At 39.8% G+C, this 72089-nt stretch overlaps 2 protein-coding genes and 2 pseudogenes across 3 annotated transcripts; 3 read left to right on the top strand and 1 right to left on the bottom strand.

The window, feature by feature from the left end:
- Window positions 1–2943: 2943 nt before the first annotated feature.
- On the top strand, window positions 2944–3585 carry LOC145796330 (G-type lectin S-receptor-like serine/threonine-protein kinase At1g11300). Its single transcript, XM_082881414.1, has one exon. The coding sequence runs from the start codon at window positions 2944–2946 to the stop codon at window positions 3583–3585; it is 642 nt and encodes a 213-aa protein (XP_082737540.1).
- A 90-nt stretch (window positions 3586–3675) lies between these two features.
- Window positions 3676–4829, top strand: LOC145796329 (G-type lectin S-receptor-like serine/threonine-protein kinase At2g19130). Its single transcript, XM_082881413.1, has 4 exons — window positions 3676–4064; window positions 4168–4283; window positions 4367–4447; window positions 4573–4829. The coding sequence occupies exons 1-4, from the start codon at window positions 3676–3678 to the stop codon at window positions 4827–4829; spliced, it is 843 nt and encodes a 280-aa protein (XP_082737539.1).
- Window positions 4830–24632: 19803 nt separating this feature from the next.
- LOC114303436 (G-type lectin S-receptor-like serine/threonine-protein kinase At4g27290) lies at window positions 24633–29919 on the top strand (annotated as a pseudogene).
- Window positions 29920–47190: 17271 nt separating this feature from the next.
- On the bottom strand, window positions 47191–49130 carry LOC114303435 (G-type lectin S-receptor-like serine/threonine-protein kinase At4g27290 pseudogene; annotated as a pseudogene). Its single transcript, XR_014334818.1, has 2 exons — window positions 47795–49130; window positions 47191–47328 (listed from the first exon to the last, which is right to left on the bottom strand). The product of XR_014334818.1 is annotated as a G-type lectin S-receptor-like serine/threonine-protein kinase At4g27290 pseudogene (transcript).
- Window positions 49131–72089: the final 22959 nt, after the last annotated feature.

Genomic DNA, 72089 nt, shown 5'->3' with positions numbered 1-72089 from the left:
CACCGGCTATGAATACTATCCAGGAGACTGAATCCCATGCTCACATAAATGCAACACATAAGTCCTAATTCTCCTGGTATCTATATGCAACGTCCTCACTACACGTAGTAAACCCACTGTGGTAAAAACCACTTCCCACGAGCTCAAGGTATTCAAACCCGGCAGCTCTGATACCAAGTTGTCACGCCCCACTTTTTATTACTCGAAGCCATTACCAAATTCATTAACTTAATTCAATTTCAGAGATAACATGCGGAAATAAACTCATACATTCAATCCATAGAAATGAATATAAATACTCTCATTCGTATGCAAAGTAAATGTTACATGAACATACTCAATAAATTGCCCGTGGGCTTATAACCTTTAAATAAACAAATGAAGGGGTGTAACCCTTTTACACATATGGTGTTCCGCCAACAACAAAGAGGCCCCGTGGCCAACAAATAAGAAGATCCAAATCCTGTAGCACAACCTGCTAAACACCTAAAAAAGATTCAACAACGTGGGATGAACATAAAGTCCAGTAGGGATCTCAACATGATCCTCAACAATAACAACTTACAGATAGCTATGATCATGCACACTCATTCTCGTACTAGAATAGTAATATGACAGTTTATACAAAATATATATATATAAACTTTTCTTGATAACAACCGTTTCATTGAACGCTATAAGCGATTCATCTTTCCTTATTCCTTTCATTAATCCCCATTCCCATTCTTTCATAACATTAACAATTACTTAGGAAAATAATCTCAGTAAGCCCGATACTCTCTTCCACTTCCTATACATACACAGATGTACCTTTTCAAAACATGTTTATCGTTAAAACATTCATTCTCCTTCACACTTTCCAAAAGACAAAAAAAGACATTTTGGTTCATTTCCACTACTGTCATACCTATACATGCATAACCTTGTAAAATTATAAATTTACAACCCACCCACATATATACAATCAATCAATGGAGTAACTCGGTTCTCCGAACTGGAACCAATCAAATCTATGATATTTTCAGTTACAACTAAACAACAACAATTCCACCCTGCTCAACTAGCTATGCGCTTAGTAAGCCAAAGATATACTGAAATAACTACAACCAACTTCGCTCTACTAGCTATGTGCGTAGTAAGCCAAAATACCAGTTTACCAGGCGCTAGCTGGAAGGGTATGGTGCCTTCTATTATTAGCGCATACAGTTCTCCAGGCGCTAGCTGGAAGGTAACGGTACCTTTGATTATAAGCGCGGCATACAACGCCAACAACAACCATGCAACAAGGCATATCCAACATGTATAATGCATATACATAACCAACAAGAATCTAACAACGAGTTAAAGTAGATAAACACATAGGTGTAATGTATACACAACAATTCAACACAACCATGTCATCCTCCACCGATGACCAAGGACAAAACCTCTAGATGCATGTATATTGTACATCTATTAACAGACTCAAATATCATGAGATCATCAACTTATCACTAATACTAACATAGTAGTATAAGATACAACAATCCAACATTCATACTCATTTCAAAGTACCTTTCCCATTTCACAAAACCAACTCTCTTTATTTTTCAAAACCGGTTTTATTCCTTTTGTTTTTCACAAAATCAAATCCAAGGACAACAAAGCCAAAGCTCATTTTAATCTACTACATTCATCTCCAAGCCATTCCAATTTAATTATACAAATTAAATCATAATCACCAAAATAGGATTTCCCTCCCCTTCTCCCAATATTGATAAAAAGGTTCAATCATCTACAAAAAACAACAATGGCTTCATTCAAAACCCAAAAATACCCAAGTATTTACCCAATGATCAAAACCCCTCTATTGAGTTATTAAACCAAATAAATATTAGGGTTTCCTCTCCTTACAACAACAACATGCTAATTAACACCCAATTAGCCCCAAAACACATCTAATGATAATAGATCTAAATCCAACAACTAACCCAAAGTTCAACCTCATGAATTTATACAAAAAACCAACATAAAATGGTTTTCATGCAATACAAAAATTACCACATGTCTATCTATAGACGTAGTATTGAAAAAGAACAAGGAGAATCCCTACCTCAAAGGAGAACTCAAAACGAGATGATGACCCGAAATCAAAGTGCTCCAAATTCACAATTTTTCCGATTAAGACGAAGCCCTCGACACCCTCTACCTTTTTAACAAAGGACCTAGGATGGATTCATACTAGAAGGAGATGAAATCTAGAGAGATAATAAGTTTAGAGAGAGAGACTCTCGGTTGCTAGGGTTTCAAGAATGAAAGAGGGAGAAAAAATGATCTTTTTCCGGCTGCTGCCTACTGAAATACGATAGACTCGCTCGAGCGAAGACCTGGTCGCTCGAGCGACCAGACACAGAAAACTTACGCGCAGGCAAACAAACCAGAAGCTCGCTCGAGCGACAAAAATCTCGCTCGAGCCAAGAATTCCAGTGTTCAGGTCCTAGTACCAGACGCAACGCTCGCTCGAGCTAAGCCACCCTGGCTCGACCCACCAGAAACAAAACCCCACGCTCGCTCGAGCGACAAACAGCTCGCTCGAGCGAAGGACTAAAAACCTGGGCAGCAACCACCTGCTCCCAATCACACCCAACCTGGAACGAACAAGTCCAAAACATTCTATAACTCAAATTTAAAGAATTGAAGGACAGAAACAAGTTCAAAACAACAACCGGAATCCACGGAACTAAGTTCGGATACTACAACCAAAGGAGAAAGAACCGGGATCGCTATAAGATTCCTAGGTGGGTTTGTGGATTTATAAGGCAGAACATATCTGGAATTATATTAATTATATTATTCCACATTTTTTAATTCTGATGTTGGCTTGTACTGACGGAAAATTAATCCTTGTAAAAATTGTCCCAAAAATTTTAATCTGTTAGGAAATACATCCACCATTGTATATGAATGAGCAAACAAGCATATGCTATTGACTTTATATATTATGGAGCTGACCCTGAAAATCTAATGCCTAACACCAATAATAAAAGGATGACAACATATGCTCATTTTGTTTTCCTGTTAATTTCTTCATGTTTGTGGTTTGCTGATGCCTCAACAGATACAATCTTACCAGGACAGTCAATCACAGATTCTGACACCATTGTATCTGCAGGAAATATCAAGTTGGGATTCTTCAGTCCTGGGAACAGGAGCTCTACAATAAATTACTATGGGGGTATATGGTACAAAAGAATTTCGGTACAAACTGTTGTTTGGGCAACCAACCAAGATTACCCACTCACAGATTCTTCTGCGGCTCTTAGCATCAGCGCTGATGGAAACCTCGTGATAGTGAAGGGAAAATTTTTGTACATGTTGACTAACATATCATCAAATGGTAACACTAGTGCTACCCTTTTGGATTCAAGAAATCTTGTTTTGAGAGACAGGACATTTGGTGAGTTACTATGGCAAAGCTTTGACTACCCTTCACATACTCTCTTGCCTGGAATGAAGCTTGGTTATAGTGTGATCAATAGAAAAACCTGGTCTTTGATATCCTGGAAAAGCAAGGAAGACCCTGGCCCTGGAGTTTTCTCTCTGTAATTTGATCCTCAAGGCACGCCCCAGTTTTTCATCATGAAGGGATCTCAAAAGTATTGGACTAGTGGGGCATGAACTGGACAAAGTTTCCCAATGATCCCTGATATGAGAGCTCCCAATACACACATCACCTATGTTTTTAGCCCGTGGTGGAGCAATTTCACTTACCCTGTTACTGATGCTTCCATGACGAGTATATTTGTGTTGGATGTATCAGGGAAACTTCAGCTGCTGTCATGGTTTGAAACTACTCGTAAATGGGGTTTAATTTGGTCTCAACCGAGTCAGCAGTGCGAGGTTTATGCCTACTATGGGGCTTTTAGCATTTGCAGTCAAAAGGCCCTTCCATTTTGCCAATGTTTGTCGGGTTTTGAACCCCCTTCTGTACGAAATTGGATTGCAGGAGACGTGTCGAGAGGGTACATGAGGAAAGCCCCTTTACAATGTGGCAATGATAGTCAAGCCAATGGACAGAGTGACCAGTTTATTTGGATACCTAACGTAAGACTCCCTTTCAATCCGATAGTTTTGCAAGATAGAGGTGCTTTTCAATATCTGCTCTTGCTCTGCTTTTGCTTATGGCAGTGATGGCTGTTCAATATGGAGTGAAGATCTCTTTAACGCTGAACAGCTGAAAGATGATGACCCTGATAGGAGTGATTTCTATCTAAAACTTTCTGCTTCTGCATTTCTTAGTGAAGGTAAGAATAATGGAATTGTTGCAATTGTTTGGTGGCATGGGGACAACAATTAATTACATTGTTTTTGGAACTCTTTTTTGCAGATTCAAGAAGGAAGAGGTGGAAATGGTTTATTCTAGCGCTTGCAGTTTCTATGACACTGTTGACTTCAACCTTGTTTTATTGTATGTTGAGGAGGATAAGTCACAAAACAAAGGTGTGAATTTCACTCTTGGTTCTATATAGGTTGAAATGCCCTAATATAATTCAAAAAAAAAAAAAATTAGCCCCTGTATTTTTTACCAAGCAGGGGAGGATTTACTATTATTCGATGTTAGCACAAGCATTGGAGCTGCCAACTACACACTAAATGAAGCCAGTAAGGATCTTATCAGTGGGAAGAATGAAGTTGCTTTATCGTTGTTCAGTTTCACTAGTGTATCTTCTGCTACCGATAACTTCTCTGATGCAAATAAGCTTGGAGAGGCTGGTTTTGGACCTGTTTACAAGGTAACATTCAACATCACTGATTGTGATGCTTTTGGGATGTTGAAAACTACTAAGTAAAACTTAAAAAAGTATTTGATGATTTGCGGGCAGTCTTGGAGGAACACCTATTCCGCTCGATCATAAGATTTGCGGGCAGTCTTGGAGGAACGGGCTCGCTGGCGGGAGGCACAGAGGATACCGACTTTCCAGCGGTTATCCTACAGGATTCACGCCAGCAAGGAGGTCAGAATGCCTCCACCCCGCCTAGCAGCGCCACTCCTTGTGGATTCCGACTTGGCAAGGTTGAGCGCCACCCCTTTCTCCGTGGAGATAGAAACAACACCGCTTCCCGCAGGCTTCCACCAGCCTAAGTTCACGCTCTACGACGGAAAAACCGATCCCTATATGCACGTAAGCCACTTCCTACAGGTCATGGCCGGACACAGGCGGAATGACGCTCTTATGTGCCTTATCTTCCCGTCAAGTTTGGGCGAGCTGGGCTTGAAATGGTTTGAGAAGCTGCCGGAGGGGAGCATAGAAAGGTGGCAGCAGTTGGCCGAAGCCTTTGTGACGCGCTTCAAAACCAACACCAAAATGCCAAAGGAAGTTGACCACCTTCTCAGTGTCAAGATGGGGCCGAGCGACACACTGAAGGCATATAACTCCAGATATTGGGAAACCTTCAACGAGATCTTGGATTGCCCGGTCAACCTGGCAATCACCCAATACAAGCGCGGTCTCCCAATCGGACACAAGCTGAGGGACTCGCTTACAATGAACCAGCCGCCATCCATGGGGCAACTAATGCAACGAATCAATGAGCACATCCGAGTAGAGGATGATGCAGCGGCGTCCACCGCGAAGACAACCCTGGTGGCAACAGACAAAAAGGCCTTACAAGATAACCGGTCTGGCGGGTAAGGGGGCATACCACTTAGAAGATTTGGATGGCAAAGGCGTACCCCCGGCCATGGAATGCGGCTAACCTCAAACTATTATATTCTTATCGTTCTTAAGTAATTTTTTGAGGAAGAACTTGTTTCCCCTACACTTCTGAATGTGATACTATTTTTGTCAATGTAATAGAAGTGAATTACTTTTGCTTAAGAACTTTTCTGATTCAGCCGAGATGATGTACTCCGGCCAAATGAGTTGATGATTTGCTCAACTCCGAAGTTTCAGCCGAGATGATTTACTCCGGCCAAATGAGTTGATGATTTGCTCAACTCTAAAGATTCAGCCGAGATGATGTACTCTGGCCAAATGAGTTGATGAGTTGCTCAACTCCGAAGATTCAGCCGAGATGATGTACTCCGGCCAAATGAGTTGATGATTTGCTCAACTCTGAAGTTTCAGCCGAGATGATTTACTCCGGCCAAATGAGTTTATGATTTGCTCAACTCTGAAGTTTTAGCCGAGATGATTTACTCTGGCCAAATGAGTTGATGATTTGCTCAACTCCGAAGATTCAGCCGAGATGATGTACTCCGGCCAAATGAGTTGATGATTTGCTCAACTCCGAAGTTTCAGCCGAGATGATTTACTTCGGCCAAATGAGTTGATGATTTGCTCACCTTCGAAGTTTCAACCGAGATGATGTACTCCGGCCAAATGAGTTGATGATTTGCTCAACTCCGAAGATTCAGCTGAGATGATGTACTCCGGCCAAATGAGTTGATGATTTGCTCAACTCCGAAGATTCAGCCGAGATGATGTACGCCGGCCAAATGAGTTGATGATTTGCTCAACTCCGAAGTTTCAGCCGAGATGATTTACTCCGGCCAAATGAGTTGATGATTTGCTCAACTCCGAAGTTTCAGCCGAGATGATTTACTTCGGCCAAATGAGTTGATGATTTGCTCACCTTCGAAGTTTCAACCGAGATGATGTACTCCGGCCAAATGAGTTGATGATTTGCTTAACTCCGAAGATTCAGCTGAGATGATGTACTCCGGCCAAATGAGTTGATGATTTGCTCAACTCCGAAGATTCAGCCGAGATGATGTACTCCGGCCAAATGAGTTGATGATTTGCTCAACTCCGAAGTTTCAGCCGAGATGATTTACTCCGGCCAAATGAGTTGATGATTTGCTCAACTCCGAAGTTTCAGCCGAGATGATTTACTCCGGCCAAATGAGTTGATGATTTGCTCAACTCCGAAGTTTCAGCCGAGATGATGTACTCTGGCCAAATGAGTTGATGATTTGCTCAACTCCGAAGATTCAGCCGAGATGATGTACTCCGGCCAAGTGAGTTGATGATTTGCTCAACTCCGAAGATTCAGCCGAGATGATGTACTCCGACTAAATGAGTTGATGATTTGCTCAACTCTAAAGATTCAGCCGAGATGATGTACTCCAGCTAGATGAGTTGATGATTTGCTCAACTCTGAAGATTCAGCCGAGATGATGTACTCCGGCCAAATGAGTTGATGATTTGTTCAACTCAAAAGATTCAGCCGAGATGATTTGGGAAGCTCAGAGGATGGCGATGCGAACAATCGTGGAAGAGATCTAGAGAGTTTGGTTTTGGAAGTTGTTAGTTAGAAGACCGAGGAAAAGGGGCAATTGACAATCATATTGGTAGCAAGACCAGAGTTCCTTGCTGAGCTGATCTTGCTCGCCAAGAAGGAAGTCGCGGAGCGGACCTTACTCGCCTTCCTTGGAGTTCCTTGACCGAGCTGATGTTGCTCGCCAAGAAGCAAGTCGCGGAGCGGATCTTGCTCACTGACCTTGGAAGTTCCTTGCCGAGCTGATGTTGCTAGCCAAGAAGGAAGTCGCGGAGCGGACCTTGCTCACCTTCCTCGGAGTTCCTTGACCGAGCTGATGTTGCTCGCCTTCCATGGAGTTCCTTCGCCGGGCTGATGTTGCTCGCCAAGAAGGAAGTCGCGGAGTGGACCTTGCTCGCCTTCCTTGGAGTTCCTTGCTGAGCTGATGTTGCTCGCCAAGAAGGAAGTCGCGGAGCGGACCTGGCTCGCCTTCCTTGTAACGCCCTCAAAATAATAACCTTAAACCCATCAAATAAGACATGCATTCATAAGTAAAAGTTCTACATTCTTCCATTTCATCAGAGTTTCTTTACAAAAGTATTACATGTTAACAACAAAAGCAAAATGCCCTATGGGCTTACAGATTTCCAAGTTAGCACTTGGTTACAACAAAAGAGTACTAACTCATACACGTTAAGCCCTTGGCTTGAATTTACATGTAATACACCAAAAGAACAAAACAACAAAAGTCCGCCTGCCTCTAGCCTCCCAAGCTACGTCCTTGGAGGTGGCATGCTACCTGTACCTGAAAATGATATTCCCATATAGGGTGAGCCACAGCCCAGCAGAAATACACTAAACCAACCATGAACAATGACTAAAAGATTAGCAATTGATAGATGGCCAACACTGATACATTCACATAAATCACATATTTATGCCATACGACTTATAAGTCCAAGTTACCTTTCATTTTTCCTTTTTCAACAGACAAGCATATTAGCTCTATCATCATTTCAACAGATAAGTATAAAAACTATATCCCACATTCACATATAAGCATATAAGCTGTATCCACATTCTCAACAGATATGTATAACAACAATATCCCATATACACAGATAAGCATATAAGCTATATCCACACTTCACAAAGATAAGCATATGAGCTCTATCTTCACTTCTCTAGACAAGCATATGAGCTGTATCTACGGAGTTCATCCCCTATCTTCTCCCAACACTATCCGGTTTAGAGGTACATCCCCCATCTTCCCCTAAACCGCGGAGTACATCCCCCATCTCCTCCTCTACACATAACGTATACAAACACATTGGTTCTATATACAATCACTCAATACATAAAGTTAATGTATTCTATCAACCGCCAAGTTCCATGACACATTCCATTGATTAGTTACCGTTTGCCTAATCATCATGCATTGTCTACAACAATCACGACTATCCTCCACCGATAGCCCAAAGCAGTTATTTCTAAACAGAATATAAATGCGCAAATGGATATTCAATCAACATTTCATTTTCTCATTTCTCACAATTAATTATCCCAATTAATTAAACACTGTAATTAGGTCAATTCCCTTAATTAACATTACAACCCTTAGGTCCCATTTTCATCAATGACTCAACATTTATTCCATTACTCTATGCCAAACATGCATTTAGGTTTATTATAAATAAAACCCCAACTTTTGTAAAATAACACAAAAGCCCCAAACTTTCACGAAATTACCCAACCAAACCCAACGTCTCAAAATACTAAAATTTAAAAACAAAATCCATAGAGAGGAGTAGGATATCCCTACCTCAAATTCGGAGCCTTAAGGGAGAAGATGACAAAACCCAACGTGCTCCAAAACCCAAAATTTTCAAATTAAAAGGAAGCTCTCGACGATCAACAACTTTTTTGTAAAGGCCAAAGATGAGCAGATCACTCCTACTAGATCAAAACCTAGAGAGAAGGTAGAGTCTAGAGTGAGAGGCTCAACAATGGTGTTTTTGGAAAAGTAGGAGAGAGAAGAGAAAGTGAAAAAGTGATTTGAAAAGTCACAATTTCGGGATTTAAACCCAGTCGACAGCTCGAGCGTAAAACACCCCGCTCGAGCGTCACTCACAGACTCCCGCTCGAGCGGCCAAAACTTCCGCTCGAGCGCCAGATGCACTCTCCCAGCACTTTGACAGAGCCAGGTCTCCGCTCGAGCTTCCAACTTCCCGCTCGAGCGGAACTCACACAACCCCGCTCGAGCGGCTAATACCACGCTCGAGCGTCCAACACTGCACAGGAAATACTGGATGGGTGTATTCCCCGCTCGAGCGCCCAAACCCACGCTCGAGCGGACAGGCCAAAATCTGGGCAACTAGTTTTGGTTTCTAAACTCAACCAACCTGCAACAAATCTGCCTAACACATCCTATAACTCAAAATACAAAGTAAAGAGGATGTAAACAAGATCATAATCAATTACCAACATCCACGGACACATGTCCGGATCACTGTACAACAAGGGTAAACCCGGGATCGCTATAACCTCCCCCCCTTAAAGAATTTCGTCCCCGAAATTAAACACAAGTTTTCAAAAACAAGTTTTCCTCCACTTTAAACAATGTTACACTTTAACATTCAACAATCCGACCCATCACCGGTCACCCCCTCCCTTTAACAAGAGGCATTTCACAATATGTAAACAACATATGTACTTTCGACATGCATTAACATTACGCATTATCTTTCCAATTTCAACAATACATTCAACACATATAGTGTCACATTCAACTTCCATATGAGGCAAGTTCCAAAACATACTTCCGATAAACCAAAACATTTTCAATGTTTCACAACTTAAGACATATATAAAAGCTCTTAAGTTCAACAATAGTTCAAAATTTAAATACAAGATTACATATCAACAAACAAGTCCGGATATTTCTCGCGGACTTCCAACTCACGTTCCCAAGTGGCTTCCTCCACTCCGTGATGTTTCCACAAGACTTTCACCAAAGGAATGGTCTTGCCACGCAGGACCTGATCCCGCCTATCCAAGACCCGAACCGGTCTCTCCTCATACGAGGCATCCTCATCTACCTCTAAATCGGTCCAATCCAACACATGCGATGGATCTGGCTCATACTTCCGAAGCATACTCACATGAAACACGTCATGTACTCCGGACAACTGCGGCGGTAAAGCTAACCGATAAGCAACCTCGCCAATCCTCTCAAGGATCTCAAAAGGACCAATAAACCGAGGGGATAACTTCCCACTCTTCCCAAACCTCATCAAACCTCGTCTAGGTGATATCTTCAGAAAGACATGATCACCTACCTCAAACGCCAAAGGCCTCCTCCTACGGTCAGCATAAGATTTTTGACGACTCTGGGCTGTAACAAGCCTCCTACGGATAAGCTCAACTTTCTCCGTCGTCTCCCTAACCAACTCCGGACCCAACAAAGGTGCATCACCCACCTCGGCCCAACAAACTGGAGACCTACACGGTCGGCCATACAAGGCCTCAAACGGTGCCATACCGATGCTAGACTGAAAACTGTTGTTGTAGGCAAACTCTACCAAGGGTAAGTGCCTCTCCCACGTCCCACTGAAGTCCAGGACACAACCCCGAAGCATATCCTCAAGGATCTGAATAGTACGCTCGGACTACCCGTCAGTTTGAGGATGATAAGCCGTACTAAAGGTCAACTTAGTGCGCAAGGCACTCTGCAAACTCTGCCACAACCTAGCAGTAAAACGAGGATCTCTATCTGAGACGATCGTCACTGGGACCCCGTGCAATCTCACTATGTCCCGAATATACAAGTCGGCAAGATGATCTACCGAATCTCTCACGCGCATAGGAATAAAGTGCGCCGACTTAGTCAACCGATCTACAACCACCCAAATAGCATCACTACCCCGCTGAGTCCTCGGAAGACCTACAACGAAGTCCATAGTGACATGCTCCCACTTCCATTCGGCAATAGGCAAGGGTTGCAACAAACCCGCTGGCCTCTGATGCTCGGCCTTCACTTGCTGGCAAGTAAGGCACTTCGATACGAAAACAGCCACATCTCTCTTCATACCCCGCCACCAAAACTGGCGACCCAAATCCTGATACATCTTAGTACCCCCCGGATGCACCGCAAGGCGCGAATGGTGAAACTCTCGGAGTACTTCCTCTCGGCAAGACTCCGGTACGAATAAACGGTCTCGGTATCTCACACTCAGGTCGGGTTACACCGTCAAACCCTTCTCAACTTTCCCACTGGAGATTTTCTCTCGGATGGATTCTACCTCAAGGTCACCTCTCTGTGCCTCTAACACTCGTGTCACAAGTGTAGGCTGTGCAACAACAGAAAACAAGGCCACAGCCTCAACGGATTCGCCCAGTAGCAAATCAAACTCACCAAGTGCACCCAACATCTCCCATTCCCGGATGGCTATACAAGCTACATCACTAATGGATTTCCTACTAAGGGCATCGGCCACAACATTGGCCTTTCCCGGATGATAGTGCAACTCAAAATCATAATCCTCGATGAACTCCATCCATCTCCTCTGCCTCAGATTCAAGTCTCTCTGCGTAAACAGATACTTCAAACTCTTGTGGTCCGAGAACACCTCAAACTTCTCACCATAAAGGTAGTGCCTCCAGATTTTCAAGGCAAAGATCACAGCCGCTAACTCTAGGTCGTGTGTGGGGTAATTCTTCTCGTGTATTTTCAACTGACGTGAGCCATAAGCTACCACTTTCCCTTCTTGCATCAACACACAACCCAAACCCTCTCGTGAGGCATCACAATAAACTGCATAACCCAACCCTCTCTCTGGAATAATCAACACCGGAGCGGTGGTCAATCTAACTTTCAGCTCTTGGAACGACTTTTCACAAGTCTCACTCCACACAAACTTGACTCCCTTCCGAGTCAGTCTAGTCAACGGTGACGCTAACCTGGAGAAATCTTTTACAAACCGACGGTAATACCCAGCTAATCCCAGAAAGCTGCGGATCTCAAACACACTCTTAGGTTGTGCCCAATCTTGTACTGCCTCAACCTTGGATGTATCAACAGACACCCCTTCCCCGGATACTACGTGGCCTAAGAATTTGACTTCCCTCAGCCAGAACTCACACTTCCCAAACTTGGCATACAGCCTATGGGCTCTAAGCAACTCAAGCACCACTCTCAAGTGTTCCTCGTGCTCCTCCTCAGAAGGCGAATAGATAAGAATGTCGTCCACAAAAACGACTACAAACCGATCCAAGAATTTCCGGAAGATCCGGTTCATCAAGTCCATAAAGACTGCCGGTGCATTGGTAAGCCCGAATGGCATCACCAGAAACTCGTAATGGCCATACCGCGTACGGAATGTCGTCTTCGGAACATCCTCCTCCCTGACCCTCAACTGGTGGTAACCCGATCTCAAGTCTATCTTAGAGAAACAACGGGAACCCTTCAACTGGTCAAACAAATCATCTATACGGGGCATAGGGTACTTATTCTTAACCGTAGCCCGATTCAACTTCCGATAGTCAATACACAATCTCAAGGCACCATCTTTCTTTTTAACAAAGAGGGCCGGTGCTCCCCACGGCGAAACACTAGGGCGAACAAAACCCTTATCTAGCAATTCCTGGAGCTGAACCTTCAACTCAACCAACTCTGCTGGAGCAAAACGGTAAGGTGCCATAGAAATCGGCGCCGTGCCGGGCACTAGATCAATGGAGAACTCGATCTCCCGATGAGGTGGCAAACTAACAAGATCTTCGGGAAAGACATCCGAATACTCACAAACCACCCTCGGCAACACAATCTGGGCCTCATCACACTCACTACTCTCAAAGCTAGCAAGTAGACCACCAAGCTCACTCTGCCCTCGCGAATCATACCCCGGTGGTAAAACACTACCAACCCGGTCTCCCAAGAAATGGAACCACTCCCCGCTCAAGGTACATAACGTCACCCTTTGGCGGTAGCAATCAATAACAGCCCGGTATGACGATAGCCAGTCCATACCCAAAATAACATCAAAACCCTTCATGGGCATGACAACAAATGGAAAAGGAAGCCTATAGTCGGCGACCTCTATATCACAACCTCTAACACCCTGTTTCAAGATCAACTCACCACCCAAAGGCGATACCACACAAATAGGAGATGCTAACTGTGCTAACTCCAATTCCAACACAGATGCAAATGCAGCAGATACAAAAGAATGAGATGCACCCGTGTCTATCAACACATTAGCAACCGAGTTGCAAAACAGAAAAGTACCTCTCACTACCGATGGAGCTGGTACTAAATCCTGCGCGGTAACAGCATACGCGCGCCCCGTAGGCCCCTGGTCTAGCTGCTCACCTCTCGGAGCAAAAGATTGCTGCACAGACTGGGATGACGAAGCTCCCGGATTGGCCCTCGAGGCCTGCACAGACTGAGCTGGCTGAAAACCCTGCGTCTGCCTAGAACCAGACGCTCCCGAAGTGGCACTCAACTGCGGGCAAAACCTCTTCAGGTGCCCAGGCTGTCCACACTGATAACAAGACAAGGGCTGCCCCCTGCCCAAACTCTGACTCTGCGGTCTAGCTGAAGAAGAAGCAGCTCTCTGACCCCCACCCTTCTGCGGGCAAACTGAAACCTTGTGACCCAGCTGGCCACACTTGTAACAAGTAAACTCCCCCTGATTGCCTCTCCCCGAGCCTGCACTCGGCACTGGAAAGGTCGATCTAGAAACTGCTCCCTGAGACTGCTGAGGGTTATAACCCCTCTGCCTCCTGCTATCACCCTGACCATCCTGACTCCTCTTGGAGCCCCTCTGTTCTTCCTCCTCTTCCTGCATCATAATTTCCATATGAGCAGCAGCATCTACTAGGTGTCTATACTCTCGGATATAAGACCCACCAACTCTCAACTTGAGGCCCCGCCTTAACTTTCGCTCAAACACAAAGCAACGGCGTTCTTCAGACGCCACCAGTTCCGGTGCAAACCTGGACAGACTGGTAAAAGTAGCCTCAAACTCGGCCACTGACAAGCCCTGCTGTTTAAGCCGGCTAAACTGGTCCCTCAGCTTCTCCCTAGCTGCTGCAGACAAAAACCTCTCCTGAAAAGCATTCACAAACGCCTCCCAAGTACCACCAACACGAGCCTTCTCGTACTTCCACCATTGACCCGCATCTCCCTTCAGTTGGAAGGATGCCAAGGTCACTTTCAGTGCTCCGTCCTCGATGGCAAGCATCTCGAACGTTTTACTCATTTGCTCTAGCCACTCATCAGCCTTCAGTGGCTCCTTCGGATCCCCGATAAACTCATCCGGATTAGACCGGAAGAACTCCCTCTTCAAGAAAGAAGGCCCTGCCTCAGCTGCCTGATTCCCAGCTCTAAGAATACCCAAAGCTCCAGCTATCTCTCTGGCCAAGGCACCCATAGCCTGCTGACCTGCTGGCTCGGCCACATTGGCCTGACCAACACCCTCCTACACTGCCGGAATCTCACCCGGTAACGGTACTTCCTGCCTCGCAGGTCTACCACGCCTAGCACCTCTTCCTCGTCCTGACATCCTAATAAAGGTAACACAGAACATCAGCACATTCACAAATGTGCCGAAACTAGACACTCACGTCCTAATGCATGGACAACTGTAATTCACTCCACATAAGCACATAAACACATAAGCACTTACGAATTTCACTTCTGGATAATGATAGTCCCGAGGCGTTACTAGAGTTCCGGTTAGAAACAGCATTGATCAAGTGCTTTTCCAACAAGACTCCCAGAAACCCAAGGATCCAATCAGCATCCTAGAAACCAAATCCCATACCCATATAGTCACATAAGCATGTTATCAATTAAGCACATAGCATATGGCACTATATCTAAGTCTCTATCAAGCGAGACAAACCCATTGTGATACTAATCACTTCCCACGTACCCAAAGTATTCGGACCCGGTACGCTCTGATACCAAGTTGTAACGCCCTCAAAATAATAACATTAAACCCATCAAATAAGACATGCATTCATAAGTAAAAGTTCTACATTCTTCCATTTCATCAGAGTTTCTTTACAAAAGTATTACATGTTAACAACAAAAGCAAAATGCCCTATGGGCTTACAGCTTTCCAAGTTAGCACTTGGTTACAACAAAAGAGTACTAACTCATACACGTTAAGCCCTTGGCTTGAATTTACATGTAATACACCAAAAGAACAAAACAACAAAAGTCCGCCTGCCTCTAGCCTCCCAAGCTACGTCCTTGGAGGTGGCATACTACCTGCACCTGAAAATGATATTCCCATATAGGGTGAGCCACAGCCCAGCAGAAATACACTAAACCAACCATGAACAATGACTAAAAGATTAGCAATTGATAGATGGCCAACACTAATACATTCACATAAATCACATATTTATGCCATACGACTTATAAGTCCAAGTTACCTTTCATTTTTCCTTTTTCAACAGACAAGCATATTAGCTCTATTATCATTTCAACAGATAAGTATAAAAACTATATCCCACATTCACAGATAAGCATATAAGCTGTATCCACATTCTCAACAGATATGTATAACAACAATATCCCATATACACAGATAAGCATATAAGCTATATCCACACTTCACAAAGATAAGCATATGAGCTCTATCTTCACTTCTCTAGACAAGCATATGAGCTGTATCTACGGAGTTCATCCCCTATCTTCTCCCAACACTATCCGGTTTAGAGGTACATCCCCCATCTTCCCCTAAACCGCGGAGTACATCCCCCATCTCCTCCTCTACACATAACGTATACAAACACATTGGTTCTATATACAATCACTCAATACATAAAGTTAATGTATTCTATCAACCGTCAAGTTCCATGACACATTCCATTGATTAGTTACCGTTTGCCTAATCATCATGCATTGTCTACAACAATCACGACTATCCTCCACCGATAGCCCAAAGCAGTTATTTCTAAACAGAATATAAATGCACAAATGGATATTCAATCAACATTTCATTTTCTCATTTCTCACAATTAATTATCCCAATTAATTAAACACTGTAATTAGGTCAATTCCCTTAATTAACATTACAACCCTTAGGTCCCATTTTCATCAATGACTCAACATTTATTCCATTACTCTATGCCAAACATGCATTTAGGTTTATTATAAATAAAACCCTAACTTTTGTAAAATAACACAAAAGCCCCAAACTTTCACGAAATTACCCAACCAAACCCAACGTCTCAAAATACTAAAATTTAAAAACAAAATCCATAGAGAGGAGTAGGATATCCCTACCTCAAATTCGGAGCCTCAAGGGAGAAGATGACAAAACCCAACGTGCTCCAAAACCCAAAATTTTCAGATTAAAAGGAAGCTCTCGACGATCAACAACTTTTTTGTAAAGGCCAAAGATGAGCAGATCACTCCTACTAGATCAAAACCTAGAGAGAAGGTAGAGTCTAGAGTGAGAGGCTCAACAATGGTGTTTTTGGAAAAGTAGGAGAGAGAAGAGAAAGTGAAAAAGTGATTTGAAAAGTCACAATTTCGGGATTTAAACCCAGTCGACAGCTCGAGCGTAAAACACCCCGCTCGAGCGTCACTCACAGACTCCCGCTCGAGCGGCCAAAACTTCCGCTCGAGCGCCGGATGCACTCTCCCAGCACTTTGACAGAGCCAGGTCTCCGCTCGAGCTTCCAACTTCCCGCTCGAGCGGAACTCACACAACCCCGCTCGAGCGGCTAATACCACGCTCGAGCGTCCAACACTGCACAGGAAATACTGGATGGGTGTATTCCCGCTCGAGCGCCCAAACCCCCGCTCGAGTGGACAGGCCAAAATCTGGGCAACTAGTTTTGGTTTCTAAACTCAACCAACCTGCAACAAATCTGCCTAACACATCCTATAACTCAAAATACAAAGTAAAGAGGATGTAAACAAGATCATAATCAATTACCAACATCCACGGACACATGTCCGGATCACTGTACAACAAGGGTAAACCCGGGATCGCTATATTCCTTGTAGTTCCTTGACCGAACTGATGTTGCTCGCCAAGAAGGAAGTCGCGGAGCGGACCTTGCTCGCCTTCCTCGGAGTTCCTTGGCCGAGCTGATGTTGCTCGCCAAGAAGGAAGTCGCGGAGCGGACCTTACTCGCCTTCCATGTAGTTCCTTGGCCGGGCTGATGTTGCTCACCAAGAAGGAAGTCGCGGAGCGGACCTTGCTCGCCTTCCTTGGAGTTCCTTGCCGAGCTGATGTTGCTCGCCAAGAAGGAAGTCGCGGAGCGGACCTTGCTCGCCTTCCTTGGAGTTCCTTGCCGAGCTGATGTTGCTTGCCTTCTTTGGAGTTCCTTGGCCGAGCTGATCTTGCTCGCCAAGAAGGAAGTCGTGGAGCGGACCTTGCTCGCCTTCTTAGTGCGGTCACCGTCTTGCATACCGAGGACCGAGGAAGTATTACCCCGGTCAGGATAGGTAATCCCAGTCACGCTTCAGCAGACGGAATTAAGGGACAATTGAGAGGGAGATTAATGGTATGGAATTGGGCCGGACAGAGTTGTGACGGACAGATTTGGGCCGAACAGGTGTTGGACCAAGTTGTGTGGCCTGGCCTTGAAGGAAGCTGCTCGGTTAAGGCAGCGCGTGGATTGACCGAGCTGCAAGGATCCGTGGTTACGAAGCCGGTCAGGTGAAAAGTCCAACGCCAGGAAAGGCAAGGTTGGACCAAGGTACCTGTTTGCTCGGCAGGTAGGTCGACCGCAGACAAGCGTGAGTTGTCCCGAGCTCGGCTTTACCGAGATGCTGCCAAGTCCAGTCCTCATCTGAGCTTAGCTGTTGGAGTACTTGGGCAGGAAGCGCAGCATGGCAGACGATGGCCGAGATGGTACTGCCCAGCTGCCGAGCTCCCAGGAGAATGGGCAGGCAGTTGGGTTAGGTGGTGCTCAGCAAGGTTTATGCTGACAGATGGGATAGCAAAACCACGTGTCGAGAGATCACTGGGAGTAGATTTGGGGTGCAGAAGGTATATAAGCAAGTCTGCGCCCCCATGCTTGAGACAGGACATTTTTTGGTGAGATAAACACTAAACACAAGACTCTCCCTTCTCTCTATCTATCCCCTGTGTGTGTGTTCTAACTTGATCGTCGGAGGGGTTTTCTGGCCACACATGTAACGCCCTAAAAAAAAACGACATTAAACCCAACAAGTATGACATTCATGGACATATGAAACAACCACATTCTTCTATTCATCAGAGTTTCATTACAAAAGTATTACATGTTAACAGCAAAAGCAAAATGCCCTACGGGCTTACAGCTTTCCAAGTTAACACTTGGTTACAACAAAAGAGTACTAACTCATTTACACATTAAGCCCTTGGCTTGAATTTACATGTAATACATCAAAAATAAAACGACAAAAGTATGTCCGCCTCTAGCCTCCCAAGCTATGTCCTTGGAGGTGGCATGCTACCTATACCTGAAAATGATATTCCCATATAGGGTGAGCCACAGCCCAGTAGAAATACACTAAACCAACCATGAACAATGACTAAAAGATTAGCAATTGATAGATGGCCAACACTGATACATTCACATAAATCACATATTTATGTCATACGACTTATGAGTCCAAGTTACTTTTCGTTTTTCCCTTTTTCAATAGATAAGCATGTTAGCTCTGTCATCATTTCAACAGATATGTATAAAAACTATATCCCACATTCACAGATAAGCATATTAGCTGTATCCACACTTCACAAAGATAAGCATATGAGCTCTATCTTCACTTCTCTAGACAAGCATATGAGCTGTATCTACGGAGTTCATCCCCTATCTTCTCTCAACACTATCCGGTTTAGAGGTACATCCCCTATCTTCCCCTAAACCGCGGAGTACATCCCCCATCTCCTCCTCTACACATAACGTATACAAACACATTGGTTCTATATACAATCACTCAATACATACAATTAATGTATTCTATCAACCGTCAAATTCCATGACACATTCCATTGATTAGTTTCCGTTTGCCTAATCATCATGCATTGTCTACAACATTCACGACTATCCTCCGCCGATAGCCCAAAGCAGTTATCTCTATACAGAAAATAAATGCACAATGGATATTCAATCAACATTTCAATTCGGTGAGTGATAACTAATTCAACTACACCCTTTAACCCCATACATTCCCAACCTCGACAATTCCATTTTATTTCCTCATTTCTCACAATTAATTATCCCAATTAATCAAATAATGTAATTAGGTCGTTTTCCATAATTACCATGTCAACCCTTAGGTCCCATTTTCATCAATGATTCAACATTTATTCCATTTCTCTACACCAAACATGCATCTAGGTTTATTATAAATAAAACCCCAACTTTTGTAAAATAACACAAAAGCCCCAAACTTTCACAAAATTACCAAACCAACCCCAACATCTCAAAATACCAAAATTTAAAGACAAAATCCATGGAGAGGAGTAGGATATCCCTACCTCAAATTCGGAGCTCCAAGGGAGAAGATGACAAAACCCAACGTGCTCCAAATCCCGAAATTTTCAGATTAAAACGTAGCCCTCGATGATCAACAACTTTTTTGTAAAGGCCAAAGGTGAGCAAATCACTCCTACTAGATCAAAACCTAGAGAGAAGGTAGAGTTCTAGAGTGAGAGGCTCAACAATGGTGTTTTTGGAAAAGTAGGAGAGAGAAGAGAAAGTGAAAAAGTGATTTGAAAAGTCAAAACACGGAACTTAAACCCAGTCGACCCGCTCGAGCGTCAAACACCCCGCTCGAGCGTCACTCACAGACTCCCGCTCGAGCGTTAACAATCCCGCTCGAGCGGCGGATACACACTCCCAGAACTTTTACAGAACCAGGTCTCCGCTCGAGCTTCCAACTCCCCGCTCGAGCTCCACTCACACAACCCCACTCGAGTGGCCAACTCCACGCTCGAGCGTTCAACACTGCACAGGAAATACTGGATGGGTGCAATTCCCGCTCGAGCGCCAGAACCCCCGCTCGAGCGGACAGGTAAAAATCTGGGCAACTAGTTTTGGTTTCTAAACTCAACCAACCTGTAACAAACCTGCCCAACACATCCTACAACTCAAATATGAAGTAAAAAGGATGTAAACAAGATAATAATCAACTACCAACAATCCACAGACACATGTCCGGATCACTGTACAACAAGGGTAAATCTGGGATCGCTATAACACACCGCCGGGTAGCTCACCGCCGTTGTGCTCGCAGGTCAATCGGACAGACAGGAGCTTGGAAGAAAGGAGTGCGGGCTTGCCTGAATATTTGCTCCCCGCACAGAACCAATTCAAGAGGACGTTTGGTTGTAAAGCTGTTCACATTTTTATGAGGAGCACGGGTTTGCTTTCCAAGTTGACACGGTCCACACACATGGTTCAGAATCTTACCCAGTTTAGGTACGCCTCTGACAAGCTCTTTGTTGGCTATCTTAGTTAGGTCTTTGAAATTCATGTGATCTAGTCTTTGATGCCACAGATCAATGTTACTTATAATGGCTGAGTGACAAGTAAGATCATTGGTAGTAACAATCCCGTAGCAGTTATCAGATGTGCGAATCCCATGCATGACAATATTTCCTTTTTTATCCAAAATTTCACATTTATTTTTTGAAAACAATACTCCATGGTGGAAATCACACATTTGATTAATGCTCAAAAGATTTTCTTTAAGGCCATCAACAAGTAATGCATTATCGAGCTTGGGAAGACCAGCCACACTTATAGAGCCCTCACCAATGACTCTAGAAGTGCCACCATCTCCAAAGGTAATAATTCCACCTTCATATTTTTCAAGGGAGGTGAAGTAGGATTTGTCACCTGACATGTGACGAGAGCACCCACTATCAAGGTACCACATGCATGAGTCACGTGCTTTTAGAGTAGTGTGAACAACTAAACAAGTCAAGTCATCTTTTCTAACCCATATCTTTTTGGTCTTAACAAAATCAGGACTGGCAGTCTTGGTAAATGTCTTAGCGTTGTGAACACCCTTATGAATCTTGGTGTTCCGCTAAAGTATTAGAATTTCTACCCTTTTGAGACACCTTACCAAACAATTCAAAGCAATAAGGACGAATGTGGCCATACATACCACAATGATGACAAATAAAAACTGGTTTTACCTCCCTTTTGTTGATCTTACCCCTATTAGGCAAATGAAGTAGGGGATCACCCTGGTGCACCTTCAGCTTTCCCTTTGCTTGAGTCTTCAAATCATGTGATGTAAAGGCCTGTCCTTTGTGAGCTATCGCATTACCATAGCCTAGCCCACTTTTGTCACTCCCTATTTGTTGAGACCCGAGGATGTCTTCTAATGACTTGGACCCTTTGTTCCACATGGAAATTATGGCTCTAGCATCACTGAGTTCTTCATCTTTTTGATCAACCACCTCTTCCAGTGTAGCGTGTGACATCTCAAGGCTTTCAATCTTCTCTTCAAATGTGGAAAATATTTTCAGAAGTTCATTCCTTTCTGTCTCACAAGATAGAAGTTTCTTACAGAGATCTTGTCTATCATTAGAGATCTTGATGACATTCTACTCTATTATTTCAATTTCTTCTTTTAGCTTGGCATTCTCACTTTCACATGCTTTGAGTTTGAGAGTGAGTTTTTCATTAATCTTGGACAAATTCAGAGACTCATCATAAAGCTTTTCGTAAGCTTGTTGTAGATCATCACCATCAATCTCATCATTGTATTCTGATGTTTCATCATCTTTTTTTTTCTCCTCTTTCTCTTGGACCTCATACAATCGAGCAACTAAGGCAGGAAAGGTGATAGATGGTAGTGAAAATGATTCTCCTCTTTCATGAAATTGACTCAGAATATCCCATGCATCTTTGGCCTTTGTGCAATAAGTAACTCGTTGTTGTTCTTCATTAGAAATTGCTTCACGAATAGTAGACAGAACTCTCTGATTGCTCGGATTGTCAGTTCTTTCAACATCCTCTTCAATGGCTTGCCAGCCCTCAGGAACGAAAGCTCTTAGAAACTCCCTCATTCTGATCTTCCAGTACAAGTGATTACTCCCATCAAAGGTAGGAGCACGGTGTAAATCCTGACCACGAGAAAATTCAATTGACGTTAGAGGAGGTTGATTAAAAGTGGACTAGAATGCCATGAAAGCACTATCTCCATCTTCTCCGGATTCGGTTTCTTCGGGTTCTTGCTCTGACCCGCTTTCGTCATCCCAAGTCACTGTATAGACTTTCTTTCGATTCTTTTTCGATGGACATTCAAGAGCAATATACCGAAACCCTTGACATTCATAACACTTGACCCCTTACCTCTTCACAATCTTCTTTTTAGTTTTTGGAGCAAGTTTTGGTGGAAAAGTTTTGGGTTTTTCACTACTCTTATCTTTTGAAATAGGGTCCCTGAAATTAGGCTTCTTTTTCTTTAAATTTTTTTTGAACTGTTTAGTAAACATAGCCGTCATCTCGAACTCTAGATTAAACTCAGTCTCATGAGTTTTTGCAGTCTCATGAGCACTAGTGAAAGCCACACTATCTTCTTATTTTTTTCTTAGAAATTTGGTGGGCTTCATAAGTCTGCAAGTTTTCAACCAACTGATTAAGCTTGAGGGTATCAACGTTATGAGCCTTCTCAATAGCTGTCACTTTTGATTGGAATCTCTCGGGTAAAGATCTTAAAAAATTTCCAACAACCTTAGCTTCAAAGATTTTTTTCACCGAGTGTGAAATAGGAATTCATGATGTCACTGAGTTTAGCATAGAAATCATCAAACATCTCGTTATCACGCATAAAAAGTGTTTCAAAGGCAGAGGTGAGACATTGAATTTTTGACCTTTTAATAGAAGTAATACCCTTGTGAATCGTTTAAAAAATGTCCCAAGCCTCTTTTGCTACCTCACACGTGAAAATTCGACGAAACTCTTCAGGTGTGACGGAGAAAAAGAGGGAATTGAGAGCCTTACTTTTCCAACTCAAGTTTTGGTAATTGAATGCGTCCCATTTATCAAGAGGTTTGGGAATATCAACACCATCATTGGTGATAATAGGTTCACTCCACCCATAGATCACACTGTGCCAAACTTTCTCATCGATAGATTTTAAAAATGCTCTAATACGAGCTTTCCAATAAGAATAGTTTGTACCATCAAGTAACGAAGGTCTATGGGTTGAGTTACCTTCGCGAATTGAATCCATATCACCAATCACACAAAATCACAGTCCTATAGTTTTGAAAAAAACAAAAAGTGACCTGCTCTAATACCAATTGAAAAACCTAAGTGATTCGTGATTAGATCAAGATTTAATTATTCCAATTCCCAATCAATTAAAACACACAATCTAAATCATCAAGCACTTACGAAAGTGATTTAGATTGTTGTTTTCGAAACAAAAAACAATAAATCGACATAAGCGATTTTTATGTGAAAAAACCACAATTGAAGCACCTTCAATTGTGATAAAAAAAACCATGGGCGAAATGCCACTAATCAATCCACTACCGAAGAAAGAAATATTACAAATATAACAAACAAATTACCCAAACGTTTTCAATTTGTCTTCAAATCTACTGTATATCTTTCACCACAACCTTCGTCACGGAATTGATCAGATCGAATTTGAATCCACAACTTCTATTGTTGAATCAACGACCATGCACAATATCAAACTCCTTCGACACTCCACGCATGAATCTCCGGAGTCCACCGAAGAAGAACACTCTTGAATATGAACAATCAACCTCCTTGATGTGTGCTTATCAAAACAGGAGTTTAATACTCAATCAAAACATCAAGGAAAACTAGAAAAATATCCCCAAAAGAAAACCCTAAAACCCTTAAAGAAGATCTAGGAAAAGTAACCCTAGAGTTGAAGCAACATGATGTTTTATAGAGGCTGAGATCGCGAGGTTCGCTCAAGCGTGGGAATTGACACTCAAGCGAGGACACTATATCGCGTGTTCCAAACCAGGGTTCACGCTCGAGTGGAAGAACCCACACTCGAGCGTAAAAACACGCCACTCAGCATTTTTGCAGACGCACAAAATACTGGGAGAGTGCAATCTCCGCTTGAGCGCCACTTTGCCCGCTCGAGCGGGAAGACCAAAAACTGGAAAATTACAACTCAATTTTAAACACAAGTTTGTCCATGGAATTTGACAACAAGTAGGGTCCTAACACTTATAAATTGAATAAATAATGGAAAAACAAAGGTAGTCCATGGATTGAAGAGGAGACTATCAATGGAAAGCCTTAAAATACATTTATTTTTTTCCTCTTTATTTTCTATCTTAATAGTCTCCAATACAGTAAACACCATAACTAAAACTTACTCCATTGCAAGCAACACCATAGTATCTTCTGGAGGAAGCTTTGAGATGGGTTTTTTCAGCCCTGGTAGTTCCCGCAATCATTACTTAGGAATATGGTACAAGAATATTTATGTTAGGACCGTTGTATGGGTTGCCAATAGAGAAATCCCACTCCTCGATTCGTCAAGCGTCTTAACTATAATCAACCTTGGAATTCTTGTCCTTGTCAATAGTACTGGCAACGTCATTTGGTCTCCCAATATGACAGGATCTACACGGGACCCTGTTGCACGACTGATGGAGTCTGGAAATCGTGTTGTGCAAGATGCCAATGATGAGTCTGGGCATTTTCTGTGGCAAAGTTTTGATTATCCGTGTGATACTCTTTTACCGAGCATGAAGCTTGGAAAGAACTTTGTAATGGGCCTAGAGCGCCACCTCTCCTCCTGGAAGAGTAGCAATGATCCAGCTCCAGGTGAGTTTACATACCGATGTGATCCTCAAGGATACCCACAAACTATTTTGAGCAGTGGTCCTAATGTGCTGTTTTGAAATGGGCCATGGAATGGTATGCGATTTAGTGGGAGACCAAGACATCAATCTGATTCAGCCTACACAGTTGAATTGGTTTACACCAAGGACGAGGTGTATTATGATTATAAACTCAACAGCTCAGTTGTTTCAAGGCTTACTGTGAATCATACTGGTGTTGTGTAGCGCTGGATGTGGATTAATCGAACCCAACAATGGATCATTGGCCTGACTTTACCGAGAGATAACTGAGATACCTATAAACTGTGTGGTCTGAATAGTAACTGTAACATTGGAAACAATTCGGTATGTGGTTGTTTGAGTAAATTTGTGCCCCAGAACCAAACGGAATGGGGAAATGGAGATTAGTCTAATGGGTGCGTTCGGAGGACACCGTTGGATTGCCATAATGGAGATGGATTTGTCAAGTATTCGGGCTATAAAATGCCAGACACAAGGAAGTCCTGCTTTGACAGGAACATGACACTCGGGGAATGCCAGATGGCATGCCTGAAAAACTGTTCTTGTATGGATTATGCAAATTTAGACATAAAAAGAGGTGGAAGTGGCTGCTTGCTTTGGTTTGATAAGTTGATTGATATGAGAGAGTTAAATACAAATGAGCAAGACGTTTACATAAGGATGGCTTCCTTTGAGTTAGGTAACAATTCATACCAAACACATAGATTATTGAACATAGATTGATTAGATTATACCTCTGTAAGAACCATGAAGTTAACTATACTAAACCTTTACGTTTCTTCCTTAAAAAATTCCCCACTATATTACTTTTCTACATCTAACTATAGTTTAGCAAACAGAGAGTTCATTTTGGTTTCATCTTGAATGTTGATCTTTGTTGTGGGAATTCAATCTAGATGATACTTATTACCCATCTAAACAAACATGCCCACCACAGTTGTATTTGTATTTGAGCCAATTTTGGTAGTGATTTATTATCATTTGGATTTTTGCTTATATTGCGTTATTTCAGAGTTCTAGAGTTATGATGATCTTTGATCTCTATACTCAAAGTGAAACTGCATCATTCTTCGCCATGGATGTAGGCTTGGCAACAGAATTGTGTAGGGACAAGAAGGGGCCATGGCACCCCCCATTTTAAAAATAAAATAAAATATTTATATTTTTTCAAAAAAACATAGACTCTTAAAAGTAACCTCCACTTAAGCTTGTGTTTGGATCAAAGATTTAAAGGAGACTCGTGGAGGGAAAAGAAAGAAAAGGAAAAGTGAAAAGAATTTAACTTATATTTCATTTATTTTTCTCTGCCCTTTTCCTTTCTCTCCATAAATCTTTTGTCAAATTCTTGATCATAACACAACCTTACTTTTATTTTACCAAATACCTTGGTTTAAAAATGAAGGCTAAAAATCAACTTAAGCTAGTTAACTTAAAATAAAAAACAAAAAACAAAAAAATTCATTGGCTTTAAAAAGAAAAACATGACTACTAGATTTATTTATCAATACAAGAATAGCAATAAATAAGTCCAATCAGCTGCCATCTTCACTTTTAGCGACACCTAAACTGTCTTTCTACTACAGAACTCTCTTTTTCATCAACTTTAAATCACAAAATAAATTTTCAAAACCTTATCATCATCAAACAACCAAACTTATGTTGTTGAGATATTTTACTATATTATTTTTATAACTTTATGTCTATCTTATATAAAATTATAGAAAGATTTGCTCGTAGCAATTTTAAAATTAAAAATGATAAAATTCTACCTAAAATTGTCTATCACAAGAAAGATTAAGTGAATTAGCCATATTATCAAGTAAAAGAATATATTAATGAAATTTGAATAGAAGATTTAATTATTAGTTATTTTTTCATCTGAAAAAGAGAATAAATTTTAAATAAATAAATTAAAACAATACTGAAAATTATAGAGAACCTCATTTACAATGATCCCTTTAGACCTCAAATTATCTTGAGTCGCCCTAACCAAACCAAACCAAACCAAACCAAGCCTTAAGTCCCATCAAATGGAGTCGGCTATATGAATACTTATTCTTCTTTCGGCTCTATCAAGGGCATCTTAAGTCGCCCTAATTGGTGAAAATACTTTCTTGTGGTTTGGCCCCCTCAACTCACAATTCTGATTCCACCACTGCATAAGCTTGTAAATTCTTGCACGCTTGTGTGTTTGTTTTGTTTAGCTTTTTTCATCCCTTTTGCCATAACAATTTCAATACATCAAGGGTTTGAAATCTAAAGCAATCCCTTTAAGTTTGTGCTTGCATGATTGTATAATCTAACTGATCAATTGACCATTTCTGTTAAATGGATTGAAGATTCAACAGTCCGACAAGTTGGCTCCAATGGCAAGAAAAGAGAGATAGTGGCAGTGACCTAGGCATTGTTAATTGGACTTCTTCTGCTGGGTATGAGCCTGATCGTGTATCTCTAAAAAAGGAAAAGAAACAATTCACAGCTGAACCGAGAAGGTACATATCTATTGGTGTCATTTGGTGTTAAACAATGTACTGGTATGTTACATTTTTATAACTACTTGTCATATTGATATCCATTTTGTCCTAGCTTTACAGGAATTCTGATGCACAAGTCTGAACAAGGTTCCACTGACAAAACCCAAAAAGAAGATCTAGAGTTACCATTGTTCGACTTAACTGTAATAGCTGATTCCACAAATAATTTTTCAATCAACAATAAGATTGGAGAGGCTGGATTCGGACCTGTTTACAAGGTAACAATGTAAAGACACTCTTATGTAATTTATAGGAATGTGATTGATACCCAATCTCATGAAGCCTATCCAGAAGCCATAAAACCAATCAACATTTTTTATCATTGTTTTTTCATAAATAGTAATGCTACAAACACATAAATTTTTCTACAAAAAAGTGCATAGAATGTTGTTCTGCAGGCTACATCACTGCATTCATCTTGGTGTTTGGGCCCCCACTTTAGAAAAAAAAAATTATGCTCCTAAACTCACTGTTCCGTAAAATCTTTTAATACAGACCCAATTTCAAAATTAAATTTTTTATAAATATGTCTGCTTTTGAGAAGAGGAATTTTATAATTTTCTTTCAGCTTTCAAATAAGACAATTGGTTTGATGCATCCTTTCTCCTTATGAAACTTCATAAATCTGTGTAATTTTTTCTTTTAAGTAGTTGTAACATAAATCATTGGTCATGGCTGCACCTGTTGGAACAATGTCAGCCAAAGCAACATAAAAACAGTAAGTAAAGATACAATTAATAAGAATGGCAAAAAAAAATTGTTTTCTTTCAAGCTAATTCTAGTAGAAGATCATTTTATCAATTATAATGGTAATTCTCAGGGTACACTGGAAGGAGGACAAGAAATAGCTATGAAATGGCTCTCAAAGAATTCTAGCCAAGGACTTGATGAGTTCAAGAATGAAGTTATCTGTATTGCCAAACTTTAACACCGAAATCTCATGAAGCTTCTTGGATGCTTCATTCAAGGAGAAGAAAACGATGTTAATCTACGAATACATGCCCAACAAAAGTCTAGACTATTTTATATTTGGTTTGGCTCTCTTCAAAACTATAATACTATATATACTACAACTATTCCACTCCAAGACCACAACCAGCAATCGTTCTTTCTTTCCTTTTTCCTATATTTTTTTTTTTAATTTTTGGTTTCATATAAACCTTGTGCTTTATTTGATAATGGGAACGAAATTATATGTGATTTTTATTACATGTGCATTTCAATGAACATGATCTTCCAAAATTTGGGATTTTCCATTAAGGAATCCTGTTAAATTTATCCATCGGATTAGTAGGAGTGTGGACTAAATCAACAAAAAATTTGGACAAATCAAAGCCAAAGCACATTACTAGATTGGTCGAAGCGCTTCCACATGATTAATGGAATTGCACGGGGGCTTCTTTACCTTCATCAAGATTCTAGGCTAAGAATTATTCATAGAGATCTCAAAGCTAGCAATATTTTGCTAGCTATTGACATGAACCCAAAAAATCAAATTTCAGAATAACTAGAAGTTTTGGAGGAAATGAGACAGAAGCAAATACAAATAGAGTGATTGGAACATAATAAGAATCTCTATAATATGTTTTGTCTAATTCACTTATATTGTTGCTTCAAGATCTAGTCTTTCATCCTATGCTTTATTGCAGTGGGTACATGTCTCTAGAGTATGCAACAGATGCATTATTTTCAGTAAAATCAGATGTATTCAGCTTTGGCATTTTGGTGTTAGAGATTGTGAGTGGGAAGAAAAACAGAGGTTTCTATCATCCAGGGCACTGCCTCAACCTACTTGGCCATGTAAGTGTACTAAGTTTAGAAGTATTCTTATATTATATTCATGTGTTCCAATAAGGTTCAAGGATCTTCTGTCTTCAATGTTTCCTGTCCCGTCATTTCAAAACTCTCGTAACTGAGTATTTTGAGACAAAAGAACAGTCAGATTTGGGGAGAGAGGATCTGATACCTCCCTCATACTGCTAATGTTGTAGTGGATTGTACAGGCATGGAATCTCTATAAAGAAGAAAAGCCATTGGAATTGATTGATGATGCTTTACGGGAATCATGCTACCAAACTAAAATGTTGCGATCAATCCATGTGGGTCTTTTATGTGTGCAAGAATGTCCAGCGAATAGGCCAAACATGTCATTTGTGGTTATGATGTTGGGTAGTGAAGTTGCATTGCCTCAGGCCAAGCAGCTTGGTTTCTTCACTACAAGAAATGTTGTTGAGCCTGGTTATTTGTCAAGCAATGAAGTAACAACTACGAGCAATGAAATCACTATTACTATGTTAAGTGGATGATAGAAATTATACCATGATTAAGGTGAAAACTTAATCATTGTTTTTGGTTACAAGTTTACATGCACACAAAGTATCAAGAATATACATATTGACAACATGCGCACTTTTTTAGTAGACAAATTTATCACATCATTCTATATAAATTTTCTATATAATTTTTATATTTGCATATCATTACTCTTTGTTTCATAACTAACTCTTGTTTTCCTACTTGTACATGTGAAATGGAACTTCATTTCAGCATTTTTATTTCTTAGTTTGCTTAGTCCAAACACATTACAATGTCATATGGAATATCTTTAGGGATTAAGAGATGCTGTAACGCCCCAACTTTTTAATTACTCAGAAATATTACCAAAAGCCTATAATTTAGGTCCATTTTAAATATATATATATATATATATATCTATTACCCTTGAGTAATAGAATCAAAACAACACATGTTCTCTCTCTTAATGAATACAACAATAACAATTATACATGCCAGGAGCTACGAATAAATAATTACAAATATTAATATACCACATTTACTTCCTTCACATCCACAACGAAATTACACAAAAAAGACTCATGGACTTCTTAACTCTTCAACTATGAATCCGAATTCTTTTCCTGAAAAAGAAACAAAACAACATAGGATGAGCACGATTTGCCCAGTAGGGATCTTATAGGTCTACAACAATAACTACCACACAGATAGAAATGATCATGCATGTAGGGTGATACCATATAGTAGGGTGACATTTTGTAAGCTCAAAATATTGTACGTAGAGTATCTTTTTCTTAAAAATTTCTTTGAATATTTAAGGAAAAACTTTTAGTCATAAAAATCATCCCTCCTCATTAGAAAGACCATAAATCCTCTTTGAAAACAATTATGTTAAGGAACAACATCATTTTAAATTTTTTTAACCCAATTCCAAAATATTCCTCGTTTCATTTCTGTTTTTCCCTTATATTGTTTCCAATTACTATGACTCCATAACATCAAAATCCAATTTCCTTTATGTTCAAAAAGATGATCCGCATACACTCAACTCCCACTTGTCTAACAATTACCTCACATTAACGTTTGCATTACCAATTAGAATTCAAGCATAACACAAGAATAACAATCTCTTTTTAATTCAATTTCTCAATTATTTACAAAACAAAACTCATAATCTTCTATTATAGTCACAAGCAATCTAGTGAGTTCATCATTACCAACCCCTAATCCAATTACTATGTCATTTTCCATTCTTTCAAATAATCTCATATCAAATACCGGATCCATTAACAATTCATCTCCACGAGTCACACGATTTACCGGTCACAAGCCGAAAGAAATGCTAAACCTTACCGATCACAAGCTGGAAGGAACGCGGAACCTCACGCTTTACCGATCATAAGCTGGAAGGAACGCGAAACCTCAACATACCACACGCTTTACCAGGCACTACTCCAGAAGGAAGGCGGAACCTATTTTAAGCGCCACTCTTTGCCCGCTCAAAATACGGTGGGAAACAGACCTCAAAACAACATTACATTCCATAAATTTTCTCGAATCATCCATCATTGTGATTAGTGGGCAAAGCTAACACATCATCCATTATTCCCGTAATACATTCGTTCAATACACGTCCACCATATGTTAAAATTCCATTTACATAACAAGTACACAACATATTCCACCACATTCTCTATCATCATCAAGTTATTCATTGTTTTGTTATGATAATATAACAACACCTCTATCAAAGGCATAAAGGTTCATTTTTAAAACATTCACAATACTGGTATTCTACCTATTTCTTTACTTTTCCATGTTATTATCAAGTCTTCAAACTCAATTTTTTCACAGCACATTGACTTTTAGTTACCGCCCAAGGCTATAAACTAAATTCCCAACACTAATTTCTTTGATACAACCCCTTCATATAATCCCGCCATATTTCACGATCACCCATTTATCATTGTTCACACTCATCTTAACCCAACATAGACTTGATTTCATAAATTTAATGTTAATTAAAGCATTCTTCATTTTCCAAAAATAAACTTCATAACTAGGGTTAAGCATAAATTAGGACTTTTAGTTTTGAGAAATAAAATCACTTTTTAACTACACAATAAAATTCTTAAGTTTTCGCTTCATCATTTTATCACAATTCCCATACCACTCATACCATTAACAATTCATTTACCCAAATGCAATCTCAAAACATACACAACCTTGAACATAAACTATAGGGATTCAATTGCAACTTTTACATGGTTTCCCAAACACTTGTAAAATTCAATTAAACTTGTATATGTGCAATTTAACACCTCAATTTCATGATACTACTTTGAACTTAAACAAAACCATCAACCATCTTCATGAGCCAAACTAGGGTTATTAAGAGAAATTAAAACTTTTCATCCAAACACTTTTTATTCCAACTCTTCTATTAATTATACACCCAATTTCATAAGCCGATAATCACAACCCAAAAATTAAGCCCCAACATTTCAAACCCTAAACCCCCAATCTTATGATTAATCACTATATGGTTAAAAATATAAATTTTGTGTTTATGTAAAGAAAATACCACAAATCTATCTATAAATGAGAGTATTGAAGGAGAACTAGAAACCTCTACCTCAATGATCAAGCAAAGAAGTTAGATCAAGAGCATCCTTTCAAAAATCCAAAATCCAATTGGTTGAAAATGTTGATCTTCAAGTATTCTTTGCTCTTTGGTAAGACATCTTGGTCAAAACTTTGAGAAATGAAAGATATTTGGGTCAAGAAATCAAGGGATTTCGGACTTAGGATGAGAGGAAGGAAGAGAGAAAAGAAAAGTGGAGAGAATGATCTAGAAAATCACTTTTTAAGTTGCTGAATTCGTGCAGTCCACTCAAACGCTACTTTATGCGCTCGAGCGCACTTGCTTCCAGCACAGATACTAAAACTTCAAACGGGTATAACTCACTCATCCGGACTCCGTTTTAGGTCGTTCTTGTGTCCAAATCGAAGCTCCAGAAACAAGATCTCCAATGGTACTAGCCTTACACCCAAATTCAAAGTGTAGAAAAAGAAGAGGGCAAAAGAGTGATGGTTGTTCATAAGAAAATTATCCGAATCAAAGTTTTTGATCTAATCTTGCTTTGCCACCATATTACCAGTTTAACCAATGTCCCAAAATAAAACAAGGAGACTCCAAATACAATAATAAAAAGGTCAAGAGCAATCCCACTAGTCTCAGAAATTTAGACTCAACTAGGTAGACCGCTCGAGCGTCCAATCTTGCGCTCAAACCTGTAACGCCCTCAAATTAAACCCATAATGTACATAACATTAACATGCATTATTAAAAGAAAACGAATCTTTTGAATTATTCATCAGAGTACTTTTATTAAAAGTCATTACATGGAACATCAAAATAAATGCCCTAAGGGCTTACGTCTTTCCAAGCTAACACTTGGACACAAAAGAATGAGTATTAACCCATTTACAAGTTAAGCCCTTGGCTTGAATGTTTACATGTAATCTTATTTAAAATAAATAACTAAAGACAAGTCTTCAAAATCCGCATCCTTCCAAACTAAGTCCTGGGAGGTTGCTTATCACCTGAACCTGAAAATGATGTTCCCATAAAGGGTGAGCCACAGCCCAGTAGAAATATACTAAACCACATATAAGCAATGAATAAAGCAATAGTATTTGACAGATGGTTAACCGAGATAATCAACCACTTCATTTTACAGTCTCATGACACTATTGTCTAAGATACAATTTACTCTCCAATTTTATCAACATGGCTCAGAACCTGGCCAATCTACAACAGTGAATTACATATACCATATTTACATCCTTCCAATATCAACAAACAAATGAGACTCAAGCTCAATTCACAACACTTCATACTTCCAGATTGATACACATTTTAGCGCTGTATCAATAAAAACACTTCAATATAATAAGCACACATAAAAGTGATACTAATGGAGTCCATCCCCTATCTCCTCCCAAACAAAATCCGGTTTAGAGGTCCATCCCCTATCTTCCCCTAAACCGTGGAGTACATCCCCTATCTCCTCCCACACAAAACAATGTATGCAAATGCAATGCTCAATCAATACACGTATTTTCTGTATCAATGCAATAGTCAAAGTTAATGACTTAACCAATGTGATTAGTTTCAGTTATTCCTAATCCACATGCAATGTCTACAACAATCACGACTATCCTCCACCGATAGCCCAAAACAGTTATTTCTAAACAGGAAATAAATGTATCAACTAACATAATTCCAACATTTTCATAGGTGAGTGATTAAACTAACCAACTACACCATTTACTCAATAATTTCTCCTATACAATGAATTTAGCCATATTCCCCAATTCCCTTAAATTAATTATACAAATTAATTTTAATATTACAACCAGAGTTTTCCCAAAAATTACCAAAGTAACCCAACACATCAAAATACCAAAACTTAGAGCAAAACCTATAAAATGGAGTAGGAAATCCCTACCTTGAAGAAAACAACCCAAAAGGAGAAGACAGAGATGATACCCCAAATGCCAAAGTGCTCCAAATCGCCAACTATTCAGATTAAATGGAAGCCCTCAACTCACTCTATCTTTTTAATGAGGGATCTAGGGTAGAAACACTCCCTAAATGGATCAAATCTAAGAGAGAAGGTGAGTAGAGAGAAAGAGAAGTCGGACCTAGGGTTTGGAATCAAAATGAGATGAAAAAGACTGATCAAATCCCGCTGCTGTGTATATAAACTGGACAAGCTCGCTCGAGCGAAGACTTGGTCGCTCGAGCGACCAGACACAGAGAAAATACGCTCGAGCCAAGGAAGCCTTGCTCGAGCCAACAACTCAAATGCTCGCTCGAGCGAAAGAACGCTCGGTCGAGCGAAGAACTCAAACCCTCAGGTCTGAACCCAGACACACGCTCGAGCGAAGGAACTATAGCTCGAGCGAAGGATGAACTAACTCGCTCGAGCGAAGAAAATCTCGCTCGAGCCAAGAATGCACAGCTACAGGTCCAAATCAAACACTGCCTCTCGCTCGAGCGAACAACTCCTCGCTCGAGCGAAGAACCAAAAACCTGGACAGCAACTCTTGGTTTCTAAACCCAACCAACCTGAAACAAACCTGCCCAACACATCCTATAATTCCAAAAGAGAAAATAAGGAATAACAACAACCATTATACAATGACAGAATCTACGGAACAGTCCGGATACAATAATTAAATGGGAAAAGACCGGGGTCGCTATAACCTCCCCACCTTCAAAGAATTTCGTCCCCGAAATTAGGCACAAATTTGAAAACAGGTTTTTTTTTTTTACCCAAAGATAGTATATAACAATAATAAACAACTTGACCCAATACTGGTCACTTCATCTTTTATCAAGAGGTATCCCACAATATATATAAAACAACATATATTTCAACCTGCACCACTATTATGCATTATTCCCTTCAATGGTAACAATTTCCATATCATATTCAATTGCATGATATATATAACACATCCAACAATGTAACCAACATATACAATGTTACACTAATCTTCTATAATGAAACAAGTTTCAAGATACAACCAATTACCAAAACATACTCAATGTTTTACAACTTAAGACATATGTAAAGCTCTTAAGTTCAACAATATAACAGAATCTAGTTGCAAGATTACAAATCAACAAACATGCCCGGATATTTCTCGCGGACTTCCAATTCATGTTCCCAAGTGGCTTCCTCCACTCCATGGTGTTTCCACAAAACTTTGACCAAAGGGATGGTCTTGCCTCGCAAGACTTGATCCCGCCTATCCAATACCCGAACCGGTCTCTCCTCATACGAAATATCCACATCAACCACTAAATCGGTCCAATCCGACACATGTGATGGATCCGGCTCATACTTCCGAAGCATACTCACATGAAACACGTCATGTACTCCAGACAACTGCGGCGGCAAAGCTAAACGATAAGCAGCCTCGCCAATCCTCTCAAGGATCTCAAACGGACCAATGAATCGAGGGGACAACTTCCCACTCTTCCCAAACCTCATCAAACCCCGTCTAGGTGATATCTTCAGAAAGACATGATCACCCACCTCAAACACCAAAGGTCTCCTCCTACGGTCGGCATACGATTTCTGACGACTCTGTGCTGTAACAAGCCTCTTACGGATAAGCTCAACTTTCTCCGTAGTTTCCCTCACCAACTCTGGACCCAACAGAGGTGCATCACCCACCTCGGCCCAACACACAGGAGATCTACACGGTCGGCCATACAAGGCCTCAAATGGTGCCATACCGATACTAGACTGGAAACTGTTGTTGTAGGCAAACTCCACTAACGGCAAGTGCCTCTCCCACGACCCACTAAAGTCTAGAACACAACCCCGAAGCATATCCTCAAGTATCTGAATAGTATGCTCGGACTGTCCGTCAGTCTGAGGATGATAAGCCGTGCTAAAGGTCAACTTAGTGCCTAAGGCACTCTGCAAACTCTGCCACAACCTAGCAGTAAAACGAGGATCTCTATCTGAGACGATCGTCACTGGGACCCCGTGCAATCTCACTATGTCCCGAATATACAAGTCGGCAAGATGATCTACCGAATCTCTCATGCGCATAGAAATAAAGTGCGCCGACTTAGTCAACCGGTCTACAACCACCCAAATAACATCACTACCCCGCTGAGTCCTCGGAAGACCTACAACGAAGTCCATAGTGACATGCTCCCACTTCCACTCGGCAATAGGCAAGGGTTGCAACAAACCCGCTGGCCTCTGATGTTCGGCCTTCACTTGCTGACAAGTAAGACACTTAGATACGAAAGCTGCCACATCTCTCTTCATACCCCGCCACCAGAACTGACGACCCAAATCCCGATACATCTTAGTGCCTCCCGGGTGCACCGCAAGGCGTGAATGATGAAACTCTCGGAGTACCTCCTCTCGGCAAGACTCCGGCACAAACGGACGGTCTCGGTATCTCACACTCAGGTCGGAATACACCGTCAAACCTTTCTCAATCTTTCCACTGGAAATCTTCTCACGGAGAGATTCTACCTCAAGGTCACCTTTCTGAGCCTCTAACACTCGAGTCACAAGTGTAGGCTGTGCAACAACAGCAAACAAGGCCGCAGCCTCAACGGATTCGCCCATAAGTAAATCAAACTCTCCAAGTGCACCTAACATCTCCCACTCTCGGATGGCTATGCTAGCTATGTCACCAACAGGTTTCCTGCTAAGGGCATCGGCCACCACATTGGCCTTTCCCGGATGATAATGCAACTCAAAGTCATAATCCTCTATGAACTCCATCCACCTCCTCTGCCTCAAGTTTAAGTCTTTCTGTGTAAATAAATACTTCAAACTCTTATGATCCGAGAACACCTCGAATTTCTCACCATAAAGATAATGCCTCCAAATCTTCAAGGCAAATATAACAGCTGCTAACTCTAGATCATGTGTAGGGTAATTCTGCTCGTGAGTTTTCAACTGACGAGAGCCATAGGCAACTACTTTCCCTTCTTGCATTAACACACAACCCAGACCCTCTCGTGATGCGTCACAATAGACTGCATAACCCAACCCTCTCTCTGGAATAATCAATACTGGAGCGGTAGTCAGTCTAACTTTCAACTCCTGAAACGACTTTTCACAAGTCTCACTCCATACAAATTTGACTCCCTTCCGAGTCAGTTTAGTCAACGGTGATGCTAACCTGGAGAAATCTTTCACAAACCGACGGTAATACCCAGCTAACCCCAGAAAACTGCGGATCTCAAATACACTCTTAGGCTGTGCCCAATCCTGCACTGCCTCTACCTTGAATGTATCAACAGACACTCCTTCACCGGATACCACATGGCCTAAGAATTTGACTTCTTTCAGCCAGAACTCACACTTCCCAAACTTGGCATACAGCCTATGGGCTCTAAGTAACTCAAGCACCACCCTCAAATGTGCCTCGTGCTCCTCCTCAGAAGGCGAATAGATAAGGATGTCGTCCACAAAAACGACTACAAACTGATCCAAGAATTCCCGGAAGATCCGGTTCATCAAATCCATAAAAACTGCCGGTGCATTGGTGAGCCCGAATGGCATCACCAAAAACTCATAATGGCCATACCGCGTACGGAATGCCGTCTTCGGAATATCCTCTTCCCTGACCCTCAACTGGTGGTAACCCGATCTCAAGTCTATCTTAGAGAAACACCGGGAACCCTTCAACTGGTCAAACAAATCATCGATATGAGGCATAGGGTACTTATTCTTAACCGTAGCTCGATTCAATTTCCGATAATCTATACAAAGTCTCAAAGCACCACCTTTCTTTTTAACAAAGAGGGCCGGTGCTCCCCACGGTGAAACACTAGGACGTATAAAGCCCTTATCTAGCAACTCCTGGAGCTGAGTCTTCAACTCAACTAGCTCGGCTGGGGCAAAACGATAGGGTGACATAGAAATCGGCGCCGTGTCGGATACTAGGTCAATAGAGAACTCAATCTCCCGATGCGGTGGCAAACCAACAAGATCCTCGGGAAAGACATCCGAGTACTCACAAACCACCCTAGGCAACACAATCTGAGTCTCATTATCCTCACTAATCAAAAGGTTAGCTAGTAGCCCACTAAGCTCACTCCTTCCTCGCCGAACATACCCCGGTGGCAACACATCACCAACCCGGTCCCCCAGAAAATGAAAATACTCTCCGCTCACGGTACAACAAGTGACCCTCTGGCGGTAGCAATCAATCACTGCCCGGTATGATGATAACCAGTCCATACCCAAAATAACATCGAAACCCCTCATAGGCATAACTACAAAGGAAAATGGGATTCTATGATAATCAACCTCTATATCACAACCCCTAACGCCTTGTTTCAAAATCAATTCACCCCCAAGAGGTGATACTACACATATAGGAGATGCTAACTGTGCTAATTCCAACTCCAAAACAGATGCAAATGCAGCAGACACAAAGGAATGAGATGCACCCGTATCAATCAAAACGTTAGCAACCGAGTTGCAAAACAAGAAGGTACCTCTCACAACTGATGGTGCTGGCACAAGATCCTGTGCGGTAACAGCATACACTCGCCCAGACGACCTCTGATCAACCTGCTCAACCCTAGGAGCATAAGATTGCTGTACTGACTGAGACGATGAAGCCCCCTGATTGGCCTTTGAGGCCTGACCCGACTAAGCTGGCTGCTGACCCTGAATCGGCCTCAAACCAGATGCACCAGATGTGCCACCCAACTGCGGGCAATACCTCTTCATATGCCCTGGCTGACCACACTGATAACACGAGAGTGGCTGGCCTCTACCCTGACTCTGGCTCTGAGATCGAGCCGAAGAAGATGCTGCTCTCTGAATTCCTCCCCTCTGAGGACAAACTGGAGACTTGTGGCCCAGCTGGCCACACTTAAAGCAGGTAATGTCTCCCTGACTGCCTTTCCCCGAACTAGCACTCGGTACAGGAAAAGTCGATCTAGAATAGCTACCCTGAGACTGCTGGGGATTAAAACCCTTCTGTCTCCTACCATCACTCTGACCATCCTGACTCCTCTTGGAGCCCTTCTGTCCTTCCTCCTCCTCCTGCATCATGATCTCCATATGGGCTGCTGCATCAACCATACGCCCATAATCTCGAATCATAGTACCCCCAACTCTCAGCTTGAGGCCACGCCTCAACTTCTTCTCAAACTCAATACAACGGCGTTCCTCAGACGCCACCAACTCAGGTGCAAACCTGGACAAACTAGTAAATGCAGCCTCAAATTCGGCCACTGAAGAACTCGCCTGCTTAAGCTGACAAAACTGGTCTCGCAGCTTCTCTCTGACTGCTGGAGATAAGAACTTCTCCTGGAAAGCATTCACAAAAGCCTCCCATGTAGCTCCTATACGACCCTTAGTGAACTTCCACCACTGACCCGCATCTCCCTTCAACTGAAAAGATGCCAAGGTCACTTTCAACCCCTCGTCTTCGATGCCAAGCATCTCAAACGTCTTCGTTGTCTGTTCGAGCCACTCATCTGCCTTAAGCGGCTCTTTAGGATCACCCACAAATTCATCCGGATTAGACCGGAAAAACTCCCTCTTCAGAAAGGAAGGTCCTGCATCTGCAGCAACAACCTGAGCTTGATTCTCAGCTCTGAGAATGCCTACTGACTCCCTGAATGCCCCTGCTATCTCTCGGGCTAGAGTGCCCATAGCCTGCTGGCCTACTGGCTCGGCCACATTGGCCTGGCCAACTCCCTCCTGAACTGCCGGAATCTCCTCTGGCACAGGCACCTCCTGCCTACCCGGCCTACCACGCCTACCGCGTCCTCGTCCTCGTCCTGACATCCTAATAAAGGAAACAAAGACATTAGCACATTAATAAATGTGCCGAAACTAAACACTCGCGTCCTAATGCATTGGACAACAATAATTCATTCCACGTAAGCACATAATCACATAAGCACCTACGAATTTCATTCCCGGATAATGATAGTCCCAATGCGTTACTATAGTTCCGGTTGGAAGTAGCAGTGATCAAGTGCCTTTCCAACAAGACTACAAGAAACTCAAGGGTCCAATCAACATCCTAGAAACTACATTCCATACCCACATAATCACATAAACATGTTATCACATAAGCATATAACATTACACTAAGTCTCTATCAAACGAGACGAACCCAATGTGATACTAATCACTTCCCACGTACCCAAAGTATTCAAACCCGGTACGCTCTGATACCAAGTTGTAACGCCCTCAAATTAAACCCATAATGTACATAACATTAACATGCATTATTAAAAGAAAACGAATCTTTTGAATTATTCATCAGAGTACTTTTATTAAAAGTCATTACATGGAACATCAAAATAAATGCCCTAAGGGCTTACGTCTTTCCAAGCTAACACTTGGACACAAAAGAATGAGTATTAACCCATTTACAAGTTAAGCCCTTGGCTTGAATGTTTACATGTAATCTTATTTAAAATAAATAACTAAAGACAAGTCTTCAAAATCCGCATCCTTCCAAACTAAGTCCTGGGAGGTTGCTTATCACCTGAACCTGAAAATGATGTTCCCATAAAGGGTGAGCCACAGCCCAGTAGAAATATACTAAACCACATATAAGCAATGAATAAAGCAATAGTATTTGACAGATGGTTAACCGAGATAATCAACCACTTCATTTTACAGTCTCATGACACTATTGTCTAAGATACAATTTACTCTCCAATTTTATCAACATGGCTCAGAACCTGGCCAATCTACAACAGTGAATTACATATACCATATTTACATCCTTCCAATATCAACAAACAAATGAGACTCAAGCTCAATTCACAACACTTCATACTTCCAGATTGATACACATTTTAGCGCTGTATCAATAAAAACACTTCAATATAATAAGCACACATAAAAGTGATACTAATGGAGTCCATCCCCTATCTCCTCCCAAACAAAATCCGGTTTAGAGGTCCATCCCCTATCTTCCCCTAAACCGTGGAGTACATCCCCTATCTCCTCCCACACAAAACAATGTATGCAAATGCAATGCTCAATCAATACACGTATTTTCTGTATCAATGCAATAGTCAAAGTTAATGACTTAACCAATGTGATTAGTTTCAGTTATTCCTAATCCACATGCAATGTCTACAACAATCACGACTATCCTCCACCGATAGCCCAAAACAGTTATTTCTAAACAGGAAATAAATGTATCAACTAACATAATTCCAACATTTTCATAGGTGAGTGATTAAACTAACCAACTACACCATTTACTCAATAATTTCTCCTATACAATGAATTTAGCCATATTCCCCAATTCCCTTAAATTAATTATACAAATTAATTTTAATATTACAACCAGAGTTTTCCCAAAAATTACCAAAGTAACCCAACACATCAAAATACCAAAACTTAGAGCAAAACCTATAAAATGGAGTAGGAAATCCCTACCTTGAAGAAAACAACCCAAAAGGAGAAGACAGAGATGATACCCCAAATGCCAAAGTGCTCCAAATCGCCAACTATTCAGATTAAATGGAAGCCCTCAACTCACTCTATCTTTTTAATGAGGGATCTAGGGTAGAAACACTCCCTAAATGGATCAAATCTAAGAGAGAAGGTGAGTAGAGAGAAAGAGAAGTCGGACCTAGGGTTTGGAATCAAAATGAGATGAAAAAGACTGATCAAATCCCGCTGCTGTGTATATAAACTGGACAAGCTCGCTCGAGCGAAGACTTGGTCGCTCGAGCGACCAGACACAGAGAAAATACGCTCAAGCCAAGGAAGCCTTGCTCGAGCCAACAACTCAAATGCTCGCTCGAGCGAAAGAACGCTCGGTCGAGCGAAGAACTCAAACCCTCAGGTCTGAACCCAGACACACGCTCAAGCGAAGGAACTATAGCTCGAGCGAAGGATGAACTAACTCGCTCGAGCGAAGAAAATCTCGCTCGAGCCAAGAATGCACAGCTACAGGTCCAAATCAAACACTGCCTCTCGCTCGAGCGAACAACTCCTCGCTCGAGCGAAGAACCAAAAACCTGGACAGCAACTCTTGGTTTCTAAACCCAACCAACCTGAAACAAACCTGCCCAACACATCCTATAATTCCAAAAGAGAAAATAAGGAATAACAACAACCATTATACAATGACAGAATCTACGGAACAGTCCGGATACAATAATTAAATGGGAAAAGACCGGGGTCGCTATAAAACCAACAGACCAACAAAGCCGACCGCTCGAGCGACCACTCCTGCACTCAAGCAGAAATTCACAACTCTCAGAATCTTGAACATACTGAAAAAGTATTAGGAGCCTCACAAGACTGCTCGAGCGTCAACTCTTGTGCTCAAGCAGAAGGAAAAATCCTGGAGTGTTACATATGCGATTTCACATTCTCTATATTCAAATACATATGTGAAACACCATTCAAAGGCTACAAATATGCTGTAAGTTTTATGGAAGAACAAAACATATTATATGTATTAACTCTGATATCTTTACAATGATGATAACACCGATATATAGAAGACAAAAACCCTAAAACCTACATACTATATGGAAAACTTCCAAAAACAAACATTCCTTTCACATTGTGTTCGTTAGCTAAACAAACTCAAAGGTTTTTGACCATAACAATTAAAATATCACCAGGAATTGTCTTCTATTATGCCTCTACCACTGTTGTGCTGACCAAGTTTGCTGAACATTGTTCAACCTCGCTTCTTGTTGACTCTACTTCGAGCAGATTCCTTTCAGTGAAAAACCCAGGTTGTTAATTTGGAGTGAGTCAGTGCACCCTCTCCACCAAACATCAAAACCACACTTGCCATGCTAGGCCTATCCTCTGGCCATTGTTGCACACACAATAAACCAACATGAATCGAATGCAACACTTCAGGTAGATTACATGAGTTTTGTATTGGTTCATCAATCAATTCTCTCTTTCTGTCTTCCTTGTATAATCTCCATGCTTGAATAGTTAGAAACACTTTTAAGAGATTGTTTTAATTTTTATACAGAATAACGTTGCTGAATTGAGCCTTTGTATTAAACACCCTTTGAAATGGCTCTAAATTAGTTTTAGAGATATCATTGCTACATCATTCCGTAACTTTCTTTTGTAAGATTATATTATTAAACTCTATGCTTACATGCCTAAGAAGGTTGAGGTGGTGGTCTTGGTGATAGAATCCCCTGTTTCTCTTCCAACTCGCTATTTTTAATACCAAAATGCCAAAACTAAATATATCGAATTTTACTGAGAAGAGTCCTTCAATTGCATATTCAAGCGACATGTAGCCATTATGGGGGGGAAAAAACAAATAAACCAATTTATATAGTTCAAGGAGGAAAATTTTGAATTGGTTTGAAGATTCTTACTATGTTCCAACCACTCTTCTCATATTTGCTTGCGTCTCGTTTGCTCCAAAAATTCAGGCTAAGCCAAAGTCTGATATTTTTGGGTTCATCTCATGATCTAGTAGAATATTGCTTCCTTTTAGATCTCTATGGATAATTCTCAGTCTGGAATCTTAATAAAGATAAAGAAGCCCCTGAGCAATTCCATTGATGATGTGGAAGCGCTTATGTGGCACCCCAAACCCGAGTAGGACCGGCCGTGGCCCACAGGGTCTTAGCCTAAGGCACATGTAAGCCTAAACACAAATCCATAATCACTTTGAACAACTATACAATAGTCCTGTAATTTATAACCAAACTCAATCCAGTGACGTGCCACAAGTATAAACGGCAAAACCAACCGTAATCAATAGCATCTAAACTTATGGCATATAAACAGCCCGCATGTCAAAATAATCCTAAATGAACCTCAATAAAAATAAAAAGAAATATGCACAAACTTGACATAACAATCTAAAGAAAAATAAATGAATGTCTTAGAGGTCCATGCAATTGAGTCCCCGCTACGCCATGAGTCCACTCTAAGTCCTTCTAACACCTGGAAACAACTAAGTTAGCTGATAGCTCAGTGAGTAGCAACATGGATAGTAAATATAGTTTTGAAAACAAGGTTCAATTCCAAAATAAGATATATATCACAGAAACTAAATTGGCATACAGTTTTGATAAAGATAATTTGTTTCAAAAAGAAGGTTCCACAGTTTAACAGTTAAAATACTCATGTCTCTCAAGAACATGATAAATGACATTTTCCACTTAATACATATTACAACATGATCACCAATAATTTTCTAGGTACCAACAATAACAAGTAACATGCCACACAGTTCTCAAGGCAATAAGCCTGTTGGATCCAATATCGAACCAAAAGTCATCCTCGAGGTGGCAACCCGGGCCTTTTCTCTATGACAATCCGATTGAAGGTCACCTAGCCTAGCCTAGGTCTTTTCCTTACAATCGTTGAGCACTAGAGTCATCACGGCCCAACCCGAATCTGTTCCCTAGTGGCTAGAGTCACCACACACAGTGGAATAATTTCCCTGGACTAAAATATACAAATGGTACCAATAATCAATACACAATAGTTTCGCAAAACATGGTAGTTCACTATTATAAACATGAGACCATAACAAATAGTTTACAGTATGCTAAGTTTACACATGTCTTAGAAATAATTTAATTCCATTGATAATATAATAATTTATCAAAACAGTTTAGTTCTGAAACAACAATTTAGTTTTCCAATAGTTCAAGGTAGGGCAACATTTATAAAAATATGTAGCATGAAACTACTTACCTGAAAATGAAATAATATAATCCTCGAATATTTATGAAAGTCCAACTAGTGCCCTGAACCAAGTATGAAAACTACACGTCACTACTAATTTAAAAATACTAAAGAGAATAATAAACTAAGTACCCCACACTTAAGCGCACTAACACAGCTCAACCCCACTAACCGTTACACTTAAATAATACGTAAGTTCATGTTCTTCAAGGTCTCAAATTACCCAAGACATGGGTTCCAGTCGAAACTTAATTAAATGTGACTTTGAGATAAAACAGAATTTTTGATAGGTTTTCCCGAACTGTTCACTAACTCTGAAAATTAAAAACCCACTCTACACCGTTCGAAAAATTCCAAAACCCTCCAAATAACAACTAATATATCCTAGGTTTCAAACCCAATTGGTTTCACTTGATTTGCTTAACAAAATAATTATTTGCAATTAATTATGCCCAAACAGGTTGTTTTCTGCAGCACTTTAAAGAAATTAATGGTTCTCTTAGTATACACGAGCAATCAACGCAAGGACAAAAATTTAAGAAACTAGACTTGTAACCGGTTCTAATGACACTGATTTGATAATTTTCGAATCCATATCCAAAGAGAACGACACTTCCGAAGTTACTGTTTTAAACCAGTTTTCTGGACAGATTTTAAGGCATCAGTTTATATGGATTTTGACTCCCAAAAATTATAAGAAAATTCTGGTATACAATTCAATCTGTAATTAATCTACTGTAAAAATTACAGTTCAAAATTTATTCGTTTGATATGGTTTCTTGATTTTTAAAGTTTGTGACTCTGCAGAATTTTTAAACTAAGAATAACACCCATTCTTTATACATGAATTTAACTCCTCAGATTTCCTAATAGTATATATATAGACACAAAATACATGCACCTACAACCTCTCCATCAATGAATTAAATCATAAAATAGAATAAGGATAAAAAAAAAAAAGAAAAAAAAAGAAAGAAAGAAAGAAAGAAAGAAGAAAGTTAGAAACCTACCACACACCCAAAAGTTCTTCTTTGATTGCAACTTCTTTTTTTCTTCTCTCTCTCTCCTGTGGCTGCTATATGTTGAATGTGTTGTGGAAAACAATTATAATAAGGGTTAGGGCTTTTGTTTTTATATATTATTAACAACCCCTCTTATTTATTATCTATAATTATTATTATTAGCTTTTAAAATTGTGGACATCCATAACAAATTTATTTATAGTTTAAAATTAATTAAAATTTCGTCTAATAGTATTTAATTTGGACTTCAAGATTCACAAGCAAAACATGTTAGGTTTGTAAAATAATTATTACGCAATTATTTATTTGATTTGTATATTCAGGTTCTCACAGCTTAGGCCAATCCAGTAGCATCTTCTGTGATCGATCTGTTCAATTTTTCACTCAAGTTAAACCAAGCTTCTGGCTGGTAGTTAACTTCTCGAGTATGTATAAGAAAGCCATACCGAAAATAAAGGAGTCCAAGTTATTGTTGGGCATGAATTCATATATTAAAATCCTTTTGTCTCCTTGAATGCAATATCCTAGAAGCTTTACAAGATTTCGATGCTGAAGCTTGGCAATGCAAATAACTTCATTCTTGAACTCATCGACTCCTTGTTTGGAATCCTTCAAAAGCAACTTCACAGCTATTTCATGTCCCCCTTCCAACATACCCTAAAAAATTATACACCATTTTTGTTTGTTAAAACAAGGTCGGATATTGAAAACTCTTGTTGGTGTATCTATAATATTGCTACCTTGTAAACAGGTCCAAATCCGCCCTCTCCAAGCTTATTGTTGATTGCAAAGTAATATGTAGCTTTAGTGATTGTCACCAAGTGGAATAATGGTAATTCTATATCTTCATTCTGGGATTCTTTGTAGTAACCTTGTTCCGGATGATCTATTGTTCTTCCTGCAAAAAGGGGGTGTCGAGAACATTTAAATGACGCAATTTGTTCAAAATAAGTATATGTACACGCAAGAACACCTACAAAGGTGAGATATTGAAGAATTAATGACTAATTTTTATTACCTTCTCTCTATGTCCAACCCTTCTTCTTCGAAATGTACAATGAAATGCCAAGGCCAATAATAAGTGTTGCTGTTAAGACTACTGAGATGACTATGATCGTCTTTGCCTCGTTCCAATTGTGGCCAGCCTGACCTAATACTGAAACAATATAGTTAAAATCATTTAATTTGGGGAAACTAAGAAATTCTAGGTCGGTTATAAGGGATTTATGGTGATTTCATCCCAATTTATCAACTCAAATGAAATGTGTGATCAATAAAGATGATGCAAACTTATTGTAACTCTCCTTTTCTTTCTTTTTTTTCTCCTAATTTGAAACCGAATTCAGACATGAAAATTTATATATCAAAAATCTTTGTGGAAATTAATATGCATATATTAGCATCAGCTGTGATTGTTTGCGTTATGTGTAGTGTTCGATGAGTACAGAAAACTAAGAAAGGCACAGGTTACATAGCTTGATATACGATCGAGAATGAGGAAGATAATGAATTTGATCATGCAAATCTAGATTCAATGAGACCTAACATGTTTGGAGGACTAAATTTGAAGAGGGCTAAAAATTTTATAGCATCAATGCTCTTAATGGGTAAGAAATTCTTACCAAATTCAGAGGCAGCCATTCTGATAGAGATCTTGGCCATTTTCAATGACTCTGATATCAACAAGTTCATCAAACCAAAGCAAACGCCCACTTCCCTCTCCACTTACATCCGAATTCGCATAAGCCATACACGAGGAATTCTTCAAACACATGGTCTCACATTCCTTAAGGGTCATGCTCACATTGAACCGTGAATTTTCTGTATCCGGCACTTTAACACCGGAGTACTTCCAAAACTAATCTCCATTAACACCACTGCAATTCAAGAGTGTTCTTCGAACACACCCATTTTACCAATCCGTACCCCAATCTTTAGGAAATTTCGGTTCAAATCGTTGCAAACAACTGCATTCTGGGGAGTTATTAACAGTACAGAGACCATAAGGACCGCAAAATGCAAAAGTATTGCAATTTGTCATCTCTGTAGTCAAGTGTTCAACCCAACTAGTGGATGATCCTTCTATCCACTTCATGCACCTTAGAACACCATCCTGATTCATCACCATTCTTGTGACAACTGAGCTATTGAGAAGATCATAATTGAAATAAGTCTCATTCTGATTCAACACAAAAGCGAAATTGTAAATGGGGTTTGAAGATATAGTAGGCATTCCACTGAATCGGACACCATTCCACAGCCCTGATCGAAACACCTTCACAGTGTCCTTCCTGAGAAAATACTGTGGAAATCCATGAGAATCCAGACTGTAAGTATAATCTCCTTGAGCTAGATCATCACTGCTATGCCACGACCACAGGATCATATCAAGCCCAGTTTTGTAGTGAATTCCAAACTTCATACCGGGTAAAAATGTGTCAGTCGGATAGTCAAAACTCTGCCATAAATAATTCTCCGGGTTATCATCATCAGCATTTCTCAGAACAAAATTCCTTGAATCCAGGGGCTCTGAAACTGGGTTTTTCCCGAGTTTTGTCAAATTGGAAGACCAAATAATACTTTCTGTACTATTGAGGAGGACGAGAATGGCTTGTTGGGTAACCATTAAGACGCCCGAGGAATCGGTGACAGGAGTTTCTCTGTTGGCAACCCATACAAAAGTCCTGGAATCATTAGATATCTTGTTGTACTATATGCCAACGTATCGGTTTTTGGAACTTCCAGGGATGAAAAACCCGTGCGCGAAGCTTCCTCCAATGGAGACTATTGTGTCGCCATCTTTAACTGATTGAGTTGTGGATATTGTGTTCACTGCAGTGGTGGAGCCTACTAAGATGGAACAGAGAAAAGATGAGAGTAGTAGATTGGTAATGGAATCCATTGAGGACTTGTTTAGTTTCTGCACAATTATGATCCTGTATAGAATCAATCAAGCAATCCATTTTTCTATCAGTTAAGTCAATAAGAGAAAAATTCATAGGCTTTATTATTTGTTTATACCAAGTCTTCCTCATATTTTTCTCCATTAGACTTTCCAATTTGGTAACTTGGCCTACTTGGCGGGTGAACTATTTTTATCATGAGAAAATGACACTCTCCAATTGTTTTGAACTAATGTTTATATTTCGATATATACATATATTTATAAAAATTTTAAAAATGAAAAATAAAAACTTGTTTGATTTCTATTATTATTTTTAAATTTTATAAATATAGAGAAGTTGGTTTACACTTGCTTAATTTTTTTTGTTTATTAATATTAATATTAATATTATTATTATTATTATTATTATTATCTTCCTCTTTTCTCTAATGCTTTCTAATGACCACCAAACAACCACCAAACAACTACATCACCAATGACCTCATTTGTCAATTACCTCTAGCTAACACCAACAACATTGTCAATCACGTACGTGTTGTTGACACTAACTACCTTTAGCTGAGAAGTTATTGGTTCGTCTAGGAGTAGCGCCACATAACGCTCCACATGCATTGGGATTGGTAAAAGTAGTGGAATTCACAATTTTATGTTGAGTGATTGAGAAATATGAACGAACATGAAGTTTGTGATTGGCTTGGGATATGTCCATATAGTGCCCAAAGACCAACCAATAATTTTTTCCTTTAGCCACCACCTTCGGCGGCCAACCAATCACCATTTTCAACCATTGACAACCATTTTTTGGCACTACTTCACATGACTAGCCACCACCGCTAGCACCTCCCACACCCACTCATTTTCACCTTTTTTTTTTTTGCTTTCAAAATAAAAATTTAAAATATTTATATATCAAATATATTTTTTGTATTTATTTTTATTCAAAACAAACATAAACATATTTAATATTTTTTGTAAATTAAAAATAGTATACTGTAAATGTTATCAAATCACACAACATAAAAATTTAGGGGAAAATTCAATTCAATATATACTTTTTTAAGGGAAAAATAAATAAATTATAAAGTTTATACACATTAATAATTAAAGTTATAAATTTTTCATAAATCTATAATAATTTTTTGATAGTATCGCTGTTAAAGTAATTTCTCCAAAAATTTATGTGTTAATATGTTTAGTCTAATGGCACGGCTAATGACTATTTTGGTAATGTGACTCTTCTGCCCTAACTTAACCTTTCACTCTGCTCTCTCATCATTTTCTCTTCTTGTTTTCTCTGGGCATTCACGTTGAGTTGTTTTTTTTTTTTTTTTTTGACTATATATATATATATATATTTGACTTTTTGATTTTAGATGTTTGAAAAAAAAAATTAATAGTTTTTTGAATTTTTAAAAGTAAAACAGTTTGGGAAGTGACTAAAAAATTTTATTTTTTATAAATAAGAATAAGAATTATTATTATTTTAAATAAATTATAAAGACATCCCTGAGATTTGTTTAAAATTCAAATTGCCCCTTATGCTTTGAAAAATTATGAGTACCCCCACTACAAGAAAATGCAGAAATGGCGACTAAAAAAATTATTTTCGTCGCTGAAAGTGCCATTTTCGGCGACTAAAATGGAATTAGTAGGCGACTAAAACAATTTAGTAGCCAAATGTGTAGTTAATGGCGACTAAAAATCAATTTAGTCGCCGATTACATGGGTTTTACTGACGAAAGATTTTTTAGTAGCCAAAAGTGACGGTTTTTGGCGACTAAAATAATTTAATAGCCAAAAGTATAGGTTTTGGCGACTAAAAAACAGTTTGGTCGCCGATTATACGTGTTTTGGCGACTAAAAATAGTTTGGTCGCTGAAAGTGAAGCTTTTTGGCTACTAAAAAAAATTTAGTAGCTAAAAACAGGCAATTGGCAACTAAAATTCAGTTTAGTAGCCAAAAGGGGATGTTTTTGGCGACTAAAAACAGGTTTAGTCGCCAAAACTGTTTATTTTTAGGCGGAACTTATTTTTTTAGCGACTAAAAAATAATTAGTAGCCCAGAATTACAGAATTGGCGACTAAATAATGGATTTAGTCGCCAAAAGTGGCCTCAATTTTTTTTTAGTAAATAATTTATTTTTTACATAAATTATATTGAATAAAAATAATTATGTTTATATATATAGTTTTATATTAATACGGGTCAATATAAAATATAAATAATATATATTGCATATATATTCATGTGGTGTTGTAGTGGCATAGTGGAGGGAGTGTGTTCCTAAAGGTTTAGAATGTGGGACAGGTTGGTGGTTCGAATCTCAGAAAAAGCAAAAAAGTTGGTTTTTTTTTTTTTCCACGGAAGCACCTTTGGCGACTAAAATTATTAGTCGCCAAAAGTCTTTATTTTGGCGACTAAACGGTTTAGTCGGTGATTCAGTGAGTATTGGCGACTAAAGGATTAGTTGCTAAATGTATGATTTTCAAAAGTGTAAATCACTATTGGCAACTAAAACTTTGGTCTCTAAAGACTTGTTTTTTGCCGACTAAAAAAGTTTTAGTCACCAATACCTCTGGCGACCATGTATTTGCGACAAAAGCGGCGACTAAAAATTTTAGTCAGGGAAACTAAAAAGTCGACTTTTGGCGACTTAAAATGGACTTTTGGCGACTAAAAATTTAGTCAGGGAAACTAAAAAGTCGACTTTTGGCGACTTAAAATGGACTTTTGGCGACTAAAAATTTAGTCGCCAAAGGTGATTTTTCTTGTAGTGCCCATTGTCATAATTTTATATTTAATAAAATTAATTAAAACAATAAAAATTTTAATTATTCTTCTATACAGTAATAAAATTATCTAAATTAATAATTAAAATAAAATTTTGATATCATTAAAAATTATTAATTGATTTGATCATTTATAATAAAATGAATTATTTGTTATGAAATTAAAAACTTTAAAAAGTGAGATATAATTTTCAGAACCACATAATGTAATTCATATTTTAAATAAATTTCAAATGTATTTATAATTTACCATATTTTGGCAGCTTGTTTTGCCTTGGGAAGAGTGATCAGATGGCACGAAACCGTTTATTGGATTTTAATTGTGAGTCGTAGGGGTGTAAACTATTTGATTTAGTTGGTGTTGAGGGCATATTTAGTAACAAATTAATTATTTCAATTTTTATGGTTGAGAAATTGATTATATTTGAGAAATTGATACAGACAATATGTTACCATTCGATTTTATCGATTTGATATAGAAGAGAAATTTGTATAAGATTTTCAAGAGTTTTATAGTATATTATAAAATTAGTCCATCAATATAGAGAGAAAAATATGTAAAAGAGAGAAAATGTAAATCCATCACATTTGTAACTCGAGAAGACTTGTTTAGATACCCTTAATTTCTATAGTTAAACAAATATCAACCTAATGATGGTTTAAAAAAGAAAATGGCAGGATTTCATGACAATCCATAATCAGCCACAACCTTTTCCTATTGATTGCTCAATTAATTGCCATGTTTCTCAAACTTTTTTATGGACAACAGGAAACTTTACACAACTTTGCCCCCAAATAAATATATACTATTTGAAATAATTAAAAGTAAATAAAATATTCATAAAACATGTACCGTTAAAGCAGATAAGATATGCCATCAATTTTTTTCTTTGTTTTTTTCATAAATAATTACAGAGTTTATACAAAAATTAAAAAAAATTAAAATAAACAATCTGAGATGTATTTTGATTCTTAAAAGATAAATAATAAATAAATATTATTAGCAACCCAAACGATTTGTCAGTGGAAAGAAGTGGTCACTCAGTCCTTTGCGGGCTCTGTCTTCCACATATTTTGTTGTATTCCTACTGAAAATAATAATAATATATCAAAACAATATATAAAATACATAAAGATGTGATCAAAGCCCAATCCCATACGATGATTCTTGGGCAACTGTCAAGTTTGTAAGATTTGGCCCCTGTTAATCTTTATGGTTAATTATACTAATCACCTTGCCTGTTTCCACTTTTCAAAAAACACTTTTCAGTAAATTTTACTTTCTTCTTTTTCCTGTATTTTTGTTTTTACTGAATTTTTTTAATATTTTAAGCAATTTTTTTACTTTTTAAACACACCTAACATAAATACATCTCAGAAGTAAAAAAATTGTAAAAAAAATCTTTTAAAAATTCACTAAATACCAAAAATATAAAAAAAAAATACAAGAATTTAGTACATTTTTTTGTATTTTTATATATTTATTAATTTTTTAAAATACTTTTGCACAAATTTTTTACTTTTTAGATACATCTAAGTAAGGTGCATCTAAAAAAGTAAAAAAAAAAATGTTTACAATTTAAAAACTATTCACTAAAAACAAAAAAAATACGAAAACCAAAAAAGTCAATTTTTAAAAAACTTAATCCAGAAAACTCAAACCAAACACACTGAATAGTACCTATAGTTTGAGGCTTGTGTCACTTTGGTCCCTGACTTTTCAATTGTGATACATTTAACCCTGAATTTTGAATTTTATTCCAAATAAGGACAATTGAAAATATCATTAAATTTTTCAAGGGTAAAATCGTCAATTTGATAAAAATATAAACTAATTTGACAAAAATCAGTGTCAAAAAAAAAAATTAATTTTTAAAGATTATTTTTATCCACCAATGATAAAATTATGTAAAATTAATAAAAATTACATGATTAATTTTTTTTAATTAATTTTACATGATCATCATCCAAACCCATAATAAAAATTAATTTGGTAAAATAAATAAATAAATGTCTAAAAGATTTATCAATTTTATATAATTTTATTTTTAGTGGGTAGAAATAATTTTTAAAAATTCAAAAATATTTGTTTGCCATTTATTTTTGTCAAATTAGTTTATATTTTACCAAATTGACAATTTTACCCTTAAAAAATCTAATGATATCTTCAATTGTCCTTATTTGGAACAAGATTCAAAATTCAGGATCAAATGTGTCACAATTGAAAAGTCAGGGACTAAAGTGACATAAGTCCCAAACTATAGGGACTATTTGTGTAACTTGCCCTAGTCTTTACTCTTTAGTTTGGTATCTTACCCAAATAAACACACGAAATATATAATCAAAGCCTCAACTCTTCTGGATATATGATCAAAGCTACAAAATATATGATAAAACCAAATCATCAAACCCAGCTGAGTAATTATCAAAGCCCCAACAAAAATAACACCAAATCCACTTGAGTGATTTCAATGGATGTTGCAACCGAGCTACTGAGCTGCTGAACTGGTTGGAGTGATGTTGCAACAGAGCTGCTGTCGGATTGAACGACGGTCGGAGTGAGCTCTGAAGAAGCCAAAGAGAGAAATGAGAGGCAAAAGGTGAGAGAGAAATGGGTGTAGAGAGGAAGTTTAAAATTTGAAATCAAGGAGAGAGAGAGAGGGGGGCTAATGGGAGGCAGACAGTTGGGTGGGAACCATCATTTCATCTCAACAGTTAGATGTTGATTAGGAATTATCTCAGCCATTGATACAAAATGTATCTCTTAGACATTTTGATACATTTTCAAAAATCTTCTGTCTATTATATAGATTTTACATTGAAAATAAATTAAAATACATATATAAATTGCTCTATAAATAATTTTCTCCCTAATTTTTATCATAAAAGTATATTATATTAATTACTTATCATGTTCAAATAATTATAATATAAAAATATTAGATATAATATTTATTCGGTTAAATTTGGATCGATACAAAAAATGTCAAAATCTAAACAAAGAAAAACAGACCCAAAATTGAAATTTCGATAGGTTTCGATTGGTCAGTTCAGTTCATCTGTTTATTTATTTACATCCTAGTGTTTCTTGCCAGTTTCTCGACAACCAAATAGAAAGGAAAATCTAATTTAAAATCAAGGGTAAATTACATTGACACCACTGAGATTTAGTCCAATTACATTTCACCCTCTGATATTTTGGAAATTACATTCCCACCCCTGTGGTTAATAGTCTCATTTCACAACCCTCTACTTAAACTCCTAGTAGAAAAATAGAAAAAATTACGTTAGGAAAAAAAAAGTAAAGCAAAGGAAAGGGGGGGAAAAAAAAACTGAGGAAATAAAGCAAAGTAAGCAAAAAGAGAGCACACGAGTTTAATATTTTCATTCCGTCTAAATAATTACAATGACAGGAGTTAGTGTAATTTCCCAAACGTTCTCAGGAGTGTAAGTGTAATTTACATTAACTGAAAATGTAGACTGCAGAACAGACATTATGTAAATCACATAAATTGGAAGCTTTAATTCCTCAATTACGGTTTGCGATTATTTTCTTGAACTCTCAAACTGAATATTAAAAATGTGCTTATGACTGTGTTTACATTTATGTATGTATATGTGTATATATAAAAACGATGTATATACTGTCTCTCTCTTAAAATTTCTGGTAAGCTGTTGTAGATATTGTTAATGAGCCTCAGTCATCAAAGCTCTCCATTTAACTCGCATTTGAGTCCAATGTTGCTGATTTACTCTGCTTTCATTGTCATTGAAGTAAAATTGTGGTGACATTGATTCTGACAAATAATTTCATGCATTGTTAATACTTTCAAATGCATTTTGGTAAGAGAGGAGAGAGAAAGGGAAGGGCTTTTAGCAATTTCATAGAATCTTTCCAAATTTTGTAATTACTTTTTTGCATCATTCAATTGTAACTAGTTTTTATTCTGGTCTATTTGTAATTATTTTGTGAACTTTCCACTATTAGTAATTTTTCTTTTTAAAAATTATATGGACCTCTCTCGAGTGATTCTATTTACCCTACAAAAACAACTCCTTACACCCCTTGTTTCCTTTTTCTTTGACTTGTATAATTTTTAGGTTATATTGTGTGTTTTACAACAATTCTGGTGATGGGTTTCTGCTGTTTTGTGCAATTGGTGATGGATTGATCAATGGGCTTCCCTCCAAGTACTCATGGTTTGTAACACATTATCTTCAGTCAGTGTTAATGGATTGGTTTTATGGTTTTATTTTATAAATTGGGTTTTTGAGTCTTTGATGCTTTGTATACAATTGAGTGGCTTTAGATTGTTGTGTGATTAGCTTTTGGGAGAAGCATTTTCTTCCACTTTTTTGCCTATTGTTAGTTTGGTACAAGGCAGCGGAGAGAAAGATCAGAGAGAACACAAGAGGGAATTTGTTATTAGGGTTAAAACTGGTATTTTAAAATTTTCAATAATTGGAGGAAATTAACTGATATTTGTCAAGAGGGAATCTGTTAGTTGACCTAACAGTTAACTGATAAGGGGAGGAAATTATAATGTGACTAGAAACCATAGGGCGGGGCGGGTGACGTAATTTCTTGAACGATAAGGGTACTAGTGTATTAGTTAGATACCTCAAGGGAGGTCAGTTTAATTTACCCTATCCATAATAGACTTCCCATACTTCTCTCTCTCTCTCTCTCTCTCTCTCTCTCTCTCTCTCTCTCTCTTTCTCTCTCTCTCAACGTAGAAGGTGAAGAAATTCAGCGAAATACTCTTGGTGAAATACTTATAGTAAGCCTCTTTCAAATTTAGGGTTTGTTAAATCAATAGGATCAAATGATGCTCCTTTTATCTCATGCATAATCCTGAGCGAGCCCCTAATTGAAGCTGCACATGATGAGATGTCCAAACATCTATGGTAATGAAAAAGTTGGCAGTGATAACAAACTCTGAACATGTTATTTTTCTCTAGTAGTATGCATGAATGGAGTTCTTCACTGGAGAAGCTACACTATTCCCATGCTAGACTATGAAAGAGTGGTCGGACTGATTTGCATTTTATTTACTAGCTTGCTTGCCCTGTCTTATGAAATTTCAAATGCCTTTCTTTCCTCAAAATATCCAGATCGACTGCGAATTTGGTCATTTGAATTTACACTCCGTTTGGATTGAGAAATGGGAATAAAAATGAAATGATTAGAGTTTCTCACCTAGAAGAGAAAAGAAAAGAATTGGTTGTGGTTTCTCACCTTCTTGTTTGGATGGACTATGATTAAAAGAGTAATTTTGGTTTCTTCCCAAATCTCACCACTTTTGGTGAGAAACAAAACTTAAGTTTGGTGTGATTTGGCTTTCTCACCGTTTCTCTTCATTACTCACCTCACTAATCATCCAAACAAGTGATGAGAAATCTCATTCTCTCCATTTCTTTTCTTTTCTCACCAAACCCCTCAATCCAAACGGAGTGCCAATTTGGTTTAGACTATTTGGTTTGGACCACTAATTGAAACGAAGTTTTAGAAGGCTCCCAAAAAGAAAAAAACCGTCTGCTCTCCAATTTGATGTCTACTCGAGAGATTGATAAAGGTTTGTTGTGCTGATAATGGTATCAGTTTCTATTATATGTATGCTTATCCTATAGATATAAAAAATAATAATAAATAAATAAATAAATAAAAATAAAAATAAGGGCAAATTACATATACCCCCTCGAGTTTTAGCTAAATTACAGATACCCCCTGAGGTTTGAGAAATTACAAATACCCCTCTAAAGATTATATTTACATAACAAATCAGGGGACAATTTGTTATGAAAATATAAACCTCAGGGGGGATCTGTAATTTTTGAAACCTCAAGGGGGTATTTGTAATTTAGTTAAGCCTCAAGGGAGGTATATGTAATTTGCCCTAAAAATAAAGAAAGAACCAAAAAAAAAGAAAAAAGAGAGGGCAAGGGAAGATGAGAACGACAATTTCTAAAGTTGGCATTGAGAGGGATGACTTTATATGTGTTTGAAACTTCTTCAGTTTCAGTGATAACAGCTTCGTCACTCCCAATCAGAGAAGAGATTAGGCCGTTTACCCAATCAAAAACGGACACAAACTGGTCCATGAATTTTATTATCAAAGATTCCCAATAGCTGGTTGTTCCAAGTTCCACCTGGAAGGTACATCTAGAATTGAAGGTAAGATGCTTTTCTAAACATTGAACCAATGAGGGGGAAAGGAAGACTTATTGCAAATAATGACACAGTGAGGGAAAAAAGAAGACTTACTGTAACTATTGCGCTAATGAGAGGGAAAGGAAGATGATTTTTTTTTTTTTTTTTGGGTACATCGGAAAGTAAAAAGAGACAAACAGGGACAAAACCCTAGAGCCCTCCTTAGAGAGGTGAACAATGTCCTCGACTAACAAAGGCCAAATTTCCGCAGGTGAGTCTTGAACAATAAGCAGCTCCGCTGGTTGATATTCAACTAGCTTAGCCATTGCATCAGCACAAATGTTGGCTTCCCTTCTAATATGCTGGATGGTGCAGTCACAGTCGCACATGATAATACGAGCATCTTCCACAATGCCCTGAAAAGGGCACCTCTCTCCTACATCTTCACTCAACAGTTGAACCACTTGCTCTGCATCCGTTTCTAGAATCACTTGATTGAATCCTCTTTAGAGTATGATGGTAAGCCCTTTGTAGACAGCCCAAAGTTCGGCTTCAAGGCTAGCGCATATCTCAAGTCTGCCGTAATAACCACTAATCCATGACCCTGTTTCATCACGGAATACTCCACCAAATCCGCCACCACCTCCAAGCCTGCGAGTGCTATTGTCTGTGATAAGCTTGAGTTTTCCTGCATTTGGGCATGACCACATAGTTAGACTTTTAACGTTAATATGTGCTATGACATCTAGATTGAAAGTATGAAAAATCTCTTTGCTATAATCTAAAATAGTTTTCACGCTCTCATAAATGTTCGTAAATTTATGTTCAAACACCCTTTCGTTACGATTCTTCCAAATAGTCCACAATGAAATAAGGAATAAGTTAGGATTTTTGTGCTTCCTTTTCACATTTTGAATGATCTAATCTTTCCAAGGTAGAGATAGCATGTTGGAATGCCATTCCCTGCTGAAGACTTGGTACCATATCTTTATAGCCTGAGGGCAGAGCCTAAGCAAGTGTTCAATGTCTTCCATATTCACACAGTACGGGCATTTGGGATCATTTGTGAGCCCCCTCATGGTTCTCTTATGGTTAGTGAGGAGCTTTTCATAGAGAAAAAGCCACAAGAAGCTCTTAAGTTTCGAAGGAACCTTAAGTTTCCTAATCCAGCCCCAATCCCCCACTTGATTTTGTTGATCAACAATTAATTCATACGCACTTGATGTAGAGAACTCTCCATCAGAAGATTTCATCCATCTGGGAGTGTCTTCTCCAGCATTGGTTTGGGGGGGTTGTAATTTTAAAATTTCTACAACCATATTCAAAGGTAAGGAGGTGTGCATAGGATTTAAATCCCATTCACCATTTTCATCAAGAAGGGAATCCACAGTGATAGCCTCAAAATTTGGAATTTGATTGGTGGGTAAGTGCAAATCCTTTTCAAGTGCCCCATCACCACACCACCAATCTTTCCAAACTCTCACTTTAGATCCTCTTCCCAACTTCCATCGAATTCCCTTAACCAGGAGATCCCTGGCATTCAAAATACCTTTCCTGGTATGTGATATTCTCTTGCCTTTCCTCTTGGATGGAAAGGACTGTTGGCCCAAATACTTAGTTTCGAGCACTTCCACCCAAAGAGCATTATTCTCATTTAACACTTTCCACCCCAGTTTAGATAGAAGGGCTAGATTGTGATCTCTAGCCTTTCAGAGCCTAAGACCACCATCTTTTTTCATCTTACAAATCTGGTCCCAATTTACAAGATGCACTTTCCTTTTCTCGAGGGTATCACCCCAAAGAAAGTTTCTATTAATTTTATCAATCTCATCACAAACTTTCCTTAGCAGTTCCATAGTGTGCATGGCATAAGCTGGCATAGCACTAGTAACAGATTGTATCAAGGTTGCCCTCCCAGCCAGTGACATCATTCCAGATTTCCACCCGATTAGTTTATTCTTAAGCTTTTCCAAAATATTCAGAAAATGACTTTTGCTGACTCTATCATGAAGTAAAGGAACCCCAAGGTACTTTCCCAAATTTTGAGTTAAGGGGATAGTACTCATATTGCTCAGCTGCATAGGTCTCCTCCTAGCAATATTAGGAGACACAAATAGATGGGATTTATGTAAATTAACCTTCAAGCCAAAAATGGCACTAAACTCAGTCAAGACTTACTAAATGGTGTGACAATTACGATCATTTGCTTTAGCAAATAAAATCAAATCATCCGCAAAAAATAAGTGTGATATAGTACGACCACTCTTAGCCAAGCAAAGCCCAGTCCATTCTTTTTCTTGCACTTTTCGCGTAATCATGGCAGAAAGTCTTTCCATGCATAACACAAAAAGATACGGGGATAGAGGGTCCCCTTGACGTAAACCTTTAGCAGGTTTGAACTCATCGAGGGGTTCTCCATTCCATAAGATAGTCGTACTCACACTTGTGACACAATTCATAATCATAGCCACCTATTTCTCATCAAAGTGAAATTCCAACAGAGTTTGCCACAAGAAATTCCAAGAAATATTATCATAGGCCTTTTCAAGATCAACTTTAAAAATCATGAATCCAATTTTCCCTTTTTTCTTATTCAAAGTATGGATTGCTTCTTGAGTGATGATGATATTATCATGTGTAAATCTACCCGGAATAAAGCTACTTTGGTTAGGGCTAATGATATCATTCAAAATATGACGAATTCTATTGACAAGGATTTTGGATATGATTTTATAAGTCACATTACACAGGCTGATTGGGCGGAACAGCTTCACATTTTTGGGGTTAGCAACTTTAGGGATAAGAGCTACAAGAGTTCTATTTATCTCAGGGGGAATAGTAGAGGAGGAAAAATAGTGTTGAGCAAATTCAGTCACAGATTGGCCTACAATTCCCCAAAAGGTATGATAAAAGATAGCTTGGTACCCATCACGACCTGGGGCCTTAAAAGCTTTAATGTTTTTTACTGCCCTCCAGATTTCAGGGGGCAGAGACCTCCCTAATCATTCCTAGTTGATCATCAACATTAATGTGCTTGGTCAGATTATTCCAATGATGAAGATTACTAGTAGGAGTATGAGCAAAAATATTTTGAAAATACACATGACTAGTTTTTTAAGCTCAATAAGGTTATCAATCCAAACCCCCTCCTCAGTTTTCAAAACAACAATTTTGGTTTTCCATCTTTTGATAATGGTAGACATGTGAAAAAATTTTGTATTTCGCTCACCCTGAGTAATCCAGTTAGCACGGGATTTTTGAAACCAAAATAGTTCTTCTTGGTACAAAATTCTATTATACTCAGTAGTGAGCTCACTTTCCAGTTGATGAAGATTGTGAGAATAATGGTTGGCTTGAGAAATTTGGATTCCATTAATTCTGCCAAGCAGCTAGCGTTTACATCTAAAAATATTTCCAAAAACATTTTTCTTCTAATCCTGCACAGCAGAGGTTAAGTGATCCAAATTTCCCAGTAAATTATTTAGAGGCCTGGGCCAATTCTTCTCAACAATAACACTAAAGCCCTCATGAGCCAACCAAGTAGCTTGGAATTTAAAGGACTTAAATAAAGGAGTATAAGTATTAGTACCTTGAGTATGTAGAAGAAAATGAGAGTGATCCGAGTATGTGCGAGGCAAGTTTCTAACATACCCTTCTGGGAAAAGTGTTCTCCATTCGGTGTTACAGAGGGCACGATCCAGTTTAACCATAGTATTTGCCCATCATTTTCTATTGTTAGTCCAAGTGAGCCTAGGACCAATACAGCCTAAGTCCATAAGATTACATCTGTTAACTCTATCCATGAATTTCTGGTTCCTTAGTTAGCTTTGACTTATACTTTGATTTGGATTAACTTGGAAGCTCCTTTTCTCCTCAGAACTGGAGTAGTCATTTAAGTCCCCTTCTATGAGCCACGGTTCCTAAATATTTTAAGCAATGTCTTCCAAGCCATTCCATAGTTCCTCTCTCATTCGGATATTAGGGCTAGCATATACTGCAGATAGGACCCAGTCAGGATACTCTTGTCTTGATATAGTAGCTGTAATCATCTGGGAAGTTGCATCATGAACTCGGGCATTAGCTTGACTAGGATTCCACAATAGCCAAATTCCTCCACTTCTACCAATCGGATCGACATAGGTGGAAGCCGTATACCCTAGATTGTTGAAAAACATGCCCATTGTGTGTAGTTCCACTTTTGTCTCCATGAGTATTAACATATCGGGTTTGTGTAAACTTACCAATTTCCGCAACGTTCTCTGGAATCGAGCATTACCCGCACCTCTGCAATTTCATATTATCATATCCATAGCTGACATTTTATGGTTTGGCCAATCCTCTGTCTCAGACAGCCCCAGTATATTTTGTACACTCCTCTGGTCGTCCTTTAATGGTCTCGTCGGTTTCACATGCACCATGTGGCTCACATTGTGCGAATCTATCTCCCACCATGGTTGTATCAGAAACTTTACCTCTGCGAGCCACCAATCGATTTCGATGCGGTGATAAGCTTCTTTCTCGAGTTCTAAGAATATCAGTGCTCTGAACTGGTCCACTCGATGTTCTGCCATCAGAATGTTCTCCGTAATTTCCTCCATTAGTTCTTGCTTCTTGTCGCCCGCTCAAATCTGGTGGTTTACCTTTTCTACTTTTCAGTCGGTTGTCTTGGGCTGTTATGGCAGTCTTGGTAATGGTATTGCCGGAGGCGTTGGAGAGGACGACAGTGGGGAGGGTGTTAGGGTTTTCTTGGTTATATTGTTCACCTAGGCTAGGATTTGGATCTTCATGCGCGTTAAGATGTTGATTGGCATGGTGTTTCTCCCATTTGTCCCTAGGCCCAGAGTGAAGGTCCCTTCCTAAATGTGGCCTTACATTCTCCATTGTTTTGGGTAGATCCATGTCCATTACTTGGGCAGGTGTAGACACCCCATTTTTGACCGGCCTTAAGACTCAGACGTCATCGATTGAGCGCTCGGTGATGGTGCATGTTGTGCTCGTTTCGAGTTTCCGGGGTCTCAGTTGAGAGCCTTGCCTCCGGGCCTCGAAAATTTTTGTGCTTTGCCTCGGTTTGCGAACCAGGTTCTGTTTTCTCTTCCCGAAGGGAGGGAGAGGTCACGTAGACCATCTCTCAGTGGCCATAGGCTACTTTTCGGGGTCGTAGACCTCTGTTCCCGTTTGGAGACCAGTTTTCGATTTTTGGAGCCGTCGGCCGTGCGCCTCGGTTCGGGACCGCTTAACTTTCCCCATTTGCTCCGGTTTTTGGCACACACCTTGTATCCACTCTCTAGAGGGACACTGTGGCCCGGGAGACCACCTTCGTGATCGCACGCCACTTTCGATGCTTAACAGTCAGTTTTCGGGGCACCCAACTGCGTGTTTTGGCCCCCGAACCCGCGTTTTGCATCCGTCTTGGTTCATTTAGGGCATGGACCCTATCTTCATTGTTTGGGAGGTGGTACAAGGGTGGGAGACCACCTTTTCTCCTTGGAGACCACTTCTCTCTCCGCCAGCCGATTTTGTTGTCGGGAAACTGGTCTCCTTGTTTTTTGAGCCACATTTGCTGGTCTCCCACCATACCACTGGCTTGCATTCAATGTGGAGACCACCAAATGAGTCTGCTGACCACCGTTCATCAGGTTGGACTTTTTAAACTGCTAGACCGACCAGGGAAGTGGTCGGTCGACCACCTGAACTGGTCGGCCTGCCTCCCTCAGTTTTGTCTCTGTGAGTTGTTGCCAACTGTGCCAGCTGGAAGGCACAGACTGTATCCTCCATACACGTGTATGGAGGATCTTCAACCTTGTTTAGCTTCTCCAAGAAGCACGAACCCTTTGATTTCTCTATAAGAGAGGGCTTTTCCCTCCATATACCAGGTTCTGAATTTTTGGTTAAGGCATACAATATATCCCTCTCTATATCTCACTATTTGGTGCTAAAAAATGTGTGTTCTTGACCCTTTTATATCACACCTTATAGCCTAACACCTCCACCATTGTTACTGAGTTCTTGGAGGGTCTTGAGAGGTCTCTAAGGTTGAGTTTTTGGGTCCAGAGGCTGCTGGTTTTGCTAAGCTACAAGGGTAACTCCTTTTTCCATTTTTTAAGCTCTATCTTGATCATTCTATTAGCCATACTTGCATTCATATTTAAGCTTTGTTGTCAACTGAAAAAAGTCTTGTTTTAAGGTCCTTGTGATGTTTGTTTAAGGATCTTTTGGTGTTGAAGGTCATTTACACTCTTGCACGCTTGTTTTAGCCTTGTTTTGTGCCATGCCATAATGCATTCGAGCTAAGCTTTTCTTGGCTCTTTAACCACCGAAATCCAGTGGATTTTCAGTCGTGAGAATGTGGCTTTGAGGGCCAAAATAAGAAAGGGGTAACCCTCTCTCTCCTTGTTTTGTTTTCTAGCATTTTTGTCCTTACAAAGGAGCCCTTATTTGCATGCTTCCAAGCCATGTTTCAGGCCATTTTTGATGAGTTTTAGGACCTACATAGGCTCTTTCCAGATCTTGTTTTGCCATATTGGATGTCCATCTTGTATGTGTAGAATAACCCTCTTCATAGCATATCAAAGGAGCATCTCATTATTGCATGCATTAACCATGTTTCAGTGGGTTTTTGGGCTTTATTTGGCATGTCATACCTCTGAATTTTTCTGGTTTAGTGGCCTCTTGATTGCCTCACATGCTTTTAGCGCAAATCCTCTTTACTAGCTTACATTGCATGCTATTTTGGACTTTGATTCTAGCACTTTTTGGCCATGCCTTTGCCCTGATTTTGTGCATGTTTTGGACTGCCTTAGCTCTGTTTTTGGGCATCATGGTCGAATGATGTTTGCTATGCATGGTTGTAGTTCAATACCCTTGCCTAGCTTTGTGTTTTGAAGCCTATTGCATGCGTATTTTGAGGTGTTTCCAGGTTTTGGCATCATTGTGAATCATATTTCAGAGCTTATATGTATGGCATATTCCCATGTTTTTCACTCTTTAAATGTGTTTGAGAGTTGTGCATGAATACCTCATTTTTAGACCATTGCATGGGCTTCATTTCCATGCTTTGCGAGCCATCATTTTAGTCCATATTTGCTACTATTTTGGCCTACACAGGGACTATTTGGGGCTGGTTTAGCCATTTGAGTATTGCTTTGCATGCCTATAGTGTAATCCACTTCACTAGTTTCGGTATTTGGGCCATCTAGCATGCATTGTGTGAGGTGTTTGCATGATTCGGGACCATCTGGCATGTCATTTAAGAGCTGGAAAATATGTGATTGTATGCCATAGTTCATGCTTACCATGCTTTGGTAGAGTTGCACTTTGTTCCTTAGGTTTGGTCCCTTGCATTTGTGCATGTTTGCATGTATCTTGTTGCCTCATTTTCATCATATTGGCCACTGATTTGAGTGTGGCTGAGGCCCATTCATTTTAGTTTAAGTCCATCTTGTATTATGTATGTCATATTGTAGACGCGCCCGCGTGGGGGCCTTGCTACAGTTCGGACTCGATTTTGTGTCACGGTTCTTAATCTTGAACCAAAGAGTCCAAATCTGGCAAATCGTTTTGAGAAACAGATTTTTTGAAAAGAAGTGCCAAACATGGACTGCTTTGCCAGATACAGAGTCGCCACCTAAATATTTTTTATGGGGGAATTTAAGAAACCCTGACTCGGTGCCAAAGGCCACGTGTCCGTCATCACCAAAGTTACCTCGGCTCGGGAACTTGGGTACGATCGGGGAAGGTCAGCTATGAGCACCCCCTCTCGCCCGATCCGAAGATCGGCCTCTACTAACCGTGATATCCGTTTTTGAAAACGTTATGTGTTCTTATACCAATTATTAGCCTAGCGTTACTATGTTATGCGCGCAGCAAACAAGTATAGACCAAATCGCCTAAATTGGAACAAAACATTGCATGTTCGTTTTGAAGATGGTTTGCTACTCGCAAGTAGGCTAAAATGCAAGTTTTGCCACCCTCGAATGGGCTTTTAGAAAAGATGGTTTTGCCACTATCTAGTGGGCTTAAAACTCACAGTTTTAATGCGTTATCCCAATTTAGGTAATTCAACCTTCATCCACAGGCACTCAAGCAGTTATATCACATAAGCAGCTAGCCTCATGGTAATCATGCAATTATGGCAACACTCACACGCATGCGGTATGCTAAAGCAAAAGGACTTACAGAGTACTCCAAGCCAAAACAGAAACTAGTTAGTAATCATACGTATGATCCTAGTTCATGTTAAGATGGCTAATGCAACACATACAAAGATGCAATCTAGACAGGCTCGGCTATTCTAAGATGGCATATGATGATGATACAACTAACACGTATTCAACTTGGAATTGAAGTACAATGCAGTTAGTATGATGCGCCGAGCCCGGTGCATGCAAGACAAATGTATGAATGCACGCATGCATAGCATAAGGTATGCTAATTTAAATATGCCCTAGTCTACCATCATAAGCGGGTAAATAAAAGGGAAGAAAGACGTGGGGTTGGAAGACATACACACACTCACGCACACTTATTACACAATTGCCCTCGCTCGGAGGGTCCGAATAAATATTACAGTCGGAATAATAAACACATTAATTATTACAGAATTTCTAATTAATTAATAGAAAGAATGCAAAAAAAGGAGAAAGGTGGCCACAGCCTCCGCCTCGGGATGCGCGAATGATGCATGTTCGAAACCCGGCTCGCCCGGAAAGCCCGCACCATAACATTGTTGCCTCTGTTTTTACTGCCTTGCTTCTCTGAAAAATGCCAAAATTCTGGGACAGGTTCCTTGCACACTGAAGAATACCACCGGCTGGAGGAAGTTCCCACCGGCAATGCATAACTTCCATCGGCAGCTAATTGAATCATCGGCCATTCACAAATGGCCGGTCGGCACTGAAATATGCCGGTTGGCAGAAACTTCCTGCAGGAGACAATTTTGACAGCAACAGAGGACAGACAGCATATGGCATGGGATTTCAGGCAACTGTATACATGGACACACTCCCTATCATGTAATGGACTCAAGGGAGCATGGCCCTCGACCCTCGGGCCACCAATCACGCATTTCGATGCATGATTGCCAAAGAGTCAAGTATGCATTTCAATGTCAAATGCAATGCGCACAAAACATACAAGGGACCCAACCTCAATCATGGTTGGTCAAGAGGCGAGGCAATGCACAACAATGCACATGCGACCTAAGCATGCAAGCAAACATACAAACATGGAATACAACGACATGGCACACACAATGCTAACAACATAACATGCACAACGCATTGAAACATGGCACACACAGTGCAAGATGGACTTACACCAATGTGAGTGGACCTCAGCCACACCCACATCAGTGGCCATGAGATGAAAATGAGACACTCGAAATGCGTGCACATATGCACGCAAACCGAGGACCAAACCTAGGGCACGTATGCCACTCTAACAAGATATGGCAAGGCATGGAATATGGCATATGATCATGCAATTTTCAGAGGCAAAATGAGATGTAAAACAGCCTCGAATCATGGCAAAATGATACCCGATGCATGGAACGAGTCCCGAAACATGAATTTTGGCGCATGAAATGGCCTATAGCTATCCAATGCATGCATAATTTGAACATGAAGTATGAAGACAGAATCTAGGCAGCCCCAAAATAAGCATTTTTATAGTTCAAAGCATGGTCAAACAGAAAACACAAATAGGGCAAAACTAGCATGCAAAAATGGCCCTAAGTGTGAGATAATGAAGCAACTCACAGCTGATGACCCCAAACAGGTTAGGGCCCTTCAACAACATTGAAGAGGGGCCCTAAATATGACATTTTAAAGCACTGTAAAAACCCCAAAAACAAACATAGGTATGGCTAAGCTCTTATGCAAGAATTGGACCGAAAGATGGACAAAGAAGTAAGTGGTAGATACAAAGCCCAAACAGAAAAAGACTCTTCTACAACACTGAAGAGGGGCCAAAAATATGACTACTTACAGTTTATGGAAGCCCCAAAAACAGTATATAAATACACTCAAAATGTCATGCAAGATGAGGCTCAAAAGAGGCTATAACACAAAGTATACAAAATATTCAACAAACAGCCAAAGACCCTTAATGAAACATGACAAGGGGGGAAAAATCTGGCTGTTTTTAGTTTGGACCAAAGTCCAAAAAACAGCAACATCAGGGGCTGCCAAGGCATGCAAAAATGGGACCAAAAAGAGAATATAAAGGCAAGTATAACATGGAGGTCCCAAACAGTGTTGAGCCCTTCTTCAATGTTGAAGAGGGGCTCAAAATAAGTCTATTTTCAGTTTAAATCAGGCTCTAAAACAGATCATACACAGGCCAAAAAATACATGCAAGATTATGGCATTTAAGAAGGACAATGAAGCAAGCGCAAGAGGGGGGGGCTCAAACAGTGTTGAGCCCTTAATGAAACCTGAAAAATGGCTCAAAATGAGCTTAACTTCAGTTAGGGTCGGAGCCCAAAACAGTAAGCAAATATGGCTAAGAAATGATACAAGAAAAAGCTCAAAAGAGAGGGAATGCTACTCACCCTTGAAGACCAAACTTTGATGGCTTCTTGGCTTGAGTTTGTGGCTCCTTAGGCTTTGAAGAACAGCCTCCAGCTGCTGGAAATGGAAGTGGTGGTGTGGTGCTATAGGGTGTAGTGCAAATGGAGCAAGGATTTTAGGGTTTGGAGGCTTGGATGAGATATATGGAGGATTGTATGTAATGCTCCAGCTGGTTTTCTTCTAACCTAGTATAAGGAAGAGGAGAGCTTCCTTTATAGAGCCAAGGGAGTAAGACTTCTCTTAGAAGCTTCAAACTAAGAGCAAAGATCCTCCATACACGTGTATGGAAGATCCACTCTGTGCCCTCCAGCTGGCACAGCTGGCATCCACTCAATCTGTAGAAAACTCCGGAAGGTCGTCGGCCAGCAAAAATGGCCGGTCAGCACAATAAAGTGCCGGTCGGCACAATAAATTTCCGGTCGGATAAATAGATTTCTGATAGCTGCTGCCAAGGTCAAAAAATGGCCGGTGGGTGTCTAGATTGAAGCCCCGGAAGTTAGCTTTCCAATGGCGCAAACCTTGTATTAAAATTCGTCCTGTGCAAAAAGTTATGCCCTTTTTAGTGAAGCCGCGCAGATTCGATCCAACCGGGATGATGCCCAACTTCAACTGATCATATCTCCCCTACCCGGGCTTGGCTTTAAGAGATTCTTGAGTGCAAAATGAAGCCCCGGAAGTAAGATTTCCGACGGTAGTGGCCCCATAGCTAAACTCCAAGTGTACATACAGATAAGCCCGATTCAGCGAGGGCTGCTCGACTCGCTTCTACCCGGATTCATGCCGAACTTCTCCCAAACTAGTTTTCTCCTCTCCTTTCCTCTCTTCTTCAACTCCAAACCCCTGAACAAAGTGTTTTGAAGGATTTGCCTCTCTCCTTGCCGAAGAAACTGAACATTTTCCCTACACACCTTTCTCCACCAAGTAAAACATCAGTGGTGCCCAAATCTTAAGGGCGGTCAAAAATGGGGTGTCTACAGTTGCCCCTCTTTGACAGAACTCGGAAGTCATAGGAATGACGGGAGTGAATGTCAAAGCCCAGAGACGACCCATTTTTGACATGGCCGAAGATTTGGACAAACAAACAAAATACAAATGAATGAATGGTTGTACCCGCAGGCTGCCTACGTATCCCTTTGCAAGGAATCAAACCAGCGTAGTTCAGGGGCAGGATGCAAATGATATGCAGGAAGACTTTGATAATTGGACTTATACGCTACGCGAAGCCGGTTTGTAATTGGACTTATGCGCTTTCGCGAAACCGATTTGTAATTGGACTTATACGCTTTCGCGAAGCCGGTTTGATAAAACAATGCAAGTGGAATGTGCGTGACAACGCAAGTGAAGAGGTGTGCATGACAATGCAACCTAAGATGAATTCCAAACACACTGAAATCGTGTGGGAAAATGGGACAGGGAGAAACATAGGGACATATCCCGGCGTTTCGGAATGGTGTGAGCTTTGGAACGTATTCCGAACGCTTTTAACCGAAGAGGGAGAGACATAGGGACGTATCCCAAGGATTAGCGACGTATCCCAAAGAATTAGGGACGTATCCCAAGGATTAGGGACGTATCCCAAAGGTTAGGGACGTATCCCAAAGGTTAGGGACGCATCCCAAAGATTAGGGACGTATCCCAAAGGTTAGGGACGCATCCCAAGGATTAGGGATGTATCCCAAGGATTAGGGACGTATCCCGGTGTTTCGAAAAGAGAAAGAAACATAGGGACGTATCCCGGTGTTTCGAAAAGAGAGAGAAACATAGGGACGTATCCCGGTGTTTCAAAAAGAGAGAGAAACATAGGGACGTATCCCGGTGTTTCGAAAAGAGAGAGAAACATAGGGACGTATCCCGGTGTTTCAGAATGAGAGAGAAACATAGGGACGTATCCCGGTGTTTCGGAATGAGAGAGAAACATAGGGACGTATCCCGGTGTTTCAGAATGAGAAAGAAACATAGGGACGTATCCCGGTGTTTCGAAAAGAGAGAGAAACATAGGGACGTATCCCGGTGTTTCAGAATGAGAAAGAAACATAGGGACGTATCCCGGTGTTTCGAAAAGAGAGAGAAACATAGGGACGTATCCCGGTGTTTCAGAATGAGAGAGAAACATAGGGACGTATCCCGGTGTTTCGAAAAGAGAGAGAAACATAGCGACGTATCCCGGTGTTTCAGAATGAGAGAGAAACATAGGGACGTATCCCGGTGTTTCAGAATGAGAGAGAAACATAGGGACGTATCCCGGTGTTTCGAAAAGAGAGAGAAACATAGGGACGTATCCCGGTGTTTCAGAATGAGAGAGAAACATAGGGACGTATCCCGGTGTTTCAGAATGAGAGAGAAACATAGGGACGTATCCCGGTGTTTCGAAAAGAGAGAGAAACATAGGGACGTATCCCGGTGTTTCAGAATGAGAGAGAAACATAGGGACGTATCCCGGTGTTTCAGAATGAGAGAGAAACATAGGGACGTATCCCGGTGTTTCGAAAAGAGAGAGAAACATAGGGACGTATCTCGGTGTTTCAGAATGAGAGAGAAACATAGGGACGTATCCCGGTGTTTCGGAAAGAAGGGAGAAACATAGGGACGTATCCCGGTGTTTCAGAAAGAGGGGAAACATAGGGACGTATCCCGGTGTTTCGAAATGGTGTGAGCATTGAAACGTATTCCAAATGCTCTTAACCAGAGAAGGTCTAACTCATCGCACGCGCGTGGAGAAAGAATGATAATTGCAAGTGAAAAGGTGCATAACAATGCAAGTAATGAGCATGACAATGCTAGATAGATGTGCAAAATCAATGCAATGAATGAGCATAACAATGCTAGTGAAGTGGGTGCATAACAATGCAATTGGAACGTGCATCACAATGCAAGTGGAACGGGCGTGACAACGCATATTTGGAACAAAATGCCGAATAAAGGAATACAAGCCTTAACAAGACCAATTCAAACACAACCTCCGATTTACCTCTCAGAAGGGTCACAATATATATTTCAAAAGGATACACCTCGTGCATGCCGACTGACGATGAGCTACGCATCGAAGACATGAATTGAAAAATTCCGCAGAAACAATTTGAGCTGAAAGTGGGTTACTCTTGCTTATACTTCCAAAACGCAGTTACTACCTTTCCTTCCTGGCAAGGACTGGTTTTCTGAGGGAGCACTCTGATTGCCATTCTGGCTTGAAGCAGACCTGATCTTGAGCTTGAGGTAGGGGCACACCCATACTTCGGAGTAGTGACAAGGCCTGAAGAGGTACATCCAGAGTATAATCACGGAATTTGCTGAAGGTGAAACACACTCAGATGCTTCGATTTTCCCTCTTTTCTTTTGCTTTACAGTCCGGAACCCATATAGCTTCAGATAGGTCCTGGTTTTACTGTTCTCACATGACCTGGGTTGAATCCTGGGATTTTATGAAAGAACGAATCTTGTTTTGCACAAACGTGAAGAATGGCACAGCACTCTAAGCACAAAACAATTTTATTTTTGAAATTAAGA

Source organism: Camellia sinensis, chromosome 7, assembly GCF_055761805.1.
Source record: "Camellia sinensis isolate YWXY chromosome 7, ASM5576180v1, whole genome shotgun sequence".
NCBI classification, from domain to species: domain Eukaryota; kingdom Viridiplantae; phylum Streptophyta; class Magnoliopsida; order Ericales; family Theaceae; genus Camellia; species Camellia sinensis.
This window is presented reverse-complemented; position numbering and strand designations above follow the sequence as displayed.

Excerpts from the sequence above, each read along its gene's own strand:
- LOC145796330 (XM_082881414.1), top strand. The coding sequence starts at position 2,944 with ATGAGCAAACAAGCATATGCTATTGACTTTATATATTATGGAGCTGAC.
- LOC145796329 (XM_082881413.1), top strand. The coding sequence starts at position 3,676 with ATGATCCCTGATATGAGAGCTCCCAATACACACATCACCTATGTTTTT. Across the intron at positions 4,284-4,366 it reads TTCTGCATTTCTTAGTGAAG|ATTCAAGAAGGAAGAGGTGG; the intron begins GTAAGAATAATG and ends TCTTTTTTGCAG. Across the intron at positions 4,448-4,572 it reads GACTTCAACCTTGTTTTATT|GGGAGGATTTACTATTATTC; the intron begins GTATGTTGAGGA and ends TTTACCAAGCAG.